Source organism: Empidonax traillii, unplaced genomic scaffold (genome assembly GCF_003031625.1).
Source record: "Empidonax traillii isolate 1590-97213 ecotype Southwest subspecies unplaced genomic scaffold, ASM303162v1 scaffold1008:size296636, whole genome shotgun sequence".
Taxonomy (NCBI): Eukaryota; Metazoa; Chordata; class Aves; order Passeriformes; family Tyrannidae; genus Empidonax; species Empidonax traillii.
In genome coordinates this window covers 222,441-292,922 of record NW_020956201.1, presented here as the reverse complement: position 1 = coordinate 292,922, position 70,482 = coordinate 222,441, and the positions used below count along the sequence as shown (strand labels likewise).

General features: G+C 39.0%; 1 protein-coding gene across 3 annotated transcripts; it reads right to left on the bottom strand.

The window, feature by feature from the left end:
* Window positions 1–24,425: 24,425 nt before the first annotated feature.
* Window positions 24,426–46,636, bottom strand: SLC39A8 (solute carrier family 39 member 8). Of its 3 annotated transcripts, XR_003573520.1 has the most exons (9): window positions 46,423–46,636; window positions 39,507–39,675; window positions 35,404–35,573; window positions 34,811–34,933; window positions 33,493–33,660; window positions 28,281–28,488; window positions 27,609–27,793; window positions 26,242–26,407; window positions 24,924–25,034 (listed from the first exon to the last, which is right to left on the bottom strand). XR_003573520.1 is itself a non-coding variant. In XM_027904084.1 (8 exons), the coding sequence occupies exons 1-8, from the start codon at window positions 46,597–46,599 to the stop codon at window positions 24,888–24,890; spliced, it is 1,347 nt and encodes a 448-aa protein (XP_027759885.1). In that variant the 5' UTR covers window positions 46,600–46,630; the 3' UTR covers window positions 24,426–24,887. The 3 variants fall into 3 exon arrangements, 2 of the variants coding, with proteins under 2 accessions (XP_027759885.1, XP_027759887.1); XM_027904084.1 differs by lacking the exon at window positions 26,242–26,407 and having other exon boundaries at window positions 24,426–25,034; window positions 46,423–46,630; XM_027904086.1 differs by lacking the exons at window positions 26,242–26,407; window positions 46,423–46,636 and adding an exon at window positions 44,156–44,173 and having other exon boundaries at window positions 24,426–25,034.
* Between the last annotated feature and the right edge of the window lie 23,846 nt (window positions 46,637–70,482).

The following is a 70,482-nucleotide window of genomic DNA, read 5'->3' as shown; positions in this document are numbered from 1 at the left end:
GCAAAGAATCCAGCCTACCCAGGAGTGAGCTACAAGAACAGTCCTGAAAGAAGTAATTCAAGCTCTCAAGAAACCGTCTTGATGATCTTGGGCATTACTGGCACGACATGATATATGCAGTAGCAAAGGGAAGACATGATGGGGCACAGACAAGAAGCATAATAGCAGGAATGACATAATTACTTTATCTTCATTATTTGACAGTTCCCCATCTCTTCAGGATGAAACCGACAATCTCTTATCAGCTGATGCGCTCAGCTGATTGAAGTGACACAGACTACATTAAATTCTCCAGTAACCAAAGTGTAATAGCCCCTGTTGCTGCTACAGATTGAAACTGCCATTTTAAATCTATTTGATTTTCTCAGCAGATATGAGTTTCTTATGAATCATTATGTCTCAGTCTAGCAGAGGGGCTGGGTTACAATTCAGGCAGATAACCAGCAGAGAACACAAAAGAATGTATAGCAACAAGATACACTAAGCATGGAAGAATAATGATCAGGCATTTGAACCCTGAGTGAATGAAACCAAGCTTCTAAATTATACAGAACATTAAATAAGTACACCAATTGAAAATATGGTGACTACCTGCTAGGACTATATTGCAAAATTTGCTCTCCTTTTTAAAGAAATTAGGAGGAAAAAGAAGGATGATGCTCTTGCCATTAAAGCCCCAGCTGGGACTTGGGCAGCAGGGCACGTTACCCGAGCACAGCAGCTATTGCACGTAGCTTAGGTCTGTACTGTGATTACAAGATGCCAACTGGATTTTTATCAGAGTCCACACCAAGCTGCCACCATGCTGGTACAAGAACATATAACATCTTGGAAGATTTGTCCTTGGGATTAGTGCTCTCACATAGGCTGAGAATGCCAAGCTCAGAGTCGACCCCAAATCGAAGCAGTTCACCTGAAACTCAATGAACACTTCTGTCCTCTAGCACTTTGGCCTCATGGCAGCAATTCAGGCCCACTCTAAGGCATTTAAATCTGGGTGTACTTACTGCAGGAAGGACAATAGGGGTGCAACACCTCTAAGTTCAGTGCTGAGAAGCTGACCATCATGAGGCCTACAATCATATGGAAATCCAGCCCTCTCAGGTCTCTTCAGTAATTAGCCATTTTCACATGTCTTATAAAGAGCATAAAGCTGCTAAAATAGAAAGCAAGGCTAAGACTGAAGAGCATTACAACATATGCCAGATGTCTTGCCAAGGACAGGGAATACCAGAAAACTTGAACCAAAAGTTAAAAGCTTGTTTTTATGATTATTCTACCTTAAATTGTTTACTTGTTGCTGAAATGTGTAGCACTTTATCAGCTGGCTGTGTTGCAAGGATGGGTGAATTCATGTTACCCACATCCACTGGAAGCCTCCTGGAGTTTCATTTTTCGCTGTGAAAGGCATCTAGCAAATATGAGGTATTTCCAAGCAGCAGCAGGGGAAGTAAATAATGGGGAGAGCACTCTTCAGATGGTTTAAGATATTTAAATAAATGAGGCTTAACAGCCATTTGTTTCAAAACTACTGTTGCCAGTGATTAACATGTTGTAACAACTCAGCCTGGTGTTAATCTCTAAGGGCAGACAAAGAAACATTAACCTACACTGTTTGTTCATAATTTTTAAACTGAAATTTCATAAGATACTTTGGGATGCAATAGCCTCTGGAGGTCCCATGTAAATTAATTTTTTTTTCAAGTATCCACAACCTGAAGAGAGAGGGCTTTAAATTATTACCTTGCATTAGATGAAATGGCTTCTCATTGTGCTCACTGCAAAATGTGAATTAACAAAGAAGCATCAGTAGCTGTGCTAGCAAATTATTTTATAATGAATCATATTGTCAGAGACACCCTTTGCTTTCTCTCACCTACATTCACTCAACTGCATTATAGTAAAGCTAGCACAGGCTTGCCTTATCAGAGGAGCCTGTGCCTTAGAAGGCCACGTTAATGAATGTATCGGAAGAATTCAGACATATGCAAAATTCAGGCAGGGGCTTGGAAGGAGAGGAGGAAGGAGGGAGTTTGAATGTTTGGGTTTTTTGAAGCACTGATATATGAGGAAGTGGAATGCTTCAGCAGTGGGAACAAAAAATGGATGATGCAAGAAGTTCTCCCAGTCTTAAGGTCTGTAAAATAAGCCTCAAAAATACCTAAATTATAAAGAAATGGTGAGGGCTTAACTCAGCAGATATAACTACACTTGTCAGTCCCAAGACTAGATGTGAAAGCACAATTTATGATTAACATTTTAGCTGATACATTTCTTGTTAGTCTCAGTATTCATCCGGATAATATATCTGCTCAACATTCATTTTTAATTTTGGCAAATTGGTTTTGATCAATAGCTATTCTTGCTAATAGCCAACTTTCTAATTGGCATCACAACATCAGAAGCTTTAGCTTCTTGTCAGGTTTGGGATGGAGAGCTCCTTCAGTTGCAGCTCTTTTCCAAAGTGCTTGCAATGACTGCCTCGAATGCAAAATAAAGAGTAATGATTGCAGAAACCAAATAAGCTCAGATAACTTCTGACCAGCACTGAGGAGTGATGTTTTGATAAACCACGTCACTGAATAGGCCTAGAAGAAAGATCTTGACAAGCGTCAGGACTGAAATGACAAGGCAACAAAATGCCAGCTTGAGCTCAGGTGTATTTTTCTTTCCAGTTTGAGTAAACCATACATCCTCCAAGAGCTTGGAGGAGTAACTTGGAAGAAATACTTGACAATTACTTTGAGTAGATCAATGAGAGATTCTGCTGAATCTGCAATTTTCGCTAAAGCATCAACAAAGTCATACACTGAAGTAAGAAAATTATGGAGGATAAAGCTGAAAACACACTGTTATTATTAGAAAAAAAAAATGGTTTCCTCTTTGGGTAACATGGTTTAAACCACCTCCACATACAGTCTTCAAAATCTGTTGTTCTTTTCCATGTCTTTCATGTGCAAATGACTTGCACGATGGGTAATTGTGAAAGGCTGGGAAGGGTTTGCTACTCTTAAAATCAAAAAGTAAGAAAGGATAACACCAGAATATGTCTAAAGGTACAGAAAGAGTTAACTTGACATTCCTATTACCTGTAACTTCAAAATACGAAAGAGTGAGCCCAAAAGGCGAGCTTGATGGAGAGAAAATACATATAAATTAGTCACTGTAAGTGCTGCTAAAAATATAGTTGATGCCACAAATTCACCAATTTGAAAGTATATTTGACATGCATATGTAATAAGAATTACACATTCATAAACATACCTTGGGACGTGCCTCAGCCACTGGACTTGGGGAAAAAATTGTCTATAATGGATGTTTTATATCTCTTTGCATCACAGTTCTGATGTTCCTGCCTATTCTTTAGAACAACCATGAGATTAGCCTATGGTTATCAGCCCACCTCACAGCATGCTAAACCACAGCTATCAGAAGGAAAATCCAGCTATTAAGGAGGCTGCTCTCATTTTATTCAGGAATGAGATGTATACAAGACAGTTGTAAGTAAGGGATTCCCAATCTTGTTTAAATTATTTATGATGTACATCATATTTCAGCCCAGTTTCTTAAATATAAGGGAAATGGCATTTGTAGATTAAAGTAAAATTAGAAAGAAAGGAAGAAAAAATGAAAGAAAGAAATAATGATTGAATATTACAAACCCTGATATCAAATGCAAGCATTCAGATGCTCTTTTGAAATCCATGGGAAGGTCAGAAGTAACACGTGGCTTTGTTACCAGGTATCAGTGCTGGGAGAGGCATTTTGAAATTGGAGTTCAAGCTCTCCTCCTGCCCCTGCTGAACTAGCAAAACTAGCAGAACTATGGCAGTGCCCCACAGAGGGCTCCAGGATGCATCAGCTGCTCTATCCCTCAACAATAATCAAAGCAAAGGAAGCCAAAGAAAAGGCTTAGCAGGAACAGCACAAGCAGATCCCATTCGAAGTAAGTGCAGACTTTGCAAGGCTACTTGCCCATTACACTGGACGTTTGATTGGTCAGAATACGCCTACACTGAATTTCTTTGCCATTTAATTTTATGGGTCATGCCCCAGAAGAAAACAGAATCAGGAAATTATTACAGTGAGGCAAATTAATTAAAAGTTAAAAGGAGTACCTGTTAAACATTAAGGCTTTTGTTTCTTCTGAATTAACTTTATGCATTTGTTAAGCAATGCCCTCACACTCGGCCCTCTCTACCTGTTTCCAGCATTATATGACCTCAGGAAGCTGTACTCATGCCACATCTCCCTTAGGTTACACAAGTGTGGTAAAGGAATATTTACTGTAGGTAAAAAGATGTAGTTGTGGTTGACAGATGTTTTGTTTGTTTTGACGTGCTTCATTTTGATCCCTCTTCACTAAAACAAAAGGAAACATTGTACAGAACAAGACCATGTAAAACATGAGAAATCTGTCATTTTTCTCCCCTTCGACTGCTATTAGAGCTTTATTACAGTTTGAGGTATTTAATGACCGTGCTTAAAGCTATATACACATCCACAGGAAGTTGACTGACCTTCTAGATAATCTGTTATACATAGGATAGCACCAGGTTTGTGTAATTTATTGTAGTTAAGAGGCATTGGAGAAATTCACTGTTTTAGTCTACATCCCCAAATCATGCCTACTCTGCCAAGAGGCAAAAAAATCCTCAATGGGGAGATAAGACAGATTAGTAAATCTTACCCTCTATATAATAATGTGCTTGTGTAAAAGTGCTTTCAATAAAATATGATATGATTCATACCCACTTTAGCATCTTTTGAGAAGAAGTGTTTTTTAATTACGCAATATACATATAAAACTGCAGCTCTGTACTGTTTTTCTCTTGTAACAATACTTAACTATCCCATCCCCAAATTCTTCATTTTCTGTTCCTCTTATCCAGCTTTTCCAACTAGAATTAGTCCTAGTATACCTGCAATCTCTGCTTTTTCCTTTATCTTGATGTTTCGTTTATTATTCGCGGGTTACAGCAACACAATATTGCAAGCTTGCTTTCCTTATAAAAGGGTCTGTAAGGCACTAGCCAGTACATACATGAAAGTGTCTCACTGGAACCTTAAGACTAATTCTTTCAATCTTATGCTTTGGATATTCATTTATAGTTGTGCAGCCAAAAATTTGGCTGTTTTTCTTTAATTTTACTGTTGTATATGAACAGTAAGGCATTTGTCTCTTTTTTTAAATCTTAGATTAAAAATCTTTAAAAGATAACAAGTTGGGGAAATTTGCCTGATTTCAGTGGCAATTATGGATTTCAGCATAGGGACAAAGATTGTAAGGACATGGTCCTACATCATTTTACCTGTTTTAGAGGTTGCTTTTTCACATGAGCAAGGGACTAAAGCCTCAGCATCATTCCGTAAGTGGTGTAAGTATGTGATACAAACCCAGTCATTTATACCATGGAAGTGTTGCTACTGAGATCAGACTCCACTAAACAGAGCTGTACTTCCAGGTCATGACTGACTGTCCCTAAAGTAGTTTACAAGGGAGAAAGGAAGTGTTATGTCTGTATTCACATAGCTACCTTCAGGAAGAAGGTAACATGAGAATACAGCATTTATTTACTATCAAAACACAGACTATTTCTGCAAATCTAGATGCAAACTCCCACAATACATTACATGTTCCATTGCTTACAGGTTCAAGTCCATTTTCAGTATGTATTTAATTTTGCTACTATTTGTCCCATTTTCTTTCAACATTTGTTTTCCTCACAGTAAGAAGTAAGATCATATCAGGTTTAAAATCGAGCACACCTGATGTCCCATTAGGAGAAATGTCAAACTCTCCATGCTGAAAGGGTAACTGATGGCAAATTTTATTCAATATAAAAATCCCTGTCTGGAAAAACAGGAAAATACCTGCCCTGTATGAATATGCCCTACTTGTTTGAGATTACAGCCTGCAGCCCAGAGTGCAAGCCATCTCTCTTTTAGATTCACAGCCCTTCAGCCAAAGCTCTGGTACTTGCTGTGTGCCAGCTCTTACCCAGCAGTAGCTGAGGAACAAGTGATCTTTCATTTGCCAGGCAGTAAAACCCACACAGAATAATTACTGAGCAACAGCCAACGTGCTGTAAATCAAAAGTTGTTGCAGAGCCATCCTCTCAGAGGCAAAAGAATTGCTAGTTGTGTTTCAAAGATCTGGTCTAGCCTGGATCTGGAGGAGGTCTCGCCATGGCACAAGCACAGGTCTCAAAGAATGGGCCTTCTCTCTGCTTGCTAGGCACCCTGGCTTAAAAGGAAGTTGGAATGAAAGGTCCTAAATCCCACACTTCTAGTAGCTTCCAGACATCTAAGAATAGTGTTGAGTTCTTGAGCCAAACCTTTTCCCTTTTCCCCTTATGGTTTTCCAAGTCTGTCCTGTACTAGTGATAATAGAAGCCACTGGAAAAGGGTAGGAAACAACTGGGAGAAATAACAGTAGACACAATAGAAAGGTGATGCCACAAGACAAGGCAGTTCCCAGACAAATCTTCTTTCCCAGGATTTTCACTTCCATTTGAGCTTATTGCACTGAGGCCACTGAAAACAGAACTATCCCCCTAGACTGCAGACTGTTATCCACACCACTCTGCTCGAAGATGAAGGCATCCAACTCTGTTAAAGATTCTCAAAGAATAAGCCTTATTTCACAATCTACTCTGAGCAACATGAGCCACAGCACTTCGTACCCTTTCAAAAAGGATGGCCATACAGTAGAAGACAGAGTTTTGGAAAAGTAACTAAACTCATATGGATGAAGAACGAGAGCCCAAATACTGTGAGAAAACAGCCGATTTCCCACGGTATGTCACTTGGGATAGGTTCAGGAGGTTTGCCCATTGCTATCCACATCTGTCCCAGGAAAGAGTGTGGGCCTGTCTGGGGTGACACCCCAGATCTCCTCACACAGCCAGCTGCAAGTATGGGATGAAGCAAGTTACAACTGGCTTTTAACAAGGGCTTCACTGAAGGCAGGGTCCCCATGCCAAAATTTCTTATCAAGAAAGGTGCTGTACTCGAGAAATTACTGTGTTCAGACCACTTAGAAACTGGAGAGGTGGCTTGAAAGGTATTTCATAGTTATGAAGAGATCCTCATTATCACAAGGTCTGAGTCTGCCAGGCAGGCATAGCAAGGTGGCTACTGAATCCATTGCCATGGTGGTCAAAATGTCTAAATATCTCTGATATGAACTACACAGAGGCCACAGCAGCAGTAAAAAGCCATAGTAGTTTGTTCAACAGCCTTTATGTAAAGCTATAAAAGATGGAAAACTATTGCCTACCAGAAGTCAACCATCACCTCTTCCACAACCTATTTACTCTGGTCTGTACAACAGAACTTCTCCATCTTAATAGCTGTAAATAAAGTAAAACCATAAATTATATTAAAATAAAGTCTTCAACAACTCCATTATATTTTTACAGGGAATGGCTTCACTTTGGCGTTTAAAAACTGTGACTGAAAATGCCACTGTTTCCAGCTAAATTAGTAATATTTTTCAGAGGGGAAATTAACCTTCAGTCTAATGAAACTGAATCCACCGACACTGCTCTTCAGTGAGCCAAATTACTCCAAAAATTCATCTGTCTGTAACAAGCACTGACTAATGCCCTCTTACTACAAAACACAAGCTAACTTGCAGCAGATGTCACTTTCAGATCTATTCTAACTGAGGCCAACTCAGTCTAGAATATTCAGATCAATGTGCAGTGCGTGCCGGCTCAGAGTGCTGGTGCGTTCAGCCCTTTCTGCAGTTTCAGCTTGGTATCACACACACGCACACATTCACTCTGGAATTTTCATCTATTAAAATTGTAAAGAGCATTACTCCTTGCATTTATTACTTAACTGGCCAGGTTTCTATAAGCACGTGAAAAATAATTTTTAGAATGCTCCGGATTTAGGTAAAATTAAACAAAATGGTTTTGGGTTTCTTAATCAGAATATACAACTATTTGGGCACTTATTATTGCTCCCATATTTCTCCTGAGAGTAATAAATTACAAGGTTCTTTCCTTGACTTTGCAGTTCAATTTCTTATTTTATCTCTTGATTTCTATTCTCTCTCCCACATGTTCCTCCCTTAATTATAACTTCAAACATTAGAGGAAAAAAACTGTCACAGTGAATCAGATGGTTAGTCCATGAAGTGTGATATTCTATTTAATACTGATGTCAGACTTGCAGATCTCTTGGAAACAACACTGTGTTGCAAGTCAGCTGAAGAGAAACTCCTGGAATCTTTTTGATTTGTCAATTCCTTTAGCTGATTCCGTAGTGGATTTAACCAATGTAAACCAAAGGAAAGCCAAAGAGACTGCTTGCAGCAGTTGGCACACGTGGGTTTTGAATTGGTGTCATTTTTTCCGTGGTGGCAGCACAAGTTACCTATAGAAAAGGCACAGCAATTGGGTCTTCAGAACACTCTCATACAAAAAATTCAACTTTCCACCAAGGCAAGATACTTCCCCTGTAGCACACTGTTCTGCATGCCCAGGAAAAAGCTAGAAAAATAATTAAGTTTATGAATTTGCAGAAAGTGTTAATCCCTTGAGAATCCTGTTTACACTGTCTTTTCATGTATTTGCTTTTTAAGCAGCAGTCTCCTAACATTTCAGGGGCATGAGAAGGTAAGCAACAGAGTTAAGTTAACCCAAGGGTCAGCAAGTTCTGCCTGAAATCACAGGTATTGCCAGTTTGGTTTAGTTCTAGGCTGAAAAGGCTTCCCAATTTCAAGTTTGCAAGTTTTGAGCTTCTCAGTAACTCTGGCCAGAAACTTCAGCCTAAATTTACTTCAGTGTTATCCAGTGTCAGTAGCTTCCCCAAAGGAATCCCACAGCTAGAGTTTTCATTTCTGATTGGCCCACAGTGTGTTTCATGAAGGAGTAAGTGTAAGGACAGTGTAGAGCTAGAGGCTATATAATTAGCTCTACAGTAACTCTCCCTTTAGTTTCTGACTTCACATAAGCTGAGTATTCTGTATGTTTTTGAAAGGTAAATGCACATGTGAAAAACCTGAAGTGAGAAGACACTGGAGAGCAAAGACGCAGATAAGGATTCCTACGGAGATGCGCTTAAGTCAGATACTGAGTCTCACAGTTCATAATTCATCAACCTCTTCTAAATATCCTGTTGCATATTCTGTGTGATCTCTCAAAAAGGTTTTAGATAAACTAGGCCTTAGTGTAGCACCAGGGAAAGCAACTGCAGTCGGTAAGATGCTTCCACTCACCTTCACGAGAGCAAAATGAATTTTGAATAACCTTCTTGTTTATCATACAGATACACACTCTTTACTTATTTAGAAGACTGTTCTCTCCTTCCTGCCTCGGTAGGTACTCAGCAATCACTGCACTCTTTTAATACACTTAGAATATTTGAAGCATGAACCAGAAGGCAATATTGCACATAGTGTTTTGTTAGGTATTTTATGATAGATTACACTCATTAAACCTGTGATTACTGTTTGTATTTATTGTGTTCCTAGAAAGGATTACAAAATCCTACAGACCTGCTAGAAGGTTTAATTGCACATTTGCTGTATCTGCACCACAAATTAAAAAGCAAAAAGGTACATTCTTTAGGCAAAATTGAAGTTTGCCCACACATACATACGGAAGTTTTTTTCTAGTTGCTGGATTTCAGCATTCTTTATTATAGAGTCCTGACATATAAAAGACTCTATTTCTGTACTCTACATAATGCTTCAGGGATTAGAAAAGGAGAAATAAATGCAGTTGCACAAAAGCTTAAAATTATTCACAGCAGTACTGGTTACTGGTAGTGATAACCTTTACTGATTTGAGCTTTCTTCACTTATTGATAGGCTCGAGATCAAAGTCCAACCAGGTATTTCTGCTTAGTTTTTGAAGAGTTGCATTGGAATTATCTGGCAAGTTGGTGCCCAATTAAACAAAAGAGTAAAAATGCTTGTTACTATAAGGTCCTGGCAGGATGGGGTTTGGAGAAAAGGGTGAGAGCAGAAATATATTATAAAAAAGAAACTCTAAACCCCAACCTTTTGTCCAGCAGCTACCAATGTGTCTTTTACATGTCAGTAAGATTCAGGCTTTGTCCGTTTTCATCCTTTTGAAGGCTGATGTTATTTATTCAGCATTTCAAAGGGATTTGACTTCGTTTCAGCCTCCAACTGTGATCTCTCATGTAACTGGAAGAAAACCATTTCAGATTTGCAAGAGATTTCAAGCTTTGTCTCCCTAGCATAGGGACCTTTGTGAAGAACTTTATGTCGTGTGAAAAGCACGGAAACAACCACGCTGGACAGATAGGGACCCATACGACTCATCTGAAGGGAGCTCTTTAGCAAAGCACTTGTAACACCGTAATTTCTTCTTTATCAGCTAATGCAGCTCTAAAGCCCTGCTCCAAGGGAACGACACAGAGACATTTCTAGGGAATGTACATGAGCAACCCCAACAACCAAGTCTTCATAACAAACTGTGTACAAAGCAGGTGTGTGCCAGAAGGGAATTCTGATGTCTAGCGTTGTACATGTGTGTTGTGAGTGCAAGGGGCAGTGGGTGGGGGAATCAGGCTGGCAGCTGTGAGGAATTAGGCTGGCAAGCTGTCTTGGGTAGAGGCCGTGCTGCAACACAGGCATAACTGATGCTGTCAGCAGAGAGCAGCCCACATCGCTTGGCAACAATTTACTTTTCAGGTTTTTTGGGACACCTTGAATAAGCAAGTGCTCCCATGTGTAGGAAATGGATGTACATCTATGTTTACTGAGTGCAATCTAGCACTAAGGAATTAAAAATAAATTTTATATTCAAACAGGGCAGTGATATGATGATTGATTTTGGGAAGGACTTGGAGGTGTCAAGTGCCTCCATAAGCTGGAAATGTCCATAGCTATGTGGACTCTTCACACCTTAAAACTTCCTCAGAGTTTTTCCAGTATAGTCCAGTGCAGCTAGGTTATTTCTGTGTCTCAAATATCTACCCTGGACCATAGGATACTTTTTCCATTTATGAAAGCAGCTGGTCAGTAGCAATTGGTTTGTTACCTCTCAACTTAAGGCAAATGTTCAGTTATACAAGCTATAAATAAGCACAGTTTTTGTGCAGCTATGCTGAGATAGGAAGTGATGCAATTAAGAACTGATAAATACCTGACAATTCAATAATTTGTTTTTACCTTGGAATAATATACAGCACCCTCCAAGTTTTGTAAGTATCATCTATCTATTGTTAACTGTCTCACAACAGAAGGTAAAATTGTTTCCAAACATGAGGAACAGCCAGTATGTATGCACTAAACATCTGCAGTCTACCACATGCAAAACTATTTTCTCTGACATATCTAGCCACTGTTTTAATTGCTGGCAAATTCCCTGGTCAAAACTCTGTGATGTAGTGCAAATTATGACAACAAATCCATTTCCAGCTATTTCCAAAGGGTGTTTTTCAACGGGATGTTAACAGGAACTCATGTTAAGATATGTTAACACGGGAAGATAATTAATGTCTTTTTCTGTACATGACTTCCTTTTTAGGTGAGGGGAATAGTCACAAAAGGTAGAATCTGACAATAGAAAAAAAGTAAGCTGCCTTTGTGTTACTGCCATACGGAGACAGCAGTCCAACAAGAAGGATAAAGACCACTGGTTCCATTTCACAAAATCCCTCAGCCTGAGTTTATAAAACACACTTTTGACTAAGAATTGGGGTGATGCAGTTGAGAGGAAAGTGTTACCCTTGCCAATATAGGCAGTATTTATAGGGGGGTCCCTGCTCAGAGCAGCTTTGAGACCAAGGCAGATTTAAGCCAGATGAGGAGCTCTCTCCCCTCAGCCCACATATTACACACAGTTGAATAATCAGTGTTACTTTTCTGTAAAATACCTCATACGGGAATCCAAAATGAGCAAACATTGCAGACGTGAACCAGGTATTTCAGTGGCAATTCTCCCATGAAATCATCAGCTGAGTTGCCAGCAGCACTAAAGGCTATGAAAACACTACAGCTGTTACAAAAGCAGCAACTGATCTGTAACACAGCCAAACATTATTCTTTGTTAGTAGCAAAGATGAGAAAATTCCAAAAGGAAATTTTGAGGCTAGGAAACTAGTTTCTCCAGTTGCTGTATCAGTCAGCAAGATCGGAAAGGCTTTATCCACAGTTGATAATAGCTCCTTTCCTCTTGACATTCCTTGGAAACCACAACTAAATGGCCAACTGTGGGAGGAAAAATAAATTCTCTATATTTTATTTCCTATATTATTGAGCTACAAGGTGTCTCATGAGCAAGGAATTTTTATCTTAATAGAATCCATTCAAGTTTTCCAAGACCATACTGAGAGTTACATTTTTTTAGTTTGCCATCATAAGCAAAATTTACATTTCCCTTCTTTCCTTCTTGTTACTGGGTTAAAGGGAACACCAACTCAGGACTTGTCTTAAAAAGCATGCCTTGATTTTTGTGAAGAATGTGTGGATGATCCAATCCATTAACAACTTTGGGAAAGACATCTTGAGCAGAAGAAATCCCTATGATGCCTCAGTAGTTTCTCTCCCCATACCACAAATAAGAACTTGGAGAGCTTCTGCTGGCACAAAGAACTCACAGTACTTGCAGTACTGTTTCCTGACAAAAATATCCCCATGGTGGACTAAGTTTTTTTATCTTAATTTCAAGCAAAAAGTACATGATTCAATTTTAAGAATAAGCAGGGCAAGAATGGCACTGTTAACCCTACCAAAACTTTTTGCACCAACACTGAGATCAAACAGTTCCCACAAAGGGAACAGACTAATAAATAGTCAAAAAAACACCCTGATTTAATTTAGCAAAGAGGCAAGTGACATTAGAAGCTCAAGAATATCTGAATGTCTGAATGTAAAGTACAGAACATGTCTTCAGTGAGAGATTTCCTGTTCCAATTTCCTCTGCTCCTATTTATTTTGCAAATGTTCAGTATAGCTCCAGCAAGCTTTGTTAACAGGGAAAAGAGAAGGAGGTTGCAATATTTTATTTTTTCAGGCTGAAGTACAAGATGTATGTAATTTGACTGAGCTTGAACATATCCTCAGTTCCTCCTGTAGAAAAGCACAGTTGCACCCTGCTGCTAAGACAGGACCAGAGGAGTTGTCATTTCTTACCCAGAAAACAGCCTAAGCAACCATCAGCAAACTAGCAGTCAAATCTAGCCCTGCTTTAAGCCTCCAGAATCCAAACTGTTTCTCCGGCTTGCTGTCCCTGAAATCACCTGCTACAGACTTTAAGCAAGTTTGAGCTCTCAGCTAGGAGCAGTGTGGTCTAATGTCATCTGCTCTATTTCAATCCAGGCTGCCTTTTCAGGTCCTTTATCACAGATGTCCCAGTGCACACATTTTTGCTGCGACCTGAGCTTTCTGGTTTATTCCATAGCTCAACCATTCCTCCCATATCCACTGCTCTGTGACTCAGCAATCATTTCCCCTACACCTGCAATCCCTCTAGCATTTAGTACCTCGGCTCAGTACTTAAAAGCTGCTCTGACCTGCAGCCCACACATCCAAGTTCTGTTGCCAAGGGCCTGGCTAGCCACGTTATCCCAGTCTGCAGACATCAACACATTGGACCTCCAACTTTCTCTTACTAGAAAGGGCACGACCAAGATCTGCTCTGATCTATGAAAAGAAAGTGTTCAGGGAAGCCAACAGAAATTGGCATAGAGGATACACTCTATATAATCTTACAAGTCCTGTAGGACTTACATTGATCCCAGCCTTCAAGTCTGTGTATTTTTGATGAAAGGAGATTTTTTAACTTGGCTGGATTCAGCTATGAAATATGTGGTCTTAGTGAAAAGGAACATTAGCTCATTTCCCCTGACCACAAACAAACCAAATCAATCTGGACTTGGATCTACATAGACAGGACATCCTTCCAATTTCTCAAAGCCAGGTAGGACTCCTGCATTTTTCTGTTCACGTTGAGAGAGGTTCTATGTTCTTTTTCTCTTTGAAAGAATTAAGAGTTTAAAAATTCAGCCTAAGCTAAGCAGTTTACTTTTGTGACTAGATAGATGCCACCTTGTCATCTTGCATCTTAGTGTCTGGAAGTAGAGAAGACACTTCTAGTTAGTTTGCCAGGCAAATTAATGTTAATAGGAGCAGTCAGCCATGCTAAATCCTACTCCTGGGGGGAAAACCCAGGATTTTGCTACTCCAGTGAGCAGTCCCAGCTAACACTGGATTCTGTCTTTCAGAACTGTGCTGCATCTGTAGAGGGGAATTTCCTCTCTGGGGTAGCTAGGCAGAGCTGTAAGAAGTCAGATTTATGAACTTCAGCAGACAGGTTTTGATACCAACTAGTAGAAATACAGAAGGACAGAACTATGAGAGTACTCAGTATTCTTTATAGACATTTTTCTTACTACCAACCCCTCCCTTCTTATTATTGGCTTCCAGCATATTGCATATTGTTTTGCCGTTCCCAAGCCTATTCACAAAGTACTCACTTTTTTTTTTTTTTTTTAATATCATGAGAAACTTTCCCGCAACTCATCTGCCAAGAAGTAATACAGAAACAAAGCAGTGTTTTACCTCCAAAGTTTGAAGCACTTCTGCTGGATTTGTGTATTTTTTGAAGAACAGACAGCAAGGAGCTCTGTAGCCATTATATGAGTCACACATTGCCTCCCCAGGAACCGGCCTCAGTGTTGTCAGGCCTGGGGTCAAAAGTGGATCTGAGGCAAATTGACACTGATTTTGTTTCTGTGGTAATAACAGAGTGGGAACTTGATCTCACCCAAGATGGCTATTCATTTTGTAAGTGTTTTATGAACATTAGCCGTTTGCAGTTAGCAGTGCTCTAAACTGATACACAAGATGGACCATTATTCCATTATTGCCGTTTCAGGGAGGCAGTGAAAATTAAGGGAGAAGATAGACTTAAGTGACTAAGCAGCAGCTGAACTCAGACCCAACTTACAACCTCATATTGCCTTGGTCTAAAAGTCAATAAATGTGCAAGTGGGATCACATGCTACCAGTATTATTTGGGGAGTAGCATTGCCAAGTTTTTATTAACTTATACCCAATTTAACCAGATACTGGCTGCATTACCACATAATACTGTCAGCCTCGTTACAGGCACACGCTACTGCAGCGAATGTGGGCATTCCTGCACTATGTTCCCCATGCTTCCATTAAGGAATTACTACAAACCAAGGTGAATGTTTCTTTATCTGCAGTGTCAGCAAGTCACAGTCTTACTCCTCCTTAACATCTTATGTTAAGCATTTGAAACTATTAAATTTAAATTTTACGTATGACTTGCTGTATTGTGGCCACTATAACATGTACATATTTATGGATTTTGCTCATACCACTCTACCTCCTGGAAGGTAGGAAATTTGAGCTTTCTGTGATATTTTATGTTCTAAATGCAGGACCCACCACTTGGCCTTGTTGAACCTCATACTGTTGGCCTTGGCCCATAGATCCTTTGCCAGATCAGATCCTTCTGCAGCAATAAAACAAAATAATAAAAAAAAATAACAGTCTGGATCCCCTACAGGACAGAACCATTTAAAGGAGAAAGAATAACATCTTCATAAAACTTTCTTGTGTTCAGATTAAAGCAACCAAAAGAACTCATTAACAGTTCTCAGAAATCACAGTTCACACACTCGTAATACTAACAAGCCCCAAAGTAAAACAAATATAGGAAATTATAAGCTATAAAAAAATTGCTTTTAATTAGCCCAGACAGGGAGCAAGAACAATGTGGCAACTTACCCCATTCTGAGGCAGCTCAAGTGGTAGGATTTTGTGTTACACACTGCTTATTCTGCTGAGCAACTCTATGGCACTAGCACAGCTGTGGCAAGCAGGGCAACACACTTGGGTTCGGGTACCCAAACTCATCCTGTATTCAGCTGTACATCAATAAATAGCTGAACATGTGGAGCTGGAAAAATACAAGAGACCTGCAGCTACTTCTCCCTCCATAATTTTTATGGTACTCACAGATTATACCCCATTGAATACAGGCTTTGTTTCAGGATTCTCTTAGAAGCACTGCACGCTGCAGCTACTGCTATAGCATACTTGCTCCTGGAGTCCCTCATGCTTCCCTTGGGTTTTCCATGTGTGGACTGGAGCACAGTTCTCTGGCCAGCATCCTCAGCACTTCAGAAAAGCAGCAGCACTCAGTGCAGGTTCAGAACAGCAAATAAACCCAACACAGCTCCACACCAACCACAGTGGTAGAGGCTCTTCAGCTTCCCTAGCTCACCCTTCCCAGCCACACCACCTTCTTACCTTTCCTTCAACTCAAATCTACACAGAAGTTCAAAGCAGTTCAACCTCCTCTCCAAGGTTTTCTAGAGTGATGCAGATTCCAGTCACTTCCTTTTCAAAGCCAAGCATTTTGTTCCCTCCAAAGCCCTCAGATAACAAAGCCTCTCTTTGGCTCACATTTAATCCCAACAGAAATATGAGTGGAAGTATGAGTACCGCTAAGGCCCAGGAGGAGCCATCTGTTCTATAATAAACATCCTTAAGGGTGCTTCTTCAATCCACTTACACTGCATCTTCATCAAATCTTTGTATTGAAAGTTCTATAGCAGTTTGTTTCCTGGCCCTGCAAAAAGCCTCACTCAGCCCTGCTAGCAAAGTTGTGAAGTTAATTATTACAGCCAATGGCTTCATGCACACCACCTGGGCTGGGGCACGGCCTGGCATGTGCTTGCCTTCCACACCAACGGGAGCCTCTTCTGTCAACATATTATTCATATTTACAACATGTACTACAACATAGATATATTTAATTACCTCATCTCGCTGATGTATTCCAACTTGGTAAGTCTCTCATGTGCCCAAGTCCATCTCTTCCCCACAGTATAAAGGATCTTGTATGCTACTGTCTTTCAACTCTTTATGGCTCGTGTCCCAAATCTATGCAGAAAATCTCTGCAGGGTTACGAGAAATCAGAGGGTAGGCATGACAGGTTATAGTCACCCACCTATTCTACTTGCCCTTTTCCAGTCTAGATAAAACATCTGCAGTTTTGCTATTTTTCTTCTCCCAGGACATAATCTATCCCCCACATTACCTGGCCCTGCTTTCTCCTGCCCCCCCCCCCCCAGTGCTCCAGCTGACTTTTCCTTAAGAACACTTCCATCCTCTCAGAAGCACACTGGAAGCCCCAAGCTTTTGCTTCTCTTAATTATTTAGTTTCTCACCAGCTGGCAGCCTCCAGTTTTCAGTCATAGAATCATAGAATTATTTAAGTTGAAAAATAACTCTAAGATCTTCGAGTTCAACCATTAAGCTACCAATGCCAGGCCCACCATTAACCATGTCCCTAAACACCTCCTTCTTAATTCCCCTCACAAGAGAAACAGTAGGTGCTGTGCCATTCCCTTTCCATATTGATAGTTCATCTTCTTCCCAACCTTGTACTCAGTGCTGGGGACTTCACCTTTCAGACTCTGGCTTGAGCTTTTATTGCTGGGTGATACATTATCACTCCTGTTTACACAGTGATCAGTTAGACCTCAGGTGACTAGCTGAGCAGACTTCTCTCTCCTTTGCCCTTAGTGAATACTGTGCAGTGAACAAAGGGGCCAGTGCCTTCCATGTGCTCCTATCCTTGACTTTGTTGAGTTTGTTCTTGTTAAAAGTACAAAACTACATTTTGTAACCTCAGAAGGGAAGTGACTGTTCACCATGCAAGGTGAAAACTCGCTTGAAACCACCTTTCACTTCACAAGCCACAAATCACAATATGTCCATTATATTAATTATAGCATTTAGTGCAGAATTAAATTAATGTAAATAAAAGTAATTACAATAATTATTGCTATAGTGGTGTGATTATATTACTAATTTTGCCCTCTCAAATTACGATCGCCCCAACTTGCATTTCTGATACCAGCCATGTCTTTATAGACTTCCTGCCCCCTCAAAGGGGAAAAGACCAAGAAATTTCCTCTCTTATACACAGCATTTCATCACCTACCAGCAACCTAACCAAACTATCTTGTTCTGACCTACTAGTACAGATATACTGATCTTGTTAGGCTTAGTTGTTCAGGAGACAGAGTAGATATAGCTGGGGGGAAAGCAGAATCTGTGGCTCATGGAGTGCCTTCAATTATGTAGTTATGGATCAAATTCTTCTACCAATACCAGTATTTTCAAATTTCTTGTAAACTGCAATGCACTTTCACTTTGAAAGCACACAAGAATAATGTTTCTGAAACAGAGCATATTCTCTGAACCCTCTAAGTTGGGAACTCTGCAGGTATTTCACACCCCCACAGGACAAGTAATTACTAGTCAAATGTGGTTACAGCTCTATAGCTATGTTTGTACCTATGTTTGTGTCTAAATCAAAAGGCAAATATGGTTTATAGCGTAAATCAGTCCCAGGTACACTAGTTGCCTGAAACAGTTACATATATACCCTTGATAGGAAGCCATTTTCCTTCCAGTGGAAATAAGAGTGGATGCAGAAGACAAGAAACTGGAGAAAGGATGTTACTTACCTGGGTCACATCTCAATAGAGCATCAAGACATATCTGGTTGTCATCCGGTTGTCAGCTAAGAAATATTCTGAAGTTGCACAGGTGAGATCTGCCTTATAAATATATTGACAACTCTTTGTTGTGTTTTACTGAATGAGCTTTCTCCTCAGCATGGCTAAGTAGACTAGAAAATAGGACTTTAGCTAAGAAGCGAGGCTGCAGCCAGCAAGTGATTAAAAAGTCTTCAAGAACAGATGACATATAAAGTGCTGGAGAGAGCACATTGAACCAGTATTACACTGAGGTACTCAAAATACCAAATGTTATAATTTTTCCAGATAAGGTGCAAAATGCAGGTTCTGCTTCCTGTGACCATTGTAAGCCTTTCAAAAGTCAGGAGCTTTACTCTCAGTGAACAAGCAAAAGTTCTTCATGTCATCCGTTGCTTACTGTTTTGTAGAGTTGTTTCATATTATCTTGTAGCTGCATTCCATGCCTTCTACTGTGAAAAGAAAAAAACCAAAAAGGTACTTATGATAAACTAAACTAAAAAGTGAGGATGTTGGTCTATAGGCAGTTCTTATCCCAAATCTGTTAGAATACAGTTATGAAAGAACAGCTTGTAGTGCAGTAACACCCAATGCTATATATATTAAAGACAGAAAATCGTGTGCCTGCTACTTACAATGCAAATATATACTACTACCACTTCATGGAGATACACTATTACTATGTCACAAAGAGATACTATCATTTCATGACATAGTACATCTTTCTCATGAGGGTTGACTGCCTTATCAATATTGGCTGTCTTTCTTCCTGCATAGACTATTTATGAACACACACTGCTGTGTTTATCCGAGCTCCTATAGCTCTCTCTCAACACAAGCCCTCATTGTGCAGCACAGATGTACCCATTCAACATGTCAAGCGAGAAGTTACACACAGTGCAAGCCCAGCTGTACCACAGGGGTTTCTAAATTCACGAAACAATCTTCACAGAAGACATTTCAAATATTAAATATCATGTGTGTCATCATATTTATGCCTCTTTCATACCCAAAGCTCTCCCTGAAGTATAGAAGAAGTTTGTTACAAGTACTTCAGCGAACAAGGCCCTCTGTTGTTATCAGTGAAACTCATTCACTTAAGCTAAGTGATTTTTTCTTTATGGTAAGACAAGCAACCATAGATTTAGCTATGATTGGATGAGCAATAAAAATTAGAGAAAAAAAAAAGGAAGTTATTTTTGTGGATTGATTTCTTTAAAAACGAAAAAGGGTCAGGGAACATTATATATCTCATCTAATTCCTTGCCAATTCATCAGAAGCTGTATCTTTGATTTCACTAATATACTAGTGAAGTGAAAAGTTACAAAATCTCTACTTAAAGGAGAACAACTCCTCTATTGCCACAGAGAACTATGCTTTTTAATACATCAGTATTAATCAAAATTGAAGATTTTTTTTATATTCAGGTCTGCTGTTTGTAAAAGGAGATTTCAAACAAATCCCACTGTAACTTACTTCAAATGAACATTTAACTACTGCAAATCACTACCAACATTTCTACAACCAAAAGGGGATCTGTATTATCTTACTAATAATCTTACTTAAAATGGTCAAAAGTTTCTGTAGAATATAAGAAGTATACAGAAAATAAGTGAGGAAGAGAGACACCCAAAGGTCTGTGATAAACTTTACAAGACCTAACTAATTTCAGTATATGAAAACCTGATAAATAAGTTCAAAATCCTCTCAGCATCACACACAAGTATGGTTCTCTCAAAGATAAAAGAAATTTTATAAAAAAAGTTTTGTTCACAAGACATTGCAAGGACAAAAATATACAGATCAATACACAACAATAACTCTTCTGTCTTACAAAAACAGTCAGTTTTTTGGGTTTGTATTTACTGTGAGACAAACACTTCATTAGGTTTCACCCATGAATCAGAAAAATGCATTTTAGTGCATTTTCTGTCTCCTTTAGGCCAATGCCATCAAACCCTTTTTGTATTCTCTAGCTAACTAAATTTGCTTGACTCATATAATCTCATTTCATGTTTCTTCTAATTAGATTGGGGTTTTCACTCTTTAGCACTAAGGGAATGCCACTGTGCATGTCTTTTTCTCAAGAACCAGCCTAACCAGAGGGTGAAATACAGCTGTATTATGGAGAATTACATTATTGCCTAAGTTTACATGCTATCTGTAAATTCAAGCTACATCTTCCCTGCAGTTCACTTTCTGTGGCATTCTGTATCTCCTATTTCTACCCCAAGCACTGAATGCTGTAGCACTTAACTTTAAAATGGAAGAAAATGTAGAAACTGTGGAAGGCACTTAAATTAAAATAAAGCATTATGATCATAATAGCAACCACAAGACATGTAAACACATTATCTTCTTCAAAAGCACTGTAATAACTAAAAAAAAAAAAAAAAAAAGGGCAATATATTGGCGCAAAATAAATGTAAATAGAATGTAACCTTGTCTTTGACAGGTGCATTACATCTACTGCTAGCAGGTCTTTGGCTTTCTCTCTAGCACCCTTTGTCAGCTTGACAGACCTGTACATTTTGAATTGAACTGCAAGACAGGGAGATAAGTTTCTTCTCAAATCTCAGAGAGATAACTTGTGCATCAAAAGTCAAGAGCTACAATACACAGTGCACAGGCACACATGAAATGGTTTGGTGGCACTGACCAATCTATACAGAGAAACCGCGTGCAAAGGGAAATCCAAGTTAGTGCCCTGCTCCACAGGTATTTTTGATTTGTGAAATATAATATGCATTTCTAGAGACAGTTTCTTTTCTGCCATCTTGTTCTTTAGTTGAACTTCCATTGAAGAATTCAGAACAATTCTGAACCTTTTGGAAATGTCCTCACAGCATCTGTGCTTTGTTATGCTTATCACTTAGGCTGGAAGCTCAAACACCTGAACGTGTTCCAACATACTCAAGGAATCAACTACACCTGACTAGATCACCTAACTGCAGGTAGGAGAGTGTGTCTCTTGTTATGTGCTGCTGTTCTTACAATCAGATCTAAGCAGTTTTCACTTGGCTTAAACTGTTTGTGAAGTTTTTTTTGGTTTTTTTAAGTTTCAAGGAATGTGGAAGATTTCTTGAATTCTACCTGTGGAAAGGAAATGCATGTTCAATCAGTGTTCTAAATTTAGCAACAAGTTACATGTTCAGAGACATTAAAACTTGGCTCAACATGGCTTCATTAGAATTGCATGAAGCAGAAAAGCAGTCATCTAAAACTGTTTTCGCCCCGGATCTTAGTCACCTTCAAATTTACACAGATGACATGCTCCAGAAGAAGACAAAACAACATGGTAATGTGTGAATCTGTTTGGCTACGTACAGGTAAAATCAGTGGTTTCTTAAAAATTAACAGATTGTGATGCAGAAATTAGCACACACAGTGTATCACACAGGAGATGTTTCCACTGCTATCATTAGCATAACTGAATGTATGTCCATTTATGCACGTCCAAGTCATCTTTAAACCATGCAGTTCAAGGTTTGTAGCTCTTTTTAACTCAGGCAACACAAAGCTTCAGGCAGGCTACAAGAGTTATTGGAGCAGCTCAGCTAATACTTCAACACAGAGAAGACCACAAGGAGTTCCATACTACTGTTAGAATGAGGCTGATATTTAATTTAGCTGGTTGGTTATTGAGACCAAATTTTTAGTTTAATGCCTTAAATCCTTATTCCGTCAAGAACTCATCAAAATGTCAAAACCAGTAACCCTAAAGTACCAACTTAATTTTTGTGTTTATTTTTCCTGAAATCATAAATGGTAATTATGTATCACATATTTCACAGGCTTCCCCAATAGACCATCTTTCTTTTCTGCATATTCTGTCTTCAAGGGATCAGAAGAACTCTAGGATTTACCCTTTGTCTACTTTGTTGCCCTTTATATGCTCCTGTCTCCTTCTTTAGTGTATTATCAGCAGGGTGAGTGGGTGTGAGGGAGGCATTATGGTGTTGGATTTTTCCCCACCCCTAGTGAAATTTTCAGAAGCACATCTTAGGTCATGAATCATGTCATGAAAAAAAGGAAACTTTATGACAGTGACCTATTTACAACTGTATACTATCTATGACAGTATTGCCAAGACAGAATATCTTCCCAAGTATTTGTTAGATAATGCCAAACATTAGATGTCCAACAATTTTCCCTAAGGAAACAACATATACAAAAGTATGTAAGAGCCCTGTGAGATTACATTACAAACTGAATTTGCCCAACTGCTGCAAAGAAGGCTGAAGAGGTGGCAATTTAAGTTGCATAGTATTGCAGATGGCATTAACATGAAAAAGAATATGAAAGTCTTTCGCTCAACTAATTTTCAAGCTTTTTAGGAAGTAACTCACTGCAGTCTTATTTGTCACAAAAAAACAGTTTGTTGAGTGTTTGCACATGCTTCTTCCTCACTGGATATATCTGCAAACTCTAGGAAATCATAAGAGTCCTAGAATTGAAACGGATGTATTTAATATGTACTGGGCAAACAAGTAATAATAGCAAAGATATAAAGACAAACCTGCTCATCCAGAAATCAAAAAGCTTTCTTATGTACTAAATAAACAATTAGAAAAAAAGACAATTTGGTTTTTGACTAAAGCACTATGCAGAAAATCAGACTCTCCCATCTCTGCTCTGTGATCCAAAATTAGGTTATTTCAATGACTCGTTTGCCTCAGTTTTTCTTCCTTAGGGAGTCTCCTTTGCAAATGTTTGGATTTAAAGGTGGAAAGTACCGTACAGGTATCTTCTTAAAATTATCTGATGAACTAGAAATGGTCAAATTATTTTAAAAAGTCAATGAACATTCATAGTTACTATAATAAATTATTGTCATACACAAGAGTAGCGTTTACAAACAGATTATATCCAAAGAATCAATAAAGAAGGAATTAAAAGAAAGACATGGAGGGGGAGGATTCTTCTTCACAGAAACTTAGAGGGCACAAAGTGACTAATAAATGCTTTTTCCATAAAGCAAATGTCATTGGCTACTATGATTGCATTTTAGCATTTATAGTGTATTTTAAAGTAAGTATCATTTACAACTTCTGTGCAGAAGAACAGACACCTAGTTATTGTCTCTGATGTAATTACAGATGAGATTCAAATAAAATATTAAAATAAATCCTTTACCTGGTAGAAAATACATTTTAATAGAGAATTAGAAATAAAATATTTGTCCTTTCCTACAACCAGGAAATACATCAAAAAATAGTATTTTCTGTGAAGTTGTAAAACTTGCTTAAAAATCAATCAAAAATGTAACTTACTAGAGAATAACACTTCCTTCAAAGCAAAGTGGTGATTGAAATGGACTATATTTTTTTATGAATTTCCTTGCACACATCTTATAACACTGGAGGTGAATTGTTTATTTCAGAAGAACTCATACACATAAGCATGATTTTAGAAAGGTCATATGCAACAGATTGAGATAAGAATGTGTATATTTTATTATCACTTACTTCCATTCAACTGCACATGAGGAATTATTCAAATTACAAAAAAGCTTACTGGAATGTTGATTTCAGTAGGATTTTTTTCTAAATTTCATTTTGTGTAAGTAAAATACTGATTTTTTAAAGGGAATATTTGTGAAACTTAAGTACAGAAGTTTAGATTCTCATAGAATACAAAATGCTTGTACATTTTAAAATACTCAATGTTTCTAAAATATTATGGAGTTGATAAAACAGTCATAAATTTAACACAGGTTCCCTCTAATTAAAAAAAGTGGTTCTCAAAATAAATCAACAATTCCCTAGTGCACTTATAAAGAGAGAAGATCAAAAGCAGGAACTGGTATCTTTCCTTCCAGTGTTAATTAGTAATTAAAAATCTTAGCTTCATTAGTACTTACTCTGAAATAGTGTTTTTTTGGGGGGGTGGGTGGGGAAAGGGGATGTTACACAGACAAATTCTGCAACAAAAGTCATGAAAATTGAAACTGCTTGCCTTCATCACAGTTTAAAAAATGATATGAAACTCTATTATTTTCTTTTAAATACATATCTTCCTTGTACTCCTCAGCTTTCAGTTGGTCCTGAATTGCATGTATTGCATAATTCTACTGGCCAAGTAACATCCTTTCTCTATGACAGTTCAGCTATGTCTGATAATTTTAAGTAGAAATAAAAATACTAGAATCATTTTTTTGGCATTGTACAGAAGCTGACAGCTCCTGTTATTTGGATTGACTGCAAGTCCTAAAGAAGAATTTCCTATGTTTGGGGCAAGAGGGGCAGGATGGGACTTGTCTCTAATGAATGTCCCTTTACAGATTTCAAGTGTATTCCATTTGCAATTTACTTCATGTCTTCAATAATGATTCCATTTTCACGTGCATTATCACAGCTCGATATTTCCTGCATACAAGGTGATCATCAGTATAGCAGTAAACCCTGTTAGCAAACCAGCATTCTGAATAAGGAAGAATGTAAGATCCATCTTTCTTCCTGTCACTTTCTCCCGCAGCATATCATTCATCTCTGGGAACTGGAAAAAAAAAAAAGGATATTTTTAGGTAAGTATTGCCATCTCGTGGTAGTGTGCCTTATTTAAGGCATTAAGAACTGAACAATGTTGCTGCTTTGGACTGAATATTAGAACTAACAGAGCATGAAGGCAGTCATGGGAACAGGTCACCCTAATTACCCTGAAAAACTACTCCACCAAGGATGGTGAAATGAAATGGTGTCTTCTTCCTCTCTATTGAGATTTCACCTGGTTGTCTCTCATGCAAATTTTCCTTTTTTGATTCCAGCAGTCTCCTAGTTTCCAATTGTTGGTCTATATGCTGCTAGAAGCAGCTGCCCTTGTATTACGAAATACTGTTTTTCTTCCTTCACTAGTATATAAGCAGAGAAATCCTTGTTCAGGAAGTGCAAGACTAGGATTCTTTTGCTTTATGTAAAACATAGACAACGCCTCAGAAGTAAGAAACGTTTTACATGTAGAAAGTCTGGTGGGCTTGTGAGGTCAAGCAAGGAAGAAAGAAGACTGGTGTGAAAGTGGTGGTAACACATGCAAATATTACACTACAGAGCAATGAAGGGAGTCTTCATTCCGTAACATGCATTTTAATGGGAACATAACAGCAAAGGATGACTGCTGTGCTGCTGACTGCAGAAACAAAGGTACTTCCTCTGAGGCGATGGCAGAAGAGCACAGGCAAGAAGTTCCCCGCATGGGATGATTCAGGGTATGTGTTTGCTGCAGATAAAATCAACTATAGTAGATTTTGACAAACACACTCAAATAAACTTTCTCTTCTCCTGTTCTGCTGGGAGTAGTACAACCAGAATGCAATGAAGACAGTTTATTTCAGTCTTAGTTTGGAAACCTTCAGTCTGGGTGACTCAGAAATGGTATCTTTGATCTCACAACACAAAAACAGCCATTGAAGGTAACGCAATTCTTGAAGAACAGGCTAAGGTTAGCGGGAAGTGGCCAAACCTTCCCAGAAATTGTTCCAGAGCTCCGTAATACTCTTGCACAAGAGACAGTGGCAGCAAACCAGATTAACTTCATGCCACGCAGCAAGGCTCATTTGTGCACACACCTCAGTGTACACATTCTCACCTGCCCACAGTGTTCTCACCTCACAGTGATCCTGTTGGCAGAGGTGGCATATGCCAATACTGGAAGGAAAAAGTGCAGCAAAAAGAGAAGGAGGAAGGAATGACATTCCGGTTAATCCTACCTGCTTCTGGACAAGGAAACCAGAAGTGTGTGAAAATCATAACAGAAAGCAGAAAGCCAGATCTCTGTACAGAGCACTTGAATACCCTATGTCAGACTTTTCAGGGGGAAGGAAAATTCAGATAGGTAACTGATACAATCCAAAAACCTATAAAAAGAGAGAGAGATTTTGGGGAGGAAAGGAGAGGGAGAGAGACAGAGAGGATCAGAGAGAACAGAACAACAGATAAAATAAGAGAAGGTTACCTACTCTGATGGATTAACAACAAATTTGAGCCACTCTAAATCTATGCCATGAATTTTACTCATCAAGGTACTCAAAGTACTGCAAACTTATAAAATAATCTTCTTATATTGTTTCTTTATTCTAGGAGTATTACTTAAATTCTATGCTATTACAAAAACTATAATAGCTTTCAATGGAATAGTCATTGTAACTACATGACTGTTCTTGAACACACATAGAAACAAACTGGGGACTTAAATCTTTTCAGATTCAGGCCTCACTCTTCCACTTCTACATTCAAATGGATTCTCGTGTGGCAGGTGTAAACACCTTTGCACCTGCTGCATCTGTTCTTACAACACTGAAATAAAAATAATAAAACTTAAAGCTCTTGAAAGACCTCTCTCATTTTGAGACAAAACATCATCGTAAGAGGAAATTAGGGAGTATTGCTAACTGCCTGTGAATCCAGGTTTTATTTCCCAGTGTCTAAACCCTATTTGGATCACAATTTCTTTCGCTTATATTTTCTAGCGTACTTTGAAAAATACATGATAGACAGACTATTTTGCATAGAGCTCAGCAAATTTTTCAGTCTGAACCTTGAAACTGGGGCTATCACTGTTTAATTTAAACCAGAACAGAATTTAAATCAGATTTTTCAGCTAAACAACCCCAAAATTATCATGGTGGTTACAAAATACCTTTCATTCAACTCAAAACTTAATACTTAACTTCCTTTTGTTTACCTTTCTTTTTCTGCTTTTCTTTCACAATATGGTTTAAATAGACAAATGAACCTTTTAAAGATAAGGTGAAATACTCTGACACTTTAAAATGATGAAACAAAGTATTTATTACTCTTTAATGAAACCATTCATGAAAAGCTTGTCCCTCTCTAAAACTCCTTTTCAGCAATAACGTGATGAGCCATATTTGTGAAGTGAAAGACTTCCATGTTTCATGAACAAACATAACTATTTGTGCACCCTCACTAAGGGGATAATTGCTGATTTAACATATAATAAATATAATAATAATAATTAGATGACACTGGCATGAGAGCAAGAAAGTACTAAATTCTACTGGAAAGACTTGGTGAAGTCTTAGTTTTCTTGCAGAAAAATGAAGTTATAACTCACCATATCTGCCAGAGAGATGTACAGGAACATTCCACCAGCTACAGCAAAGATGATGTTAGGAGCAAAGTTGTTGCCTACTAATATACCAAAAGCCAACCCAATGTAACAGGAACACGCAGACAGAAAGTTGAAAAACAGAGCCTGCCGAGTACTCATTCCTGCATTAAGCAAGATGACAAAATCCCCTAGAAGAATAATAAAAAAAGAAAACCATCTTCAGAAAATTATATTGTGGTTATTTCCTGATTTCAAAGGAATTCTGAATAAAAGACATGATTTGTATAACTCGCTGTTGTTTTTCTTCATTCATGATGAGGATTTCCCTTCAATACTAAGGAAACTGATATATTCTAAATAAATAGGCAATGCAAGATCGAGCTAAGAGCACAGGAACACACACCTACTTACAATGATTTTTGTTTTTAAAATTAATTAATACAACAGTGTATGCAATATATATGAACAGGATAATTAACACCTTTCCAATATACAGTCCCAGCTTCCACCCACCTGCACTAGGGAACTTCCTGTGCCAGATGTGTATTTTGATGCTTGGGAACTTCTTGATGAATATTTTTTCCATTAATTTGTCTAAACTTTCTTTCAATCTATGCATAACCTCCTACAACAGTGACTTCCACAGCAAACAACATGTGCAGTGAAGTTCCTTACCTAATTCATGAGGAAACTCTTCACACAAGATGGCTATGGAGGTACTAAGCCCTTGAAGCAGAGACAGGGTGAAAGAAGCACCAATAGCCAAACCATCTATGAAATTATGTACGGCATCACTCAGTGTGACCATCCAAGCAATGGTCCCAATCTTTGACAGTGGACGCCCATTAAGACACTTGCATAAGCTGCTTTGGGTGGCTTCTTCCTGGGAAAAAAATAACACAATAAAGCAATTACATGAAACACTGAATAAAGAAGCCAACAAATCATGCTTCTGTCTTAAAATGAATGCCAAGTATAAACTAAAGCGCTACTGCATACAGAGATCAAATTGCTTGGTCCAAGAAGCAAAAGGCACAGGCAGCAGCACCAAAAGGTTTTCCTTTTCGACAAGTTAACATGCAGGGCCCAATCACCCTTCTGACTACAAAGCTTCACCTAAATGCTCTTCAGCTGAGACAGCAGTTCCGGCCATAGTGGTCTGAATGTCTCTCTGGAGTCTCTGTCAGTGTCCCAGAGTGTCCCAGGGCTCCTCACAGCCTCCTCAGCCACTGCAATTAAGCATTTACAGCCAGAAGGACCTGATCACATTGACTGACAGCATCTGTATTTAAAACACAACTTCCAGTACATCATACTCTCAGAGACACACCTGCTGCATAACAGCCAGGCACACATGAGTATAGACACATTCAGATATTCCATGAACTTTATTTCTCATTTTGGGCAATGATAGTCAAATCCAGCTATTCAAATTAGTTTCTACAAAGTGAATGTTTAATAAAAACAGTAGTGGATAATTCTGACTGTGCAAGTTAAAGGCTCAGAGTATGAAATCAACAGGCTAACATAAAACTGCAATGCACATACACTCCAGGGATCTCACTAATTCCTCCCAAAGTGGAAGTAATTTATACATGTGGTGCCACAAAATAATGAAAAACCTGAAGCAGATAAAAGGAACTGTCATTTTAGCTGTGAGCACAAACTAAACTCCCCTAAAAACTTCTGGTGATCCATTCTGTTAAATTTCTGTACACACACAGTGTATTTACAGAATATTTGCAAGCATTATAGTATTTCCCCCATAAAAAAAAAAATATTTGCTTATAAGGCATTAAAGAGTACTCCCTGGAATACCTAAGCAGTAATGCATACATGTGTGTCCAATAGACATCACAGAATCCCAGAATGGATCAGTTTGGAAGGGACCACAGTGGGTCATCTGGTCCAATCTCCCTGCTCAAGCAGGGTCGTCCCAGAGCACATTGAACAGGATTGTGTCCAGACAGTTCTTGAATGTCCCCAGTGAGGGAGACTCCACAATGTCTCTGAGCAATCTGTTCCAGTGCTTGGTCACCCACACAGCAAAGAAGTTCTTCCTCATATTCAGATGAAACTTCTGTGCATCAGTTTCTGCCCATTGACTCTTCTTCTATTGCTTGGCACCACTGAGAAGAGCCTGAATCCTTCCTCTCGACACCCTCCGTTCAGATACTTGCATACACTGACGAGGTCCCCTCAGTTGTCTCTTCTCGAGGCTGAACAGGCCCAGCTCCCTCATCTTTCCTCACAAGAGAGATGCTCCACTCCCCTCATCATCTTTGTTGCCCACCACTGGACCCGCTCCAGGAGCTCCATGTCTCTCTTGTGCTGAGGAGCCCAGAGCTGGACACAGCACTCCAGATGCAGACTCACTGGGGCTGAGTAGCAGGACAGGATCACTTCCCTCAACCTGCTGGCAGTGCTCTTCCTAACACACCCTGGGATACCACTGGCCTTCTTGGCTACCAGGTCACATTTCTGGCTCATGGACAGCTTGTTGTCCACCAGGACCCATACAGGTCCTTCTCTGTACAGCTTCCCCAGGTGCAGGGCCCCGCAATTGTCTTTGTTGAACTTCAGAAGGTTCTTCTCTGTCCATTTCTCCAACGTGTTGAGGTTCTTCTGAAGGACTGCACAGTACTCTGAAGGTATCAGCCACTCCTCCCAGCTTTGTATCATCAGTAAACTTGCTGAGGAGGTGTCTTCTCCTTCATCCAAGTCACTGTTGAATAGGTTAAACAATACTGGGCCTGCTATTGAATGCTGGGGAACGTCAGTAGTGACAAGCCTCCAACTAGACCCCGTGCCACTGATTACGACCCACTGGGATCTGCCATTCAGCCAGTTCTCAATCCACCTCACTGTATGTCATTAAAAACAACATTGCAAACTGTTTTAGTTTTGCCATATGAAAATACTACCAGGAAACTAAATTATGAACTACAAGGAAATACAATGATCAGTAAATTCTTACAAAATCTCTAATGACAGAGCAATAAGGACTGTCTCATGATTTGCTCACCAGACTCTTATCTGACTACATTCTTGTATTAGGAGCTGTCTTGAGATAGGACAAAAGTTCAGGTCAGGAATTTCCGAGTCAGATGCTTATTGCACTGTCTGGAAGTCATAGATAATAAAGCTTTGCTTGAGTAGTGCCAAAACTACCACAAAGCACACTTACAGCTCCTATTCAGTCCATAGGAAGTTCTCAAATTATACTTTCATGATGCAAAAATGAACAATGGTATTAAAAAATTGGGAGTTTCCCTGATGACTCAAACACATAGTTTTAGACTTGTACTACATGCTTGCCTTTAGCTTTTGAAAGCTTTCCTCTCAGCATTTCATCCAACACAAGCAATGCCAATCACGTTTCTGAGATGATTAATTTGTACCTGTACTGTTTCTGCTTGAGATAGGACCACTTATGAGTAATAGACCAATTCCACCAATTCATCCAGCTCCCTGAGCTGAAGATCTGCTCCCTTATGTTATTTTCTGTTCCCTGGTGACCATCCTTCAAGCAACCTATGAACTGGTGGAGGCACTGTTTTGTAGATCATCTTAATTTCTGCCAAAAACACATCATCTTCCTTGCACATGTTTCTAGTTTCACTGAGGAAAGGGAGTTTGAGACAATGCACAGATTTTAATTTGAACAATTAACTCATTTTTTCTACTAGAAAAGAACATTGTTCACATACACACAAACAACAGCAAGTATTTTCTGATAAAGCAGCAATATTAATCTCAGGAAATTGTATTCTGAAAAGACATGTTAGCAACTTCCATTATACATGAGAAAGAGGTGATGGTTTTGTTCTGTAAAAACTTTCTGTTACCAAAAAATCTCATATGAAATGCCAAGCAAAAATTTATTAGGATGAAACTTTCTGAAAGAGCAATGGAAACAGTGAGCAAATAATACAGATGAGCAAAACCATCAGTTGTATGTACTTGTTTCAGTTTGTTCCCACCAAAGCACAGTTGGTTTTATATGGGAAGCATGTCTGTGCACATGGCTTTCTGAGGGCTGTGATGGCACAACTGGCTTAGCCACAGAACTAGGTAAAGGACCCATTTTCTGGCACAGCTGAGAATTCCAACGACAGCTCAAAGCACATTATATGTACAGCACATAAAAAATTCTGATCTGAAGGGCTTTTTAGTGACATAAATAATTTACAAATATACATGCTGAACTTTCTATGCATATAGTTAAAAAAAAAAGAACATTGAGTAAGAAGATACTATTAAGAATTAGCTTATTCTTAAAGATCACCGAATTAAAGATCACCAAGTCTTTCAAAATGCAGAAATAACTGTAGTTTAAAAACTAGGAAACAGTTTCTGAGAGGCTTCTGCAATAGGTATATGGTTCTCTGCCATTTACTGTGTAGTTTTGAAGTATCATAATTCTTGCATGTAATCTATTGTAGATAATGTCTTGACAACTTCTCTAAATCATATAAAGTACAATGAAATTGCTTGTCTGGATTTATATTCTGAACTTCACTAGATTGCGTGTCCCATAGAAGAAGATGAACGAGTAATACATATTCCTCGTGTTTCAGACAAGGCAGATTACTGACAAAATTATCCTACAAATATATAGGATTTCAAGGCAAAAAAATGAACAATGCCTGTCTCTGCTGCACCATTCTCGCTTTTTCATGGTACTTTAGCAGACACCACAGAAGATATGCCAGCTAAGGAACTCTGTAATACCCAACTGGACTATCAGGTTTGATTTTTATTAATTATTAATTCAGTTCTGTATTATTTGTATCTCTACAGTTTATGGAAAACCAAAGATGTCCTTGGTATTTTTCCTCTTCTAGAGACAGGGAGTTTTTTTAAAAGTAATGATCTCTCCTTCATTCCCAAAATAAAAATTTATAGAGCCTCTCTTATTTTATCCCATGATATCTCAGATTACTATTGCTATTTCTAATGCATCTCTGATTCCCTCAGACAGGAACCAGACGTGTCCTTTAGTGTTCTCTAGAAATGCCCACAGGACCAAGAAGGAATACTGACACTGACTCTGGGGAATAAATAAAGGCCACTGTAAAGTTTTGTTATACAGCTCTAACACTCTGCACTCAAGAATACAGACATTTCAGCAATTTGTTTTTGAAACAACTTTTCTTCAAAGTTACTGTTGTCAGTATTTCAACGCATAGTAGATACAAACTTTGGGTAGAGCACAAAGGAGGTTGCAATTACTGCTTCAAGTGAAAACAGAAAGTAAGTGACTAATTAAACATTTACTCTGGCAGTCCATCTGTTCTGGCATTAAAGGAGAGAATATAGCTGGATCCCCATGGCTGAAAACAGTTACCACACCTCAGCACAGTCAGGCATCAAATTCCCTCCTTAAAGACTTCATGATGATTTCTGACAATGCTGTGTTTGGCCTATTTAACAAGCAGGAGATTACGAGAACACGTTAAAATTCTCTTAGGTATGTGTTGGCTTATGCCAAAGGGTTTCTTCTTTTTTTCTTTCTTAAATACTACAGGCCTGTAAAGTTGAATGCAGACTTACCCTCATGTCATTACCAAAATGCCCCAAAACACCTCAGCCACACTGCCCTCCCCTACCCCTTAATCACTCTGAAGACTACCTGGCCCCTTTGAACCTCACCGGAGGAGGACAAGAGTAATGATGGCTTTTTGGTTGCTACCTGCAATATCACAGATTCATTGGGTTGGACCTGTAAGATCGAGTGCAACCACTAACCTAACACTACCGAGTCCATGTCCCAAGTTTACAAAAATTTACAAAGGTAATAAAAATTCATACTAACTCTCCCCTCAGACATGCTTATATGATTGGCAGGAATACCATAAAAAAAAAATAGACACAATTTTCATACCTGTGCTGAGACCACACTGATGCTGTCAAAACCAAGATTTCCATTGCTCTCTATGACGGCTGAATTTGCATAACACGCCCCCCCATTGCTGGATGACAGTGGTTTGGGTGGGTTAGTCTTATCCTGAGAACGATTCTCTTCACCATTTTCAAAGTAATTATGGCCAGTCTAGGTAACAAATAAATAAGTAGGAGCTAATTAAAACAAAAGCATAAGAGCAAACATAATAGAGACAAAAAGGAAAAGGTGGGTGCATGATACTTTTGCTGCCTTGCTTTCAACACCAAGTGATTGTTGAAATGAGCAGCAGGTAAACGTTTCAATTTTTAAAGGAACTCCAAATGTATCTAAGTTCATAACTTATCTCTTACTTTTAGCTAACCAGAATACATGTGGGATTTTTCAGTTTTACACCTTTATGTAGAACCTCCCAGGCCAAACACCTAACCAGAAGTGTCTAACATTTGCTAGTTATTTATGGTTGCTTGTCAAATAGAGCATATTATCCTTTGTCAACTGTGTAAAAAATAAAGAGTAAGAAATTTGGTTTTTCTATTTTTAGCTATTACTAACAAGGGGCAGTTGGTCATCATAATTTTCAGTCCCAGCAATACTTTGGGAGGGGGGACCTTAAGAGCGATAAGAGTAGGACAGTTTCCTTTCACAAGTAATGAGCAGAGAGGACCAAAACTTTCAGGTGCCCTTCCCTGAGACAAATTCCGCCCCACTCATGAGAGTACACAGCAAACAAGTACTCTGATATATGGGTAGAATGCCAGCAGAGTGCTGGGCAGTAAGAGATAACTGCAGTGTTCACTAAAGCAGGTCTGTGTACTAAAGCATGGAGAAACAAAGAGCTGAAGTTACTGAAGAAGAGATTCAGGTGCTATCAGCATGGTTACACTTTGCAGATGACTAAGAAGGTATAAATGTCACATGGATTTCTCCTGGCAAAGGGGAGACTCCATGGGAGACTCCATTCTCTCCAGCTCTTATGTATTTCCATACTTTTCTGATGTGTTTAGCTATCACGCCAACAACTTGGTTGTTGAGAGCAACTGGAGCATATCCCAGTGAGAGCAGACCACACTCGCATCTGGATTCTATTCCCAGTGCTGCTTGTAACTCCTTCAAAAAGTGAGGTTGCTTCCCCTATTCATATGGATTTTAAACAGATATATCAGAACACGCAGTAGGGCTGAATTCCTCAGATGCAATAGAAAAAACCCCACACATTTTATTCAACTAGCAAGTATCTCATAAAATATGACAGGTACTTTCAGGCAAGGCTTGTTCAGTTAGTGATAGGTTTCATTACCTGGTTATAGATCTTTAATATCACTTTCAGAATCCTTTCCACAAAAAAGAGAATATAGAATCCACCAAACACAGCAACTGCCTTCTCAACATAGTTATCTACTTTCGGGTCAAACCCAAATGCCTAACAGTGAAGAAAAAAGCAATGCAAATTAGCCTGTAATCGTAATACATTTCCAGAAAAACAAACAAATGCCACACCACACAGATACCTGTTTATTATAAAAACTGTCTCTGTACCCACCACCAGTTTCCACAAGCTGAAATTGAGAAAGATCCTGATCTTTTATATTTTTTTAACTTGGATTAAATGTTAACAGTGTAGCCCAATAACTTTCACTACAGTTTTATCCAGTGCATTTCTCTTTCTATCTAAAGGCAGAATAGCCCTTGGTCTTCCCCAGTGCACAACAAGACAGAGATCTTGATGGCTCTGACTCATCCCAGAAAGGGATCGTAGCTAATGGCACTGAAACCCACACAAAACTCTTTGGAGACTACAACCCACACACAGAACCCCACAGCAGCATGCTTCTAAAATTAATACACTTCAGAAACTAGTATGCAAACCAATTAATGATTCCCCTTGCTTACCTCTGGAATGAGCTGGAAAATTGCATTAGAAAAGAGAGTACCGATGGCCAAGCCCACAAAGTAAGTTAAAACCTTGGGGAAATATGACTTCTTTAAGAGAGGAGTTAAAATCAATCCCAGAAGTGATGCCAAGTTAATGATAGTCACAGCCAGGAACCCAAATCCCCAAACTGTGGATAAACAAGGAGAAATACAAAATATTTTAGTGCAACACCCACTCCAGTCTGCTTGTGATTTCTAATTGCTAAACTGTCAAAATGGAATTGGTAAAGAGAGTGGTTCCTTGATTGAATTAAAATTCACGAGTATGTAATTCTTGAATTAAGACGCACACCTGCAGAAAGGAAGTATCTGAAAACACTGTCTGGGACTACAATATTAAAAATGGAAACTGTGCTCGTCCATATATGGGCTAGCCTACTTGCTGCTAATATAAACCAGGTCTCTCTACAGCCAATGAAGAGTAAAAATTAAGGCTTAGGTCAATAGTTGAAGTAGCTATAGCGCACAGATAAGACAAAACTTGTGACTAGTCCCAGAGTCAGATTCAATTGCCATTTACTTCTAAGGAACTCCAAGAAAAGAAGTCTGCTGTCTTGGCTGTACTAGATACAAAAATCCTTCCTGACGATGGATGACTCCTTCAAATCACCCTGAAGTGGTATCTTAGTTCCTAGCACTCCTCCCTCCCCATCTTTTTCAAAGTTCTGCTGGCTGAAAATGCTGCCCATCACTGCTTATCAAACAAGTGGGGTGACAGGTAGCTCATAGTTGAGACAATTATAATAGAGAAATGAAAGTGAATTAAAAAAGAGGTCCTAGGTTAAAAGGAAGGACATGCAATTTAGGTACACAAGGGGAAAAACCTTTTTCTAAGAAGCAGTATGTGCACCAGGGTTCACCATAACATTGTTTCCTTCACCATAAGCATAGTCTCAGGTTTTTCATGTTCAGACATCAGGACTCACACAAATTCATACCATAATAATTCTGGAGTCTGAATTACAGGTTGGGGAGGTGTGGTGTGCTTGCTGTTGTTGCTCATAAGCATCGCAAAGTGGTGCCTCTATGCATGATTACTGTTTCTCCCAGTGACATTTCAAGTCACTGTGACTACAGAGAAAAGCTTTAAAAGTTGCACTGAAGAGATCTACAATGGTGCCTCAAGTGATGCCACAGAACTACAAAGTTATCCACACAGACAGAGGATGTAAAAATTAACCACAAATAATAATCAGAGCCAACACCATGTTGCCTAGATGAGAACAATTTGGTTTAATCCAGAACACTGCATCATTATAAGCTTGTGTGTGTAAGTAAAGAAGTCGCATGGCAGAAACTAACAGATGGGATCTGCAGCCTAACTTTTCTGGAACACAGCTGGAAAACACAACAAATTGGATTACTCACCTGCTACTGGAACGGCTCTGTTTTGTTTGTACAGTATCACAATTTTTATATATAATGACATTTATATAATGTCAAGAACAGAAAGCATTAGAAACATTTAAAGTATTCAAAGAAGGTATATCACTGCCAATTAGAACATTAATTTGCCAGTTTTGAGAGAGATACACAGAGAGCAGGAAAAAAACGCAACTAAATAAGTGTAGGTTCATTAAGCTACAGAGGAGTTTATTTTCCATTAAAATAAATGACAAGCTTGTAAATATCTTTTTGAAATCAAATTTATAATAAACAAATGGGCCTGCAATTGTCATCAGAAGTCAGAAACCACTTTTCAGAGTTTGGGATTACTACAGAAGCAGGAGTCTCTTTTAGTTCAAGTGAAATGGACATCTACACATATTCTGTGCAAAAATGTACATTTTAAACCAAGTTAACAAAATCAGAAAGTAACAAAATTCCAAGATAACCAATGTTGCCAAAGTTCCTGCATTACAGACTGTATTTCACAATGCAGTATGCACTGCTGCCTTAAAAATTATTTTATTCACTAGGACTCCATCTACACTAGGCTCTTCATGAGTCCATGCATCTCAGAAATCGGACCAGTCTGACTTGATATGGCGAGCAGGGCACTCAGGACACGCACTTTCTTCCCCTGAGAGTGGTGGTGCAGTCAGCTTTTGCCAACTACTATTAGTCTTTCTGTCTCTACAACTGCAGACCCATCAAAGAGACAGCCAAGATACCCAAAGCCTCAAGAAATCCAAAAAATATAATTGCAGGAGTGCAAGTAAGGTGGCCTCCTTAGAACACCATTGCTCAGCATCGCTGCTTATAAGAACAAGCAGGCTCAGGCTCTTCTTTACCCTTGGCCTAGGATGAAGAGGAAAAAAGTGCATGAATACCTTTCTGAAGAAGTCAAGTAAAGAGCACAGAAAGTGTTCACCTGGGACAGAAGGAATGCCACTGGGAACTTCCAGCTATTTCACACAGCTCTATACACCTCCCTATTATCTTTCAGAGAAGCAAGGAAGGGAAGGACTTGAGTGTGCCCCTAAGGTCAGCTAGGTTAGATATGAGTGATACAAACCCCAAGAAAAAAAAAACGTAATACATGTTGCCTTCCAAATTCTACTCTGCTTCATCAGCACTTATTTTTTATTTCAAGTAGCTGTTCTGTAAAGCTCAGTGCATTGGTTACTTCCATGCATCTTGTCCATTAGTGTTTCAGAAGACTCTATATCATTAAGTGAATGGGAGTCCCTGGGGAGAAAATTCACATGAGCACAGATATAAACATGCACAGAAGATTTTGCTTCATGGGCAGCAACTGCAATCACCTGATGCCAATGCTGTTGCAATACAGATTTGTTTTGTGATGAAGTGGAGGTGTGCATAAATCAACAGCTGCATTTGGCACTGGGCCTTCCTGTGAATTTCTGCTCAAAATAGGTACCACTATGTGCCACAGACTCATACCCTTGTGGTTTAAAATACTCTTCATGGGCCTTGCAGATTTCTTGCTCTGCAGCTAAGGGAGGGGCAGGGAGAAGGCTGCCTTGCTTATCTGGCTACTGGACATTGCTTCTGAGCTGGAGGGATAAAAGAAAAACAAGAGGGATGGTCTAAAAAGCTTAGGAGATTAACTGTAGGTCAAGGATACCATGTACAACCTACTTAAACAGTTCCCCCAAAACAAAATGAAAAAAAAAAAAAAAGGAAGGACAGATCCTACTCTCTGGTGCAGATATTACAGACTTCTTGGCAATATGTGTCTTCATATAAGTAATTTAGAACAGCCATGGTAAATTGGTGCCATGAATTCAGTGATTACTCAAGTAGAATTCTAATCTTTCACTGACACAGCTAAGCTTTAGTAATGACCTCTCATTACTAATAAATATGATCACTTACATTAATCAGACTGTTACTAATGCTAGTATTTCAAAAGTTATGAAAAGCACTTTTCTGCCTCTTCTCATAAATGCTCATTAGGCACCAGCTCATCCAAACTTCTAACTTTTAAATTTAATTCAGCTGACTCTCTTGGAGTAGTAAATTTATTCATGATGCTGAATCAAATCAATAGGTCATTGTATGTTTGATTCTTATCAGTGCAACAAGTTACTTCATTAACCAGCTGAGCTTCCCTGTCCTATGTTTTTTACTGCACCATACAGTTCTGTGCATAATAAATATGGAAATAATAGTAGGAGGAAGGAAGACCAAGGCTACCTAGTCATATGATGATATTCTACATGGAGGGGTCATCACAGAAGATGAAATGAAAGCAGGTGTCAGAATTTGGAAGGAATATTTTTCCTCACTAAAACAATCACTGGCTCCCCTGATGTCATGACTCCCACGTGAAAATCTCTCCACTCAAATGCAGCCCCCTAAGTAATTTTACCTTGTATTGCCTTGATACACGCAAATCCCACTAAGGTGGTTTCCCACTGGAAATCACCTGCACAAACTTCCCTTCTATACTCCCATCTTCTCTCCTATTAACCAGTGAGACTCTGTGTGTTTGTTTAGATGGTCTGCTGACCTGAAACAGCATTTTATGGTTCCCCTTTACAACCATATCCTCTTCCTCAAGACACTCCTGTTATGCATAGATAAATGCTTACTATTCCCCTAAGAAAACCCCACTCAAGTCAGAGTATTAATATTAATTAATATTAACTAACCTTGTAAAGAATCTGGTTTAGACGTATCCTCAAAGTTTTCCTCATGATCACACGGGTGAAAAATTAGCTGTTGCAAAACAGCGGGACATATTGTAGAGAAGCTGGAATTTGATATGTGACTGTTGTTTGGTATCCCATGCAAAGAAAAAATTTCTTCACTAGTCAAGCACTGTAAGAAAAAGGGATTTTGCTGACTTAATATATTAATGAAAGCCCAAAAATTCACACATTGAGAAATCCAAGAATTACAACATGAAAATACTGTGGTGCATTTTCAAGGAAACCTATGCAGTGTTTGTATGCTGTGCAGGAAAACACTGTGATTGCTTACTGTGAGACAGAAATGATTCAAAGTACCTTTAAGTAAGATTAACCAGAAATCAATATACCATATTTTAAAGAAACATTTGCAAATCTTACGCCCTATGAACCAGGACAGTTGAACCCTACAATATATTTGGAAAAATAGCTTCAAAGTAAATAAAGGAGCATGTAAATACAAAATAATTTCATTTAAGAGCAGAATACATACATTCAAAATCTCAGTGACAGAGTATGTCAGAAAATGACTGGTAATTCACTGACAGCTTATTCATGCAAGTGACCACTTCTGTGTTACAACAACACTTCATATTTACATCCCCCAATTAACTGCTTAAAAATGGTCTAAAGCTTAGCAGAACTCAGCATTTTTCATTCATCTTACAGCAAACATTGTTTTGTAGAGCTTTCCTGTACTCTGATGGGATACACTCCTACTTTGGGTCTTCACTTTGCCTTCAGCTTGGGACATAATAGTGTCTGATGGGTCAACAATAAACATACTTGGCAGTGCTAAACCAGGCCAGGGCAGGGCTGGTTCCTGCGCTTGTCACTTTCAACCAAAAAGATAAAATACAGACCAAGAAATATTGTAATACATACATTTACAGAAAAAGTGTTTTTATATTAAATGTTCCAAATTGTTGAAGTCTTTCACCTAACACTTTCTGTTCATTCACATTCTTTATTTCCTACAATAATAAGGAAAAACTGTTCTTTTTTTGGATATCAACAAAGGAGATTTGGCTTAAGTCTCAGGACCAGAAAAAGTCAAATATTTTCCTTCTATAGGAGACATCAGTTACAGCATAACTCTCTCTGTAGCAAATCTCAGTTGCCAAAGCAGAGTACTGAAAGTCTCTCAAAATAAAGAAAGTCTCTCAAAATAAAAACAAATGTTCACTCCCTGCTCTTTTCAGTTTTGCTATACCCTTCAGATTCCATAGCACTTCTCCAATAATTCAACATTATTATTTATGAAGTCATTTCCTTCTAGAGACAAGCTTAAGCAACTGCAAGTCATTTACTTCAACTTCTGATTCCGTTAATAAATAATTTTGTAATGCCGTCCAAAAGGTGAAAAGCATGTGCACATCACTTGGAAATTACTCTTTTTGATTTAGCTTGGAGAAAAAGAACATGCAGGTCAATTCAAGCAACTTCAGCTAAATTATATCCAGGATGTTTCTATCCTTCCTCTTTAATGACCCAGCCTAGCAAAGCACTCAAATATGTGCTTGAACTTAAACATAAGTATAAACTTTGTTAAGGCCATGAGACCCTGAAGACTCAAATATACAGAAGCAAAGTACATATAATTTCATCTTTCAACATCAATGCTAATGTCAAAAAAGTATCACATATGAAATATATATTTGACTTGATAACAGAAGACTTTTTTTGCATTAAAACATGTTGCTCCATTTAATCTTGGTGGAAGTAATGCATGAAGAAATCATCACTAAAGATACAGTCTTTTACAGACCAGTACAAAAAGCCCTGGAGTTTTCTAAACTGGTTATGCACATAACCATTTTCCTGTTGACTCTGCATTATGGAATAATTCAAAATACATGGCTAATATGCCCACAGTGAAACAAAGAGAGAATACTTGTGGTCTACAGGAACAGTTCTTGCAAGGTGCTTATTACTGGCTCATAGAGCCATTCCTGGAACCTATGGTGAAAAAGCCTTAAAAAAAACAAGCAAGTAAGAGCTTAGAATTTATAACATAACCATCTCAGAGAGAAATCACCTTTAACTATCTCATTTCTAGAAATACAGACTTAACTATTAGTTTTTTAAAACACCAATACATTAGTATTAACATTAGTTCACAAAAATCCAAACAATGTTGTAGGTAGGAAAACAGATTATGGAGAGAAAATAAATCAGACACAGCATGAATTAGTAAACTTAAGTCTTATAACTTTGCCCACATGCAAACACGTAAGCGATAAATACTATTGGACAATAGCTCTTTCGTATGAAATTGAGAAACAGCATTTTATTTAATTACTATTATTATTTTGATCAGGGACAAACCTAGAGGATAATGATTCTTGTAAATGATTCATTGTTATAAGTCACCTCATACTCTCAGTAAACTCCTACATACATCCAAGAGCTTAAAAGCAAGCTTGCATGAGTTCCCTGTCACAATTAAAGGATTAATTAAAAGACTAAATCTACTAGAATTCTTGAACTGGAGCAATGCATGTTTGCACACTGCAGAACTCTGCATTTATCTTTGGAGGATAAATAAATATATTAACACAGCCGCACTGCTGTAAAAACATGCACTATTTATTTTGTAAGACTGACAGATGATCTCAGCAGAAAGAAAATTTAGCCTTATGGAACAGGGGACTGAAAATGATGTCCTGACTCACCAAGTCTACTGTTATGTCTGTCCCCTGCTATTCAGTAAGACTCATCACATTAGGTGAGGGGACCGGCTGTAATGTTACTGTCACCCAGTGTTTTGTAAACAACTGCAAAAAAAGATATACCACAACTGATTGTCCTTAAACTTTTAAGAAAATGTTTTTAAAAATGCTTTCATCAAAAGCGGGGAGGACTTAAGTCAGTAGAATTTCCACAATTACAAAATATTCAGACGTAGAAAAAATTAAACCATCAATGAGGTTATTCAAACATACGCTTACTTTTATCCTGCTAAGGCTTTCCCAAAAATGACTGACCAATATGGGATTCCTCTAACTGGAAAAATTAAAAGATAGCAACAACCATCTTTCAAATGCATCAGTCCCTGCGTTCTGCTGTGTTCTTATCATTGCTCTGCCTGTTTTATCTGCAGCATTCCACATATGAAGTACGAAAACACCCAACAGCATCCTGGACTGCAGTTTCTAAATGTTGTTAGATTAAATACCAGCCCAGCCCTGGGCTGAGCAACGGGTTCCACAGTAGCAACAGCAAAGAAAGAATGCAGTGAATGCTTATCTAACCAGCTTTTATTTTTTTTTTTTTAAATTTAGTCTGAGGCTGGATAAAGAGAAATAGAGACATACAACCATGTCTTCCTCAACTTACTTGTAACAAATTAAATCATCTAATGCTTACGTGGTGACAACTTTTTGTCACACAGCTAAGAACAGGATGCTACGAGACAATCATTCCTTCAATAAGCAGCATTCCATGAGAAGGAGTCGAACCAGATGAGGCTGCTCAAATGCACTTGTGTGCTTTAGGGATTTCACACACACCCCATGATCAAGGCAGCTGTTCATGCTGGGAGCTGAAAACTGTCCTTAAGTGCTGAAATTTGCTGAGCATATTGTAAGAAATAAGACACTTGGAGGGTAGAACAACTAAGCCTATTTGGCCTCACTGGTCAGGCAACATCAGATCATGGTGTTGGATCAAGAGCCTAAGTCCCACTCTTTCTCCATTCTTTGAAAAAACATGAGTTTTAACTAGTTAAACACTACTAAAAAAAAAAGAAAATCAAAGCAGATACTAGCCTGGTTCTAGTCTATCTGAAATACTAAAGTTACTAGATCTTGACTCATCCTGAGATGTAAATTAATTATAACTGATTATTAATATTAGCAAAAATTTTAATTATGTTCTGACAAAAATGTTTTCCAATCCAAATGCTTTTTTAAACAATTAAAATGCATTACATTAAAACACAGTATTCAGCTGTAACATCTAGACTGGTACAAATATAGACTGAGAAAGGCAAAGAAGGAAACAGGAGCATGATTTAAGCACCTACTGACTACATCAAAACACAAAATAACGGTGATGTTAACAAGTTTTCTTTCCAGTGACCGTTTACCTTCCATGCATTTTTGACCAAAAATCTTGAACGTGTCATTTAATCCCTTGGTACACATGTATGACTACCATACTACAATGAATCCAATGATAAAAGTTTAAGTGTAGTTTCGTGCTTTTACATCTTCCTAATAATGCAAAATACAGAGCGCATAACCAAGCCATCATCTATTAGACTGCAACTGCTAATTTTACACCTGTTAGTAGCTCTAAAATGTGGGGGAATTCCACAGGAAAATGTGAAATAGCAGCAGTGACCAGTATTTGAGTTTGCTCAGTTACTAATTTCTCTGACGAGAAGCCTGAGCTTACATATTAAGAAAAGGTGATAACAGAAAAATAGAAGAGCAAAGCAAATATAAACACACAATAAAAAGAATTATGAAAGTTCATGATGAAAGAAGAGACCAAAACCATAAGAAATTGGAGGCAGTTAAATGCAAAATTTCAAGAGTACTCAAAAAGTGTGCCTTTTTTTTCCCTCCTACACAAAAAACAAAATCAGCATCTTCACCAGTTACCATAAATGCCTACATGAGTGTATGCTCAAACACCATCATCAACAAATTAAATCATTTTTCTGTTCTCCCTTATCTTTTCAAGTCAACCTGGTATCAAAGGAAAACAGAAAACAAGCATCCATCTTCTTCTGGCTTACACACCCAGACTTTCAACCTGAAAAATGAAAAATCTGAAAAAGAAAATGGATCAGCTTCTCGTGGATCTTTTCATGAGACTAATATGCTTACCAAAATTGTTATGAATGAAACATTAAAACTGAAAACTAATACTGGGAGAAAACTTACAGAGACTGTTCCTTCCTGCCAGGTGCTGTTATCACCTGCCCTTACAGATCAGCTCTGCACTAAAAATTCCTTCAGGTTTGGCCGAGGGACTCTCTGAAGAGTAGGGGTGTGTTATCTTGATTCAAAGAAAGGCCTGGAAGTCATCCCATTAGCTCTGGACATAGAAGTTATAAACTTAAAGTCTAAGATAAACCTTGTGTCTTCCTACAGTCAGATGTATGTGCAGCCTGAATGGATTCAGCCTACTTGAGAAAGACCTGAGTCACTCTCCAGAGGAATTCACTTTCATCTGTAGAGAATCAGTAAAGCTGAGGTCTCTGATACCTTCCAACATCCAAATTTAGGTTAGGTCACTTCATAGCTTCTGTCATAACCAGTAGACACTCAAAATTATCAACTTGTAAGCACAAAGACTCATGGTGTTTAAAAACACTCGCATAGGATTTACTTGGTATGAATATGTATTTGCAAGCACCATCTGCCCAAAGTCATGGACATACTTAATATCCATGAGGGATCAAAGATCATGAGGAAAAAAGCGCTTGCTTTAGTGGTACAAGCTGATGGAGCAGCTGTAAGGTCAGTTTTAAGAAAGAATACAACTCAGCAAAAAAAATATACACATTTCAGTATGGTACCTACATACTATTCAACATGGGCACAAATAGAACAGGCCTGTAAAAAAAATTGTTCTGTTAAACTTCAAATTACTTATTAGGAACATGCATCTTTAGTAGTAAAAAAGACCATTACTTTTTTTTTTTCCTCTGTACCTTGTGCCAAAGCCTGTGTACGAGAGCTACGTGCTTTTGCAGAAGGAAAATCTGAAGGACTGAGGAATCTGCCCGTTTCTATGGCCCTCTTAAAGAAAGCTCCTTTTCACAGCCACATTGAACACTGAAAACTTGTATTTAGCATGTGTGGCTGGGAATGTTTATGTTTTTAACACACTGTGTTGGAACAGTGTTCAATTTGTGAGGTTTGAAAGCAGTGACTCCTGCAAATATTGCTATGCTTATACTGAATACTACACTAATTTCAGTGGCGTTAATTCCCAATTAAACCTTTATAAGACAAACGGAGGTTATCCAAGATTTGTCTCCTTCACAGAACAAGAAAAGGAGCTACTACTCCAAATGTTAAAAAACAATTCTCAAGGTCGTAGAGAGCCATCCCTCTTCTGTTTATTAGGGAGTGGAATCAAACCAGACCAAACAGTCATTCCTGCTTTCCTTTTCTGAGAACATGGAAATCTCCACCAGCCTAAAAATTCCATTTCAAGAAAACAGACTTAGTCTAATGCACTATGTGAAATTATACACACTTTAAAAGCAGCCATGAAATCGGAGTTTTGTATGGAGATACTAAACAGAGTAAAAATATTTTCATGAAAAGTAATATTCCAATGATAGTAAATTAAACATCATTTTAAAAAAGCTTTTGGGAGGTTAATCGATGCATGTACACTTTTTACTCAGCTTAGATGAAAGATGTGAAAATTTCTGAAACAGTTCCTTTACACAACCAGACCTGTCTGTACAACTGAGTTTGTGCTGTCTCATGACAATTGTATTTTGAACAAGTCCTGAAGATCTGCTTATTCAGCTGCCGGAGGGGGAAACTAGCTGATTCTCACACACGTTTTGCTGTTGTCCAGATGCCATTCAACCAGGAAAAGTGCCACTTTAAGAGCTGAACAACGAGGAGGAGGGAGAACTAATGCCAGGGAGCAGCAGCTCACTGATGGACGGCAGCCTCTCTCCTGCCGCAACCTGCTCTCACCAGCGGACCGGTACCTTTGCGCGAACCCCGTACCCAGCGCCTCATAAGACACTTGCTCCCTCCCTCCCTCTTTTCCGGCTTCAACTCGAGAAAGCACCACGGCGAGCGAGATTTAAGACACCACGGAGCTGCCCAGCCGGCTCGGTGTCCCCGTTCCTGGGCGTGCGCTCCCAGCCGGGCCCTCTCAGCCCCCGCGGTACCTGGTTGTGGTGCAGGTGGTGGAGCGGCAGCGCGGAGCCCAGGGCGGACGCGGCGCCCAGCTGCTGCAGCAGCGCCGAGAGCTGCGCGGCCGACAGGCTGTGGTTGGCCCCGAACACCCTCAGCACGTCGTCGGCGAAGCTCGTCGCGGCCGCCGCGCGTGGGAGCAGCATCTCCATCCCGGCGGGACGCGGCGAGTGTCGCGGACGGAGCAGCCCCGCCGCGCCTCCCCCGCCTCTGGGGCTCTGCGGGGCGGGAGCGGCGCCCGCCCGGCCCCTCCCCGGGGGCCGTGGTGGGGGACACGGGGCGGGCGGCACCGCGGCGGAGCCCCCGCGGCTCCGGACGGGGCGGGCGCCGCTCCCCCGCGGCGGGAGTCCCCCGAGGGGGCCGTCCCCGCCGCTCGGTCCCCGCCGCGGTGTCGGGCTGCTTACCGAGCGTCAGCGTAGCCCCGGCTGAAGGTGTCGTGGGGCCGACCGAGATGGCCCCACGCGCGGGCAAAGGGGGAGGCCGCAGATCTCCCGGTTGCCACCAGCCCCGGTGCAGGGGCCAAGGGTCACACAGCCATCAGAGGGTCATTGCCCCCCGTGTGTTCCCAGGCATATATCCAGCTTGCCTGCCTGCCCTCATCTGCCGTGCAACACCCTTCCCCACACCCACCCTCCCTGACCCACGGAACGCCGCAAGGGATAGTCGAGGCCAAGGTCCAGGCACTCAAGTATGGCCCTTGCCGTACACACCTCACCAACACTATCTCCGCAGCCGAGGCTCTGGACCTTGGAATGAGTTGTTCAGTTGGCAGCTAAGTTAAGCAACCTGCTCCTCTCAGGCCCCCTCCCTTCCACAGGTTGAGACATGGATTTGCGTCCGGTCTACCTTTTTAGGAAGGATTAATGCACAAAAAAAGCATGGGATTTCATGTACGCTTTTAACAAACGGAGAAACTTGAGACTGGTCACAGGTATATTCCTGGGGTCTATCACTCAAGTGGTTTGGATAAAAATACTCACACTGCAGGACAGCAGCTCCAGCTCAGTAAAGATCTGTACTATTAAGTTCTTCTGTAACTGCCTTTTACAAAAATTCTCAAATATCCATGTAGTAGGCAGAGACAGCATGCTTTTAAAGAGTTGCTTGTTTGGTTTTTTTTTAACAGATTCTCATTTAGATCACTGTGTAACTGTGCTGAATTGCATGAGCTGAGGCACCGTCCCAAATTCCAGATTTCCTGAAACCAGAATTTTGTACTATGTGTGCCAAGTAGTCTGGGTAACAGCACTATGAAAAAGGCACGGTTAAGAAGCAGCAAAACTCATTTGGTTAAATTCTTCATTAAAAACTTTCATGCCACAATGCACAAAGTACCTTGCGGGGGAAAAAACCCACCAGCAACATAACCCACTACTGGGAGCGGGGGCGGGAAGGGAAGGGGGGGGGGAATCTAGAAAGAGCTACAATCATATAAATTCTGATACTGAAAAATCTGTCACTTTTTCTGAATTAGAGCCTAGATAGCTAATACATTTTCACCCTTCCTTCTTACTTGGTCGGTGGCAGCTAAAACAGCCTGGGCACAATCTGGCTGCACGTTGTTCCAGATGTCCTCATCTGTACTGGTTATACCACCAACTGTGCCTGAAGATGCTCCACCCTACCCACCCCTTTATTTGCATGTGCATTTTGGCTCTCTTCCAGAGAAATCAACTTGCTGCTAAGGGAATTGCAGCACCAATGTCAGTGGAAAAACTGGCACCTCCTATTCTTTCTTCTTCGGCGTGTGTATTTCTAAACACAGCTCTAGTACCAGTTGATTACTGAGGGCATTCTGAAATTTTAAAAAGTCCTGATTTGAAAAGTACCTTATGGCCAGTAGATAAACTGGTAACAACTGCAAGCTGGTTACAACAGGTCAATCAAAGCAGGTTGCTGGTTGTATTAAAAAGATTTGAGTGATCTGTTGTGCAGGGACAAAGGGTCAATCTCAAAATTGATTATTTTAAGACTTTCTTTTTATCACAAGAAGAAATACAAAGGATTATTTAAATTAGTGTAATTAAACTCATATTGGCATTCATTCTTAGGTCCATATTTGCATAATGCTGAAAAGTTCAAGGAAGTCCTGGATAATGCCATTAAGATTTATTCTCTGTTGCCAATCCTTGGCAGAATGAAAATCCTGCTTTATTTCTGAGACACAGCCAAAATTTTTCCTCAAGGAGTGATGCATTCATACTGCTCTAGTTTAAAAGAAATAAAAAGTTTCTAAACTCACTGACTCTGAAAAAGCCTGCAAGAACTAGCAGGGCATACTAACAATAAGACCAGACGTCACGTACTTTTCAAACAGTATGTATAGCACCTGAAGAACAATTCCAGATTTTGTGTATATTCTTGTGATGTTCAGACCTAATCAGAAAGTCCAATCTTTGTTCATGTCAAGTCTGATAAATCTTAGGCAAATAATAACAGAGCCAAACGTTCTTTCTCAAACTGAAAGAACAATCTGTTTGTACACTGTAAACCAAGTATTTCCCAACAGTACTTCACGGTCCTGATTCACTATTGTTTCGTTCCTGCTTTTCTTACACCCCTGTGATGTTACTGTTACATTTAAACCACCACAAAGTGCCAGCACACCAGATGGTGACTGGCAGTGGGCAAGACGACATATAATCACCTTCTCCAATCTTATACAGGGCCAAATCCTCTCTGAGGTGGGTTTTTCTTAAGAAATTCAGTGAAGCTGTAGCTAATTACATTAAAGCTAGCATAATTTGTAATCATATGCGTTATGTACCTACCTCAAAGTAAAGAAGAATCTTCTCTGTCTGTTGTCATTCAAACTACTGAAATAAATCTATTTGAAAATAGCAATCATAGAAAATGCTGTCATTTGGCAGGTAAAAGAGACACACCATCCCTTATACTAACATTTGCACCTTTTTTTTTTTTCTCTCAGTCCTTAGCTGAATTAGCTATTTAAATAGGATAAAAAAATTATACCCTGTAACTAAATACCCTTGAATGAAATGGCATATAGCAATGGACATTTCAGGGGAAGTACCTAGGTAGATATGATTTATACCCTTTTGCACATATTTTCCCTAAGTGATTCTCTTCACTTAGTGACTGGTGAACCACTTCACTTAGTGATTCTCTTCACTGCTGACCGAATTCTCAGCACTTCCATTTGTTCATTTTTAGCTTGGTGAGGTAGACTTAAACACTCACAGCCACTATACCTTAACTTTCCAAGACTCACATTACAGCTTAACAGCATGCTAAGACAGACACTCCATTTTCAACATTGCCAGCTCAGGAATCTTGCAGTTCTCCTCAGTTCTGTGCTCTTGCAAATACTGAAAAGGAATTCTGGTATTAGAGCTCTAGAAAGACAGTCAAAGTGTACTGTGAAGACTGGAAACCACAGCAGCCAAATAAAAAACATACTGTTTGGCTTAAAATTCTTAATGTAAAAGTCTCATCAATCGCAGATCTTGACTAATTTTTGAAAACTTGTGTATGTAGAGTAACACTGGAGATATGTCCTTATATATCATATTAGAAAAGTTTCTGAAGTTAGAGAATTGCAAAGAATCTTTACTTTAAAGCACAAAACACCTACTGGAACTGTAAAATTTTCAAAGGAAAAAGTGGGATCTCAAGTTTTACAAAATACTTTGTAATTTTAATCATTTAATAGTGAATCACAAAAGCTAGGGGCATGATATGGACCTTGAAGTATAGGAGGTATAATGGCATTGCTATGGTAAATCAATCACAACTTGCTTCTCTTCTTAGGCTGCACTGTCAGTACCATTTGTGTACTGTTTACTATCCTGAGAAGCTTGGCTCCTGCAAAAGTTTAGCATTATGCAAGATTTCAACCAGCAAGAGGTATTACTCGCTCTACAACCTGCACCAGCCAGATCATTAGCTCTCCCTGTAAAGCTGTAAAATACACTGTTTCTGATAAGAAATGTGATCCACTTGCTCCTTAGGACTAATAACTATTTAAACAAATATCTTTAAAAACAAAATCTCTGTAATAAAACAACTATATTAAAATCTTCACTTTTTACATTTTCAGTTATAGAGATACTTAAGGATCTTCAATCACAAGGATAAGAATTGTCTTTAATGGAGATATACAGGTGACTTAGCTTCAACTCATAGCTGCTCATTAGAAAATTAGGCTTAATAAAATTCCACTGACATTTTAGAAATATTGTTAGTGTAGGGTCAAGATTATTTAGATCCTATTGCTACTGTCAAAGTCTAAAGTTGTTTTGAATCTGAAGTTTCAGCCTAAGGCCATCTCTAATTATCAGTTGGTAAACTGGCTTCTAACTTAGAAATCCACAAACTGTTGGGCTACAGCTTTGGGTAGTATGAAGTGAGATAGTGCCTGGAAAGCTGAGCCAGCCTATGGCAGCCTATGACTCACAGTACCCCAGATACGTGTGCAGAGAGATAGGAAGTAATAAACTGCCTTAAAAAGAGAGCAGTATTCACTGTCAAGATGAATACTGCTCACACTGCCTCACATTAAACAAATAATTTTCAACAAAGAGTCATCTTCTGGAAAAAAAAATGTCTTCTGCAATTTGGGGAGGAAAAGAAAAAAAGAAAAAAGGCTTTTTTTTAAAAAGCAAAAAGACACTATACATTCTTATCAGTTAAACTTCATTTTATAAGAAAATGGAAGTTTAGCAATTTGGAGTTCTTTTTCAAGGCAGCCTTATTCTGAACTGTACCATTTACCATTACAGAAAAGAATTTTTACGTTTACAAATTCTAAGTCAAACATTTCAGCTATTCTCCCCAAGTCTTGTGAACACACTTTTAAATTTAGATTATCTATTGTTCTAAAATTAGTTCAAACCCCATCCTAAAGTCTCAAAAACACTGAGGAAACAATACATGTTTTGTAGGCACATGCCTGATAGTGACCTCTTACCTGGTGATGACCTTTAAATGCACCTGAGGATCCCGGGGGATGATCGGTACATGACTGAAAGCTACAAGCTCAGATTCTGTTGACATACCTGCACCGAATTGTATGTATCTAAAGAACAAGGGTTACCACAGAATAAAGGAGAAGCAGTCATTTGTCAATATTAGTACGATTAGATAAGTGAAGTAGTGTCAGCAGGATGTCTGAGACACAACATGCTGGCGTTGTATTTTACAGCCTGGATCCCGCAGGGATCAAGACGAGCCCTGTGAGACAGCAATGCTAAACCAGCTGCAGGAGTCCTTTAGGTTTTTCCCTCATAATCCAATAGGATGAAAGAGTAAGCAGAGTTTCTGGGGAGGGACCAGAACAGCCTTACCAGCTCCCATTACAGGATCCGTGAAGAAAACAATTGTTCTTGACACTTTTCTAGGTAAGTGGCCTTCAATACATCACTCCCTCCCTTTGTTTCTTGAAAATACAACAGCTAAATGTGCTTGAATAAGCAAATTCTTACTGAAAACATGAACACTCAGTCATGTCAGTATGCTTGGCAAATCTACAAAATAGGTGCTATACTGGTCCCTGGAACTGCTAACTACGCATTGAAACCAGCTTAATTTTTCAATAAACACTAAGGTGAGAGGGGGTAAAAGGTGCTACAAGGTAGAAGATATCTTGCTTCTGAGAAAAAAACACCGTTGCAGCTAACGCTTTCTTATTTGGGGATGCAGTGGTTAGCATACAGCATCAGGCCCTTCAGCCACCTCTCCTCCACACACTTAACACTGACATTTTAAAAGTTCCAGTTAATAGACAGTACTTCAAGCCTGCATGAGTTCTCAAGTACTGTCAGTATGCCAAGTTTCAATTCAGGATGTACTTAAAACTGCGGTGCTTTAGCCTATTAAAATGATAGCTCCCAAATGACAAAGTATTGAAATTTGAAGCACAGTTCTCAGTCAAATATTAGTTCAGACATTTGGGAGATATTACTCGAACACAATCAAAACATTCAGGTACATCAGACAGGACTTTACAAAATGAAATAGGGAAGAGTATGAACCCCTACATATAGGTATAATGGTTAGGTATGAGGTCACCTACAGACAACCTTACCAACTTTTGGATTTCATACACACCAAGGTGAAGCTTCTAATACCATACACAGAAGGAACACACTAGATCAACCAAAGGCAGCTCCTGGTTCATCTGAGGTTATTCAAATCTGAAGCATTGCACATATGAATTATTATGGAATCAATTGACACAACAGTGGAATCCATTTCCATGCTTATTTCACAAAACATGACTATGCATAAACACAAATAAGAGAGGGTTTAGAATATTCTACCACTAAGTAACCTATAGGAAAATCTTTAACATGTGCAGCCAGAGATACAAGGACACCCACAGGCTATGCACAACACTGGAAACATAGTGTCTGAAGCATCCAGTAAAGGAAGAAGAAAAGAAGGCTATAGTCAGTGTTTCCATAATTAGAATTTACACATTTTCCAGAAGTTATCTTAGGAAGCTCAAAGCTATTATTACCTTATGTACTTCAAGAATTTTCAGAATGCTTGTTCCTAAAAGTAAAATGTACACAATTCAGTGAAACAGAAAGCTATTATTGTTTTAATGTTCTGTACAATTTCACAAAGGACGTGGAAGCATCCGACTTCAGGGATTTAACTGAGATGACAATTATGTGCTAAAACTTAGTGGAGTGAAATAAGCCCTGTCAAAAGGGTAATGCTGACACCAGATCTTCCTTCAGCAGTTAGAGCTGGAGCATTGAACAAATATCTGTTCAGTTACATGTGTAAATCACTAAACAGATTTAACTTATGTAACAGTGTGTTTTAGAGCTCACTAGAATTCACAGGGACAAGCACCCCTCTGTGAGGGTTCCTCACATGCAGAGGGAAGAAACACTTCTAGTAGCAAGCAGCTGTTCATCAATGCTCATTCCCTGTTTTTTTCTTTCTGTCCTCAGCAAATTTTCTAGTCAAGCGGAATATTTCATCATCCACCCTTTCCACAGTGCTCTATTTTCCAAGATATGTCACACTGCTGAGCAAAGCACAAAACTACATACAAAATTCACATATTCCCTTGGCATTCTCACTTATCAGTTGAGGAAAGCTGTGTATATGCACAGTGGCATTTCAGCATTATTTCAACTATTTGCCTACATCAGTAACAGCAGTATGAAGTAAAAGTTTGAACCTTCCTTCACTGGTACTCAAACTGACAAAATGTTAATGGAACAATTATTTCTGACGAGCTGGTATTTAATGTATATATATAGCTGGACAATTTTCAGATTTGAGAGTTTGCTGTTTATGCAGGAATTTCTAATGCCATTTGTAACTTCAGCATGGCATGCTTGTTTAAAGTTTTATTAGTGATGGAATTGGATGTTACTCTGCCTATGTGTGTGTTTTCAGGTTTTTTGGGAGGTGGGGGTTTGTTGAGGAAAACCATTTGTAAGTGACAGCAGAGTTTTTTCATATTCAACTATTTTTGCTTTAAAACCTTGCACTCTCATTCAGGCCTAACATGATTAAGACTTGCTTACAGAGGCAGGGGTACAACCAGCTCTGCTGAGTAGTCTTTGTGCACAAAGTCTACAGAAGGTCAAGGTTGAAGAGCATTGATATTAAAGGAGTCGTGAGTTTACAAAACCAGAAAGGTTCTATGATTAAAAAAACATGTTTTGGAAAAAAAAATTAAAAGACAAAACCAAAACCACCATTTTGGAACGTGTGTGTTAACATAACATCAGGATAGAATATTAAAAAGCCTCCAGAGAACCATCACCTTTGTTTACCACCACTCAAACATGGAGGTGAGAGACTCAAACATTAAAAAGTAATCTAAAAAGTGAGGAAAAAACTGCAAGCAGACAAAAACCATCACAACCTTCCAAGTGTATTTACTATCAGTTGTGGGAAAAGTGTTAAAATGGCTAAAGGATAACACAATACAAATATTTGACAAAGAATACTTCCTGAACAAATTACAGATCAAAAAAGTTACAGATTTGTAACTGGAAGTTCCATAGAAAAAAATCACACACACACACACACAAATAAAAAAAAAAAAAATCAGAGAACTAGTTCAATACCATTAACTTAAGGAAGCTGTCTGTAGAAAATGTTCAATTATTTTACAGCTCAATTCACATACTGGTTTCTTAACATCCTAATCCTAAAATGCTGTAGAGGATTTATAGTTAATTAACACTTTGAAAGGTCTTTCAAGATTAAATATGTTGCACTAAGTCATTTGTGTCAATTTGTGCACTTTTAGTATAAATCAGAGTAGAATCTCTCTGGCAAAGCAGAACAGAGGATAAAGTAGAATCACAGTTTGTAAATCAAAAATTAAGAGAGTCCCTGAGTCTCTATTTGCTTGGCCAACAAAAGGTACCCTCTCAAGCAAGCCTAACAAGGAGAAAAGAAACAAAAGAATTCAGGTCAGCTCATTCACCATTTCTGTGAGCTTGTGAAGCTAATCTGTGGACACAACTCTAGGATGCAAAAGGAGGCAATAAATTGCTATAGATGAGGAAATGACCTCTCTATATTCATTTGTATGGCTGTCAAAGTTTACCAACATGAACAGATAATAAAATTATTCAAAAGTAATTCTTATTTTTAGCAGAACTGAAAAACTTTGTGAGCAAATGCTTTTAACTGTAAGAGAGTGATTAAAAAACAATGTTCTTAAGAAATTGCCCTAGAAATAACTAATTTTAGGGATGTGTGCAGACCACCATATGATAGAAGAACCCACCACAACCAGTGAGAAATCTTCCTAAGTAAACAATTATCAGCCTACTGTTTGACACCACAAGTTGTTGAGATTCCTAGCATAGTTGCTGGTGGTTAATAATGACTCTTTAGGAAAGGAAGATTCACCATCTAATCCCTGTAAATAAACACAGTTCAGCCCACATTAAAGAACAAAAAAACAATGGTTTAATAGCAATAGGCAACTCAAGTGTGACATTCATCTGAGAATCTCAGGAACACTGAATTTAACTACCTCATCTTCCCAAAACATGTGGGTTGAAGGAAATACTGTGTTAGTTCTTCCAGACCAGGAAGTTTACGAACGGTGAAATTCAATGATTTAAACACAAACAAGTACATGAAATCCACTTTCATAACTCCTCCTGCACATCACCCCTTGCTGCTCTATAGAGCAGATTTCTACAAACACTGTTCAACAAGGGCAAGGCTGTGTATAGGATTAAATGCCTAAACATGAGAAGCAGAGAGGGTGAGCTCTAAATTTGAGAGGCACATTAAGCATTTTACCAAGAAAATTTCTTATTTTTTTAAGTAAATACACCCCAGGACACAGAAAATTACATCATTTAAGGACATGTTGTAATTTTGTTGTTTGGGAGCACAGAAGTGAAGTTAAAAATTGGTTCACAATAACATGGAAGAAGCGCTAATATCTTCTTTTTCTAGCAACACATTAATTAAATATGGAAAGACATGACCCTGCCTGAATGATCCAAACTTTTAGCTGCTCTCTTTTGTAAGGAAAGCGTTCATCACTGACACCTGTGTGGTAAAGGACAGGCAAAGGATTTAATGTGGGGAAAAGCTGCCGTGTCAGCCACTGAAATGTCTGTCATCAAGTCAAGTGGCAACTGCCAAGAGATCAGACAAGTTTCCTTCTGAAGACCAGCTGAAGTAGAGCATTTAAACATAAACTTTTTATTTCACAGGACAGAAGTAAGAGGAAGGGGAGTATTTGGAAAGCATCAAATGAGCATTGAGGGGGGCAGGAAAGGGATTTTGAATCTATAAGTACATTGCCAGAATAATCCAACATTAAATAAAGGATATCAAACGTGGTCCTGCGCTTTAGTATTTTTATGCTTTTCTCCTTCCCAACGTACTTATGACAGTAAGAAATGTGATGACACCAACTCCTGACTTAACCACCTAAATAGTGTTTGGGAAATCTGAAGCAATCTCCAAAGCCTTCTAGCATCACAAGCTGCCAGAAACAGAAGTGTGTAAGAGACAGTGCCCGTTACAGGTGATTACAGCTCAGCCCTAGTAAGCTCAGCGCCATGTACCACCTTAATCTGCTCAGATGTCCAGAGAACATTATTAAGAACAAATTTATTTCTTTTTACTGGTAAATCTTCTCACACTATGAACAGCATTCCTTAAGTATCCCATATTACAGCACTAAATACCCAACAACACACACAAGTTTTGCATAGTAAAATTAGTGATTCTGTGACATTTTAGGAATTTTCAAGGTCTAAACTTTTGAAGTTCCATGCAACATCATATTTGCCACACCCTGTAAGGGTACTTTATTGTCCTTTTAGCATTCTATGGATTTTTTTACTGAGATGTTCAAGTATTTGTTGTGATAAAAAGTAATGCCTGAATTATTGTTCAGTTATTAAACATACAAATTCAAAACGGATTTGCTTATTCCCATCCAGGTGATTGAAAACAGCATAAATAAAATTAAGATAAGTATACATACCTTTGTTTATGGAGAAGAAATTGTCACAGTGTCAGATAATACATATTATGGCTATGAACTCAAACACATCTCAATACTTCCATCTTCTCAGACACACTATTTTCTTACTGTTTATAAAGCAAAACTTTCTCCTCTCTGTCCTTCACTTGACTTGGTAATAAGTAATATGAGAGTGTTTGAAATTGGAACAAAACCTCCTTGTCCTGAGAGTACAAGGGGCGGAGGAAGACCCAGATAGAGCAATAGTTGTTCTTAGTGCCTTATGCCACCCTCTTTGACAAAAGCCAAAGGGCAGGACACTAAAGAGGCCATTCCAGGGCAGCTATTCCTGAGTCACTTGTGTCCAGCTCCTACTTCACCCTTTGTTATGGAGTTTTCTGCCAAGTGGACTCCAAATTGAAAGTTGCTTCACTGTTTTTATGTTTTAAAAAATAATGGGAAATGCAATGACTGACACCTGCCCTAATACTACTCACATTCAGTGCTGACTTAATGTTGCCAGGCGAAGGTTGTACGTATACACAAGTTCCTTTTTGGTCTATTTAATGAAGCAATGGGATTTGATTTATGAAATACCTGACAAGGATAAGGTCCTGTTACACAAACTGGAAGCAGATAATGCTAAATTGAAGGAGAAATATCTTCATCTCCTGCTACAAGATTCAAATATTCGTATTACCTGTGAAATCATTCCCATATGCCAGTATGTGAAAATAAGTTAACACTCCAGAAAGATTGTGTTAAACAGATGAAACTCTTCCAAATGATTCATCCAAAATAAACTTCTGTCGGCCATTTCACAATCTCATATTGAAGCTTCAAAATTTACATTATTTTCATTTAATATCACTAACTACTACTTCGCTTAACACTGAACAGATTAAGGTTTTGCCTCACCAAAACCAAAGAAAAACTCCTCCCACCTTACAAAGAGCCAGGAATTTGTAGCTTATCTTACAGGGAAAGGACTGGACAAGGATAGGGTACTTACTCTCTCCTCTAAAATTTGTAAAGAGAAATAAAATTGTTTAGATAACAAAGCAACAGAGCTGCTGCGTAAGGCCTAAATCAGTTTCATAATTTCTACTAGATGCACAGAGACAGCAAGCAGGCATGGATATGGACAACAGAGCAGTCCCAGATGGCTGTGAGAAGACAAAGGGATGCCGAGGAAAGTCAGAGACGCACATCAACAAAAGACGGGACAACCAAGAGTGCTGCCAAGAAGGGAACTGAAGTCATCCTGAGAAAGTCAATGTGATGTTACCTTAAATAATCACGTGTACAAAATCAAATACATTTCACACAGTAGCGGCTCATGACTATATTGCATTTGTATTTTAATCCATATGATTAAAGAACTTACTTGTTTCTTTAGGGCATTACTTTTCAGTCCAGTTACAGCAAACCCACAGTATCAGAGGACACACGGCTCAGCTCCTGCCAAGAGAAGGAGATTCACAGCTGTCCTCTTGGCCTGCTCCCACCCTTGAATCCCAGCGGGCCGCTGATCCACAGCGAGGGTCGCGCCCGTGCAGTTTGTTCTGCCCTGACAGGTGCTGGCGTGTGGCAGCATTCCCAGCCAGCAGGCATTGCAGAGATACGAAGGCTTGGCTGCAAGTCAGAAAGCCAAGCTCACGGAAAGCATGGAAAGACACAGAGGATGCAAAGGTGTTAAACCCCTTCTGTCCTTGAACAGCCAAAGGCTACTCTGAACTATGCTAGCTGCCAGCAGTTGGAGGCAATTTTACAGAAACTAGGACACTAACAGGAAAAAATAATTTGAAATTAAGCACAGCCAAATATTTACCAGAAAAATTGGAAGATGTCCCTTAGCTCTTCATCATCTTCCCAGCTCATGACACACTAAATTATTTCAGATGCTCAATCATGCTGTCTGGATTAGCTGCAGCTTAGGGTCTGGCTTGAAGCAACATGCCTACAGTTTTTCCTCCAAAGGCAGTCTAGCCTCTCCATCCTCCAACATCAGATACCATACCAACCTTTCAGCTTCTCTGGAATTGCAAAGGCCATTTTGCTTCCATTGTTAAACAATTGTGACCCTGTAGCTTCAGGCTAGACCAACAGGTACGACTCCCTTGAATCTGTTAAAGACATTCCACTTGCAAAACAGAGCCTTCTTTCAATTCATTGTGTTTAAATGCTGGGAATTCCACTGTAAGCAGCACAAAGAGCAGAAGGGCAAGTTATTTTTCCATCTCCCTCCCTCTCCATGCTCACGCATTTCCAAAACATCAGCACAAGAGCAGTCCATAATTAGTGAGCCTCCACTAAACTTAAGAAAGAAAAGATAGTTATCAATTAAAATTTCTTTGTACGTCAGCTTACTACACTAATGTTCTTAATTACACATAGGCAGCGATGCTCAAAGTGTGGTTATGATAATAATCAGAGGAAGAGGTCATGAGAAGTTACTTCATGTATTCTCAGTCAACTGTATCTACTTTTACCACATCTCCTTCCCCTGGACTGATGCTATTCCTGCTTATTTACTTCTAAAGATTTACATTACAGGAGATCTATGCATGTAGCCCCTGACAGATTGATTCTCCATAAAAGTCTGTTTAAAAATCTCCCTTTAAAGTATAATGATGCTGTCATCCTACCTCAAGCTACAGTTTTGCCTTTTTGGGCAGGGTTTTACCATAGAAAATGGGCATCATAAAGAAGCAGCCCATTGTTGTCTGGAGAAGCACCGTATAATTCTTAGGTTGGAACCACACTAGATTATTTGCAACTACTTGAAAATTCTGTGAAGATTCACCAAAGTAGAACAATTTTGTCCTTATAAGACATATAGATCAACATGGATACTTTTCTTCCAAAACTCTACATGTACTTTGCACAAATGCTAAACTACATGAGGTTTAGGACAGTATAAACATGGGACTCATTGACTCGTACAACCTGAAACATCATGTGGTAGTCTTCCCTTACTTTAGAGCCACAGAATTGCTTATAGGACAGAACTGCAAAAGAAATTAGAGTAAACATAGAAAAATTGGTAGGTTTGGAAATATTTGCAAATATGCAAATTAAAGTCACAGCTTATAACAATCATGGAGGCCTTTTGTCAGTGGAGATAATATTTGATGTATCTTCAAGTCAGAGTTTGTCAAACACTGATGGACTCATTCATAAAATTTAAAATTTATTATGGAGGTAACTGAAGAAAGTCTGTCCTTACAGAGGAAAAATAAAGTGCATTCTGGCAGAGCTGTTCTTTTTTTACAGTATAAACACCAAATGCTAGGTGGTTTTGGTTGGGTTTTTTTTTAATATGCTGAAAACAGTTATTCAACACTAGCTGGACAAAGAGCTAATATATGTCATTTATATTGGGGTTAGACATAACACGGTTTCTAATCCACATAAAGCTATCCTTAATTAGAGAGTAACCATGCTGTAAGGTTAGATTACAGTCCAGGGTCTGAAAGCCTCCAAATATGAGTGGTGCATTAGTTTATTTTTAGTGCAGTCTACAGGACTGACTTTAAGAAGTTAATCCCAACTCAGACTCTAAAAGCATCTGTACAGCCCTCAAAGAACTACTCATGCCAGTGTGTAAGAGAAAAAAATATGTACTTCTAAAACTCCCTGGGGAGGGACTGGTAGGGTAGACAAGATCTTTGCATTAGCATTTTATCCCCATATTAGATACAATTAAGAGTGCACATGAGTAAAAGCATTAAAGTAGAGGCACAGAGGCAATTTGCTAAGAAATCAAGGACCTAACTGAAGAATGAACCAGTTCATTTGTGCAGCTACAAACCCAGATCTGAGTTTCTACCACACCAACAATGTGTCTTTCAGTCACTTACGGGGAACACCCAGTACATCAGCCTTTCAACAAGTACTTATTAAGGAGCCATTAATTATTATGTGTCCAAGTGCTAGAGTACTTCAGTTCCCTCTGCTCTGATACAAGTACTGTTGTTCTTGATAAACCAGAACTGTAACTAATCCTCTGGCTTTATGCCTGACTGTATATTTGTTTTTAGTGATATGGTCTGACTGTGCTGGTTGTTTTATAAGAAACATGCTGTTAAAAGGACAATTCGAAACTTTTTGATTTGTTTGCACAACTGAAAACTTGGCTGTCCCTGTTGTGGCCTTCTCTGTATAAACAGCAACTCTAGGGGAGAAGAAAATTATTTCCACATTATAGAGTGGGCTTTTCAGTTTCGCTGTGAGGATTTGCTTGAGAAATTAGACAGTGTGCTGTGCTTGCTTGGGTCTAGTTCCCCAGCACCTTTTTCATCAGCCTGTCTCCTTTTCCTGGCTTCTCTTCTGCATCCTTTTCCAACTCAAACAGCGCTTCTAGTTCATACCATCCCCAGCTCCTCTCTTCTGCTGCTGTTTCAGTCCTCCAGCTCCTACTGCAGGCACTGAGACCAAACTGATAACCCAAGGTGACTCAGTCTACAATTTCTCAGGTGTGCTTAAGATCTGCTCCTCATTCCAGAAGCCAGTAAAGACATGCCAGGACTTGTGCATGCAGGCTCCAAGCCATGACTGCCTCACCTGTGGCACAACTATGTTCCAATCACTGGGAGATATTTTAAAGCTTGCATAAACATAACAATTTTCAGACACATTTTATGAATGCATAACTTTAGAAAGCATTCCTTCCAGATTAAGGTAAACGATCCTGACATTTTTCTTCTGGATTTTCAAGTAGAGATACCTACTGTGGTATCTAGCATTGCAGGCTTATGTAAGAATTCAGCAGTTCATCCTTATGCTGTCATCAACCATTCTGTCACTATAGAATTGCACTCAAATTAGATCTTGGTGAAAGTTTAGCTCCAGAGCAGTATCATTCTGAGGGGGTGGTGTTTTCAGGGTTATTTGTAAGTGATTATGATGATGCTGGAGTTATATGTTATATACACTACCACAGTAAACAGTACTTTTCTGTACATCAGCTGTTGACAAAGCAGGAAACTAATTACGAAACACATGGGAAAGTAGGCAGCAGGGACCAAATGAGCAAACTGGGTTTCCAATCTTTCTTCTTCTCTACGTTTAACAAGAGAGAGAAATGCATTACACTTCATACCTCAGCACTGTCCTCCTACGTTAAAGGGTCAGGCTGTGCTTCTGATTTTATGCCACAGGGTCACAATGGACTTGTTTGCAAACACAATAAGACTTGATTGTTTTCCCTCTTCCCAATATATAGATATTGCAAACAATGTTGTCCTTAACTACAGAATGGCTACTTAAAACTAAAAGTTATCAGATCAACTGCTAGATACCAGTGAAGACTCAATAGGACAGACAGAATGAGCCAGTTCATTTGTGCATTCAACAGACCAGCTGCAACTACTGGTAAGAGGATTTCCAAACAATTTCAGTGCTTTTCTTAAGAGGGTCACTATTACTGGACAGCTTAGAGACCTGGCTTGTCTTTATTACCTGTTCAAGGATCAAGCCTTAAATCATCCTGCTGAAGACATTGCCTTAGATTCAGAATACTGAATCTCAATTTCTTTTTTTCCTCTAGTCCTGCTATAAAGGACCAAAAAGCTTTCCAGTTTTATATTGCATTTACCCTGGGGAATCAAAAATATGCATGTATTTAAACCTAGAAAGTAGGATCACTGAAATAGCAGTAGAAGGAAGAGAGGTCTTGACCTGTTGATCTTTTTTCTACTACCACCAACACTCAAGCCTTTTACTTCTTCACATTTCAGGGGCATCTAACCCAACCTAGTTTTGGAAATGAACAGAAAATTCAGTAATGAAGCCACCTAATGTCCTGTGAGGCACACAGCTGTTCCTTCTTTAACAGCTGTAACAGTAAACAGCAAAGTCTTCTCTCAAAGAACCAGATTAACTCATTGTATCTTCCCAGGTGGAAAACACAGTCAAATAGCAATCAGAAAGGGAAGCTCAGATTGAGAATCCGTTAAGTATTTAGAGTTTGTCGATTGACATACAAACACAAATAATGTTTTTAGGACAAGACCCTCAAGAACAGTGAACCTCCACAACCCAGTCAATTAGCAGATATAAAAACACATGAGGTCATAGGGAAAGATTTTGTGCTATCACTCCATGCCCTTATAAAAAGTCCCTCTGCAGCTTTCTTGTAGACCTCCTTTTGGTAATGGAAGGACACAATAAGATCACCCTGGAGCCTTCTCTTCTCCAGGCTGAACAATCCCACATCTCTCAGCCTTTCCTTCCTGTGCTGGTGACTGCAGAGCTGGATGCAGCACTCCAGGTGTGGTCTAACAAAAGTAGAGTAGAGGGGCAGAATCATATTCCTCAACCTATTGCCCATGCTGCTTTTGATGCAGGCCAGGACACATTTGACTTTCTGGGCTGTGAGAGCACATTTGCAGCTCACGTCCAGCCTCTCACCCACCAGCAACTCCAAGTCCTTCTCAGTAGGGCTGCTCTCGATCTGTTCATCCCCCAGCCTGTACTGATACTGGGGGCTGCCTCATCCCAGGTCATGTGTTGGGGTTTTTTCCACAGATAGATGTTCAATGCAGGTCTTGCTGCACCAGGCTTGAAATGCAAGAATAACTGAAATCACATTGCAGTGATATTAAATGTACAGTAAATAATCAAGATCAGGGGCACTGACCAGTATGTGGCTGCATCACACCACTTCAGCTAGTCACTTTGCCCCAGTATTCAACATCACTAATGATACATAATCTATTTTTTTACTTTGTGACTGGCTTTGTCTTACTTCAGAATATTGCTGTACCAGACTGTCCTCCGACAGCAATATGTAAACCCCAGACTACAGTCCCATTGTTCCAAAGGCTGGACAGAGCAAGGCCAGCTCCTACCCCAAAAATCACATTTGAGTCATGGATGGTAGCTGCACTTCCACTGTAAAAACACGCACTAACACGAGCACACTCTCGCCTGAGTCACCTCACACAGACTTCAGATTCTGGTCTTCTCAGTGTTTAGAATGACCATCAGCAGTCGTGAGCAGGCACAGAGGGCTCTGGCTGATATGGAGGCAGGATGAGATAACCACAGCAGTACCCTGCCCCCCTCTTTATCTCACCCCCAAACAACACACCGTTATGCAGGGTGCTGAGCTGCTCACTGAGTAGCAACGTGGGCTCCTGCAGTTTACAGACAGCCTGTGAAAATAGATCATCACCAGTTTTGGTTTAATGTACTTGTGTCAAACTTCCAACAAGCTCTGTATCACTCTGCAATACCACAGGAACTCTTACAATATGCCTTTTTTGTGTGTCAGAGGCATAATACATTTGCACTTGCAGCCATTAAGTTAGGATACATTCAGATTACTTAAATTCAGACAATATCCCTATTCTCAAGCACTCTACTAACCATTCAGTGTTACAGTTCTAAGCTGAGTACTGGAAAGTGAAGAGAATGGCACTTCGTACTACTACTTTTTCACTTTCCAGTACTCAGCTTGGAATTGTAACACCAAATGGTTACAATTGATTTGGAAGTGTTTTCAGATAACACATACTAAGGACTATAAAAACTTGCAGACCGTGATAATTGTCCAGGAAATAAAATAAATGAGATACAAGCTTAAGTCCTGATGTGAACTTCTTGTTTTGTCATATGTTTGTAGCTGTTTTGGTTTTGGTTTTGTTTAAATCACCCTCCTGAAAGATTTACTTTATCTGTTACATGTTTTCTGAACACACAAGAAACTTTCTCAGAAAGAAAAGCCTGTAGACTACCCTGAAATCTCCAAAATGAAAGCAAGGTCCCTTCTGGAAGATCCCTACACATGGTAAAGTTTAGTCCAACGTTTCTAGAGTTTCTTTGAAAAATACGAAGCTCTTGTTCTATCAAACCTACAGTATTGATTGTGTCATTCATCGCCTAAAACTAAACATGAAGGAAATCCAGGAACCCCTCAACATAAGTCTGCAGATCTGCATTGGTTTAAGTATTCTAGCCAATTTTGCATGAAATGGCAAGGAAAGATTGATAACCTGGTTGTCAGCATAAAACTTTGCCACTGAGAGAAGACTCTTGACTACTTCCCCAGTTGCTCCAAGTCAATGTAAGTAATCATGGTGAAGCTATAACAGACTGGTGTACAATTCACTTCTTGAAGCACACTAAAAGAGGAAAGTAACTCATAATTTCTTCCCTAAGTAGTTCACCTGGGCTGAAGGAGTGAAATCAAATCTTCTTTATATTGGAGATCTTAGGAGGGGATTAATGTAAACTCTTCTGTAAAGGGTTACCAGCCTGCAACCTATAGAATTATAGAGTCATAGAATCATTTAAATTGGAAAAAACATCCAAGATCATCAAGTCCAACTTTTCACCAATCACCACCTTGTCAACTAGACCGCAGCACTAAGTGCAACGTCCAGTCGTTTGTCTCCCCTGAGCCTCCTTTTCTCCATTAAAATTATATTACATTAAAATCCCATGATGTAGTCAGAGCATGAAATTTTTGCTGTGTCAGTAACAGGGAAGCTGTGGTGGGTGCCCTTTCCAGATGTTTACCAGTACTACCTCAAACACATATCCCTTTCTTCCTTCTTAAGGGGTTCATAGGTGGCGCAGTACACCACGTTCCCAGGAACAGCTTCAGCAGGCCAAGTTCTGAACTCATTCAGCAAAACTCACCATGCACTGACTCTTATTCACAGATCTATGGCAAAGCTGCGTTCTGAATCTGAACACAAATACACCACATTCGAATGCTGAGGTTTTCTCCCTTTAGTGCATCCTTCTGATATCATAAAAGGGACAGAAGAAACATACCTTAAATTCACAGGTGTATCTTGTATGAAGCAGAACTCAAACAATCAACCCACAAATGCATTGTTCAGTTTGCAACCATTTACAGTGTATGTCTAATGAAAAATATAAAATGCAGTGGTATTAAAAGTCTGACTCTATTTGACTCTTCTCAGATGTTAAAATATGAGGTCATTACACTGTATTTGTCAATTTTGGCGGGAACTACTGCCGCTCAAGGACACACTATTGATCTGAAGAGGAATGTAAGCAATGTGGCATTGCCAGGTACAGGTCTCTGGGATGCAGGGTCCAAGAGATTGCTACAGGAAGGAGTCACACTCTACCTTGCCACCAATCGAAGAAGCTTTCCATCACTGAAGATATTATTAAAAATAAGCAGTGTTTAAATGGATGGGGTTTTGTTGCGTTATTTTTTTTGGTTTGGGTTTTTTTTTAAGTATACTTAACTGAGATTTAAGCTTTCTGCAGGACCTATTCTTTTCAAGTTTTCACTCAGCAGAAAAAACAAAGTGTTACATTAACAGCAACACAGGGTTTTTTTTAGATATAACTGATGCAATAAAATGTCCTGAGTGACTTCTGGCAGCAAAATCTAGCCTCCTGAGATTTTTTTCCTCTCATTTGGAGTCATAAAAATTCAAAAAACCATTTCTGGCTTCATTGTCTTCCACAAATCATTTATCTTTTGATAGAGACACAAGAGAACTTAGACACCATCAAAAGCTACAATAGGTTTTTAAAAGTAAGGCCTTCCCTTCCAAGAAAGACATGCAAGTCTAATTTTCCCTCCACTCCTTGTCAGTGAAATAAATATGTTTCAAGCAGAGAACAGAAAGCTCTTAACTCTCTGCTGTGGCAGGGTGTGGTTATTATCACTACTCCTACAGATTGTTCTGAATTATCTTACTGTCCATTCAGACTTGGTTACTACTGATCTCTTCATGTTCTAGTGAAAAATAGTCCTTAATGAAGAGCTTACACAATTAAAAGAGGCAAATCTGTAGCATGGGAGAAAAATACAACCCTTATTTCAGATTAAATAATTGGAAGCAAACAGATTAAGGAACAAATCTGCAATGAAACTCAAGTGTCTAATATTCATTAAACTCTAACAGGAGCTGTGCCTAAGCCCTTTTATTGGCCTTGGCCTGCATAGTTCAGGTCACACAGACTGTCACAGACTTAGGAGCCGAATCATCCAAATCCTTCTGTAGCACATTAACCACACAGCATCATCCTTGTGTTTTTGTTTAACCTCAACAATTATTCCATTGCCATAAAAGGAAGAGATAGGACAATGGTTGAGTCCACTCCTGAAGCACCGCAAAAGTAATATTACGTTTTCTAAGTTTATAACTTCCTACCAAATCCAGAGCCATAAGACATTTCAGTCAGATGGCTCAGATGCCCCACCTGTCGCTACCAGAATTGCTCACAGCTTTAATTTCTTCCACCTATAGTCACTCACAATCCTGCAGCATGTGTTTCTAGATGATGGCAACAACAGTTGCTGCCAGCATTGTCCTGTTGACTTACCTTTAATATCCAACTTGTATCCTCTTGTGGCCTTGTGTAAGGCCTTCTTCATTTTGCAAAGAACACAGGTATACAAATAATCATTGTCCAAACCCAGTGACAAATTCAAGCCTAATTGACTAATTAAGACCATGTGAATTGGATTTCATTGATTACTGTTTTTAAGCCACTGAAAAGTGTGACAATAAACTTTTAAAACAGCTGAAGATGGAGCTTCTATAATTAATACAAAACTAGTCCATACTTTCTATATATCACTATCAAGTGGAATTAAGCATCCTACAACTGTAGCCTAAAGCTTGGGAAAAAAAATTCCCTGGACTGTTACATTCATGTTTAATAAAAAGGCTTTGCAAAAAGCTATGTTTGGCATCAGATTATTAACGAAACATGAGTCCAAGTGCATGCACTACTTCCAGAATAGGATGATACAAACACCACCACTGAACACATCTGCACCACACTGGCTGGTTAAAGAGGAGGGTAGAGGGTGGGAAATAGACCATGCAGCTGGTTTCAGTGGTTTACAGTATCTTCTCCCTAAAGGTCAGTGAGTCTCCTGAAAGACACACTGTTTCCTGACTTTCTTGGAGTAAATCCCTTGAAAACTAGCTGTCATCCTCTGGAAGATAATGGAGCGGAGGGAGAAGAAAAAACTTTGTCTTTTGCTGGCAGTAACAAGGCACTTGAATAAAGAATACAGCTTTAAATTTCCACTCTTGGCATGGTTTTTTGCATGATCTATTAAGACTCTACTTCTGGTTCATCTCTTGCTTCAACTTTTTGCTCCCCCAGTGTCAGGAAGATCAGAGACAGCTATTGCAGAGCTGATCATGATCCCTTTGCAAGCATTTTGGAACCCTCTCAGGGTTCCACTTCACATCTGCTCAGTTGGTGCAACAGCATTCATCTCGGTGGTATTAACAATAACTCGTTCCTCTTCATATCTGGTGTCTGTTATAGTGGTTTATTCACCACATAATGGATACTCCATCCCTGGGATGCTAGTAATGAAGGCCAGGCAAATAGGACCTGATTAAGCTCTCCTTCAGAAAGACATTTTGGGATAATAGCTTACTCCTATATTTACTTTAAATCCCTTGCATTATGCTGTAGTGTCCTCTGGGTGAACATTTAAACCCCGGTTATCACTATGCTCGTATTTTTCCCGAAGCCGACATTTTCCCAGTAAGACTGTAGGTGGCAGTAGCTCTACGGTTATTTATTTTCCTGGTTCCCTCTTGCAAGAATTTAGCTGCTGAAAAAAAAAAAAAAAAAACCACCAACAACAAATCTTTCTTCCTTTTTTGTGAAATAAGTCGTGGGAGGACAGTCAGCATCATCCAGAGAAAAAAAGAAGCATTCCCTCTCTGCTTGGAAAAATTATAGGATGCAAAAAGGGCTCATTTCCAAAAATTCCCCCTTTCCCAAGAATTAGATCAGGTTCCTGCCCTAAGAGAGTAAAGTTAATGCTCTTCAGGCATGTTGGAGGGAAGCAAGGGAGATGTGTTGTAATCTTTTCAGAACATAACTTATTTTTCCATAACTTATGGATTTTTAATAGTTACACAGACTTACTTTGATGTCCTAAGGCAATACAATATGGTTTTCCTTTAAAACAATATAATTTGACTTTTTTATTTTTTATATTTGCTAAGTTTCAAGGGCTAAAATAGGCATAAAGGTTAGTTTTATGGATTGTGATTACATATTTAGGATGAAGACAGTGAGAAACCCAGATTAGTGGTAAAACCTGCATAATATGTGCTGGTGAGGACAACTAGGGTTGATTCTCTGCTGAATTACCCAGGTTTAGGCTGGTTGCCACAGGCTTGGAGCTAGTTAGACCAAACTAAACTTGTAGGAAATCCTTCATAATCAACTTAATACATTTACAAGTTTAATACATTATGGTTGTGATATCAGCAACAACCATAAGAATGTCAGCAGTTGGGTAGGCTGTATATACTTATTTCATGCACCAACACCTGTACCTTACCCAAATAACTACCTTTATCTACCTGACGCCACCTTTCTTATTGCTCCCCCTCCAAGTTACTGTTCACCAAATGAGCAGTGACGTCTTGTTCCATTTTCCTTGCTCTACATGCATTCCCATACCTTGTTCAGTGAAATGTATTAGAATTTGGGCTGGAGACAGTGTTGATTTGTCCATTAGCTCTCTTCTTTTTTTCCCCCCTCCTCACTTTATGTTACTCAAGTCTATAATAAACTGAAAAAACCCCAAATACTAATACTAGATAATATTAGATATAACCTCACAATCACTTTTTGAGTTGGTCCTCCCCTGCCAAACAGAGTATGAGGTCCAAGACAGAGCAAGGCTGAAAGCTGCAGTCCAGGTATATGCAGCTCTAATATTACACCAACAACTGCTTCCCTTCTCCCAGACATACACACTCTATTCTTGGCTAAATGTTTGAAGTTGCTTTTTAAGTATTAGTTAGGCTTAGGATCAGTGCTTTTTATGAAGACATCATTGATTTATTAAGAATTACAGCTAATCTTGAGGGTAGGGTTTTGGGGAACATTTTGCTGTTAAAACTAGTTTTATGTTGAAACTAGTTTTATATTAAAACACAAAGAAAAACAATGCAGCAAAGAAAAATAATTTGCTCTGTCCTAAATACTGTCATAAATAAAACAACAGTTGCCAGTACTGGACCTGTACAGGGTGTCTGTACTTGCAGAAACAAGATGATTTGCATTAAATTGTAATAAACCTGCTGCTGCATTCAGCACTGAACTACACAACAAAATACACAACGAATCAAACCAGTGAATATTCTTAAACAGTATCATGTCCATTTGGCAACAAATATATGTTTCAGTTTAATGAAAAGAGGTGAACGTAGTTGTAAGAGCTGTAAAGGAACAACTCTGTTGCCTTTGTCTTCTTAAAATAAGGGTTTCTCTCTGTATAAGCTTTAGACAGAAACACAAGGTACAATCGTGATTCACTGCCCAATTTGTGGATGGTGGATTACACTGTATAATGTTCTGACCCCACAGCAGTTGAAAGGTTAAAATCTGTCCGCTTCTGGCATACTGGTTTCTGTCGTGAGGGAGACCTTGGGCAGGCCCTCAGCTGAAGCTCCTGGAGGACAAGAATCCTTATGCATGGTGGGGCGTGCACTTGCTATAACTTCTCACATTTTTACATGGCTACTTCCCAAAGACTCTCAAACTTTCCTTCTGATGTCACTTCCTCAGCTGGATGCTGAAGCCTGCTCTACAAATCTGACTGGCA

Excerpts from the sequence above, each read along its gene's own strand:
- SLC39A8 (XM_027904084.1), bottom strand. The coding sequence starts at position 46,599 with ATGGAGATGCTGCTCCCACGCGCGGCGGCCGCGACGAGCTTCGCCGAC. Across the intron at positions 34,934-35,403 it reads TTTTCCAGCTCATTCCAGAG|GCATTTGGGTTTGACCCGAA; the intron begins GTAAGCAAGGGG and ends CTTCACTGTTAG. Across the intron at positions 25,035-27,608 it reads ACATCTCTCTGGCAGATATG|TTCCCAGAGATGAATGATAT; the intron begins GTGAGTTATAAC and ends TTTTTTTTCCAG.